This window comes from Corylus avellana, chromosome 10 (assembly GCF_965113065.1).
Source record: "Corylus avellana chromosome 10, dhCorAvel1.hap1.2, whole genome shotgun sequence".
Classification (NCBI taxonomy): domain Eukaryota; kingdom Viridiplantae; phylum Streptophyta; class Magnoliopsida; order Fagales; family Betulaceae; genus Corylus; species Corylus avellana.
This window is the reverse complement of record NC_142499.1, coordinates 4106321-4177609: the sequence shown is the minus strand read 5'-3', so window position 1 is coordinate 4177609 and position 71289 is coordinate 4106321. Positions and strand designations below refer to the sequence as shown.

The 71289-nt window shown below is 34.0% G+C and overlaps 6 protein-coding genes across 9 annotated transcripts; 3 read left to right on the top strand and 3 right to left on the bottom strand.

The window, feature by feature from the left end:
- Positions 1–19181: 19181 nt before the first annotated feature.
- On the bottom strand, positions 19182–19731 carry LOC132162570 (uncharacterized). The gene has a single exon (XM_059572822.2). It carries the CDS (start codon positions 19604–19606, stop codon positions 19283–19285), a length of 324 nt encoding a protein of 107 aa, XP_059428805.2. The 5' UTR covers positions 19607–19731; the 3' UTR covers positions 19182–19282.
- Positions 19732–25359: 5628 nt separating this feature from the next.
- Positions 25360–28364, top strand: LOC132191992 (zinc finger (C2H2 type, AN1-like) family protein). The gene is made up of 2 exons (XM_059607163.2): positions 25360–25758; positions 27336–28364. The coding sequence occupies exons 1-2, from the start codon at positions 25660–25662 to the stop codon at positions 28098–28100; spliced, it is 864 nt and encodes a 287-aa protein (XP_059463146.1). The 5' UTR covers positions 25360–25659; the 3' UTR covers positions 28101–28364.
- Positions 28365–30687: 2323 nt separating this feature from the next.
- Positions 30688–43247, top strand: LOC132191888 (protein SEMI-ROLLED LEAF 2). The gene is made up of 20 exons (XM_059607009.2): positions 30688–30802; positions 30961–31269; positions 32416–32490; positions 34162–34277; positions 34416–34530; positions 34679–34807; positions 36621–36668; positions 37789–37991; positions 38084–38280; positions 38412–38704; positions 39022–39171; positions 39271–39699; positions 40346–40495; positions 40749–40824; positions 41156–41283; positions 41566–41766; positions 41877–42017; positions 42099–42224; positions 42321–42557; positions 42726–43247. The coding sequence occupies exons 2-20, from the start codon at positions 31123–31125 to the stop codon at positions 42888–42890; spliced, it is 3126 nt and encodes a 1041-aa protein (XP_059462992.2). The 5' UTR covers positions 30688–30802; positions 30961–31122; the 3' UTR covers positions 42891–43247.
- A 935-nt stretch (positions 43248–44182) lies between these two features.
- On the top strand, positions 44183–46417 carry LOC132192268 (uncharacterized). Its single transcript, XM_088511217.1, has 3 exons — positions 44183–44292; positions 45592–45692; positions 46018–46417. The coding sequence occupies exons 2-3, from the start codon at positions 45599–45601 to the stop codon at positions 46164–46166; spliced, it is 243 nt and encodes an 80-aa protein (XP_088367343.1). The 5' UTR covers positions 44183–44292; positions 45592–45598; the 3' UTR covers positions 46167–46417.
- Positions 46418–47874: 1457 nt separating this feature from the next.
- Positions 47875–51955, bottom strand: LOC132162539 (Leucine-rich repeat protein kinase family protein). 2 transcript variants are annotated; one of them, XM_059572782.2, is made up of 3 exons: positions 50891–51954; positions 48779–50431; positions 47875–48561 (listed from the first exon to the last, which is right to left on the bottom strand). In XM_059572782.2, exons 1-3 carry the CDS (start codon positions 51117–51119, stop codon positions 48236–48238), a joined length of 2208 nt encoding a protein of 735 aa, XP_059428765.2. In that variant the 5' UTR covers positions 51120–51954; the 3' UTR covers positions 47875–48235. The 2 variants fall into 2 exon arrangements, with proteins under 2 accessions (XP_059428765.2, XP_059428764.2); XM_059572781.2 differs by having other exon boundaries at positions 48779–51955.
- A 17337-nt stretch (positions 51956–69292) lies between these two features.
- Positions 69293–70484, bottom strand: LOC132192186 (uncharacterized). Of its 3 annotated transcripts, XM_059607445.2 has the most exons (4): positions 70451–70484; positions 70345–70395; positions 70130–70190; positions 69293–70020 (listed from the first exon to the last, which is right to left on the bottom strand). In XM_059607445.2, exon 4 carries the CDS (start codon positions 69967–69969, stop codon positions 69406–69408), a length of 564 nt encoding a protein of 187 aa, XP_059463428.2. In that variant the 5' UTR covers positions 69970–70020; positions 70130–70190; positions 70345–70395; positions 70451–70484; the 3' UTR covers positions 69293–69405. The 3 variants fall into 3 exon arrangements, with proteins under 3 accessions (XP_059463428.2, XP_059463427.2, XP_059463429.2); XM_059607444.2 differs by having other exon boundaries at positions 70345–70468; XM_059607446.2 differs by having other exon boundaries at positions 69293–70015; positions 70345–70468.
- Between the last annotated feature and the right edge of the window lie 805 nt (positions 70485–71289).

Here is a 71289-nt window from a genome sequence, read left to right as displayed (position 1 = left end):
TGCTCAAAATAAACATATGGTTAAGAAAAAAAAAAAAATCTTACCCACTCTTCACCGCGACGAAAATGTGGGAACATTGAATATACGAACCCAACATTACGCAGCTCTCTAAAAGATTTTTTTTAAGCAACTAAGGGCTCTACCAAATTCAGAGAAGGGAGGCAGGGGATAGATTGATATATATAGGGAGTTTTGGATTCTAACTAGGGGTGCATTGCCATGTGAGTTTTGGATTCTAGTTGGAGAGATGTGTGCATGAGAGAGTGTGTCATGCGTAGGAGATGGGAATAAGATTTGTGGGATAATAGAATGAGGTGTTGGGTAGGTATGGATAAAATGAAGATCAGTCGTTCACGTGAACAAGGACCGTGTGCAGGAGTAAGACACATTTTTCATACTTTCATCATTGACAGAAAAAAGCATGGGTAATTGAAAAACCTTCCTAAAATGGAAAGAGTAAATGAACCCATCAACTGCATCTCGCAGAAAACCAAAGCACTCTCTCATGCACACATCATCTTGTAAATGGCATGCGAAAAGTCGAAATAACCCTCATTGGCATAATTTTGAATACAATTGCAAGATTTTCCTATATGCTTCCATTTCTTGTTTTTATAAGAAGATGTTTGTCATCTTCTTCATTCACCTACAATATATATATATATATATATATATATATATATATATATGATTAGAAGAAAATACGAGTTTTTCTCTCTATAATTATTTAAGAGTGCTTTGTATTTAAGTTGTTTGTTAATATTTTATTTTTGATAAATAAAAAGAAAAAGGCATAAAACAACAGCTAGCTTTAACAAAAGTAGCTCAAAAAATGATATTAGAAATACAATTTAAACTTTCTTAAGGATATACATGTAACTCACCCTTTTGCTATCCATGTTAGAGACTATAAATGTATAATTACACGACATGTCGTTTTCAATGAGAGTGTCTTTCCATTCCAGCACTCTTCTCCTACTGGTTCAGCCCGTTTAGAAAATATCTTCCGGTGGTTAATCCTAAAATCCCGCAGTTTCAAGATGATCGTATCGCATCTGCTGCCCATGATATGTCTTCACCTGCAGAAAATTTTCCAACACGTCAAGAAGCCTTTTCTCACTCTACTGCGGCAGCATGTATGTTTTCCATTTCATCTTCATACTTCACGTGTATTTTCAGCTGCGTCTTCGATTACCTGCACCACTTTCTCCAACAATTCAAAATCCTTTGTCTCATTATACAAGGCTCACGTGAATCAAGAAGTCGACATGATGTGTCTTTTCACTTTCTCCAACAATTCAAAATGCTTTGTCTCATTCAAGTTCAATTCAAGGTTCACATGATGAATTTGCAGAATTTCCAACAAGTCCACGTGAATCACAGCTGGGCCGCTGGCTGGCCCTTAATTCAACGAAAGCAATTTCTCCTTTTTATTTATATGCAAGACTTCTAAGTTCACCAACATCAGAAAACACCCCTTTGATTCTTCTCTTCCACCAGCACGCAGGTTTCATACCATGACTATGCCTTTTAAAGAGCTTCCATTCATCTCTTTGTAAAGTCATATCCATGTTTAAGAGATGAAGGAAGCTTCTTAAAAGAGATAGCTATGGAAACAACATCGGCCGGCCGGGTGCGGAAGATATTTTTCTAGATTTTACAAAATCCCACTTCTCTTCCACTCATATTCCTGTAAGTATTAGAGTTTCTAATTCTCAAATATTCACTCGAAACATAATTTTTCATCCTTTTTATATTTATTTTTTTGGAGAAGATTATGTAATGTTTTTTTAATATTATTTTTTTATGGGATATTAGTTGTTTTGATTGGAACACGAGTGCTTGAGCATATGAAATCAGTTAATTAGTCTACTCATTAATTCGATTTGTCTTTTGTTACTTAGAAACACAACAAATCAGTTAAAATATTTTGCATAGTTATATTTTATGAAAAAATTTCAAAGCCGGGACCTCCTCCTATCTATCCCTTCTTGATTCCATCCCTACATATTCGTCTTCTACATTGATCAAAGTTGGCCTGAGTAGTTGATTGTTGGGTTGCATTATGATTTAAGTGAGCATCGTAGTTAGTTGCGATTTAGTAAATTTTAGCTTTGATTGATGGTTATTTCATTTGGTAATTTGACAATAAAAGTTCTTTTTAAAACTTTTAACCGGCTTAGTTAACAGACTAATTAGATTGATTGTCATCAGTGTTGAATCAATTAAAAGTCTTAGATTATAGAGGCGGAACTAAAATTTTACTTCATATATGAAACAAAATTAAAAGATAGAATATGGGGGAAGTTAATGAGAATCTCATACGTGGAGAGGAGATCTCTCTTGTGGATCCTGCAGGTTTTAATGGGGTTTTAACTTGCATGGGCCAGCTACTGTACGTGACCCAGTATGACGTGGCGAAGAGTGTTGGAACGACAATGAATCCGCGGGAAGAAACGAAACAAGGAAAAAAAGATGGAATTAATTGTTTCTCCCTCTCCATATCTTTTTTTTTTTTTCCCTCTCTTTCTCCTTCCCTAATTTTTTATAAACAAATGATCGAAGATAAAGTTCTTTGTTAATAAGTACTAATTAAAATAGGAAAAAATAGCTTTTAATTACAGATAGAAATTGCTAATCACTCTGCATCAAAAACTTTCAAAATTCAACGACTATTGCAAAATGTTTTTAAATTGAAAGTGAGGACGTACGATTTGGTAGCCTACATGTTCCTAGAAAGATAGGGAAAAGGGTGGGGAGGATTATATAGTCTCACCCAGAAATCCACATATATATTGAGATCTAGAGTCCTTTCTCTAACTAAAGTCACAAATTTTTAGAAATTTTCTCAAGTCATGATCATAGCTAAGGATGTTCATAAAATTTCGTTAGAAAAAAAATTACAAATAAAATACTCATCCAAATAAAAAACCATGGATCAAAGTTTTCAATTATATATTATCTACCACCTTTACACCCATGAATTCTTTTCTTTTCTTTTTCAATTAAGTTTATCTCCGTGCTAATTAATAAAGAACCATTTCAATATGGGACAAGCATCTTAATTGAAATTATAATCAACACAATTAAATCTTTAAAAAAAAATGGGAGTAGAAATGTAAGAGTGTTTCTAAAAGCTGTATGCTCATAAGCTATCTTGCTTTAATATTTGGACAAATAAGTTTTGAAATGATCTTGTACTCTATAGTTGTTTCTCTTTCTTTTTTTTTCTTTTTTTTTTTTTATTATAATTATTAATATTTAAACTCCATCTTTTTTGTTTTTGCTGCAGCGATGAGGGTGGTATAGGGCAAAGTTATTAGCCTGCCATATAACTAATGCATCCTTAATTAGCTCCATTCATCTACTTAAGTTGTTAGAGCACTCTCAATGGAGTTACCAAATTTTTATGTAAAATGCCTCATCAAAACTTACTTTATCTAGTTTACCTAATGAATTTTTAAAGGCCCCATACATCCGATTATCTATATTTTTATCTATATCATTTAAATACTATTTTTTTACTCTTTATTGATTCTATCTTTATTTCTTTTCTAAAATTCGTATTCACTCTTTATTTTTACAATGGTAATTCGTTTAGCATAATAATTTTTCAACGACTATTATTTTTCAAATAATCATTTTTGTAACTATAATATTTTTGAAATTGTTGTATTTTATAATAATTATATTTTTCAAATGCCGTATTTGCCAACTTTAAGTATGAAACCCATATTCTCATAGTAATGTCAATCATATTTATGAAATCTCTTGTTATTAAAAATTATGAATATTCTCGTAATGATTCCTTGAAAAGTGAGAAATGTTTTGGGAAAAAGATAAACAAGCGAAAGAAACAATAAAAAATAAAATGGCTCCCTTGAAAAGTGTTGTTACATGTAGTATTTTTTTTTTTTTTTTTTGGCTAATTCAATCAAATATCTATTTTACATTTTTTTTTGTTTGACTAATCTAATGTAGAGGGTTTTTTTATAAATCTGATTAGTCATTTTAACTCCGTTGCGAGTACTGTTCTTATGAGTGAGTCTAAAAATCTGAGATTCGCCACATAAAAGACAGCTATTATATATTCAACGCTTGCTTACCACTTTTTGCATGCACCGCCATAAACTTTAAGGTTAAATACTAAATTAGTCCCTGGGGTTTCACAACTTTATTTTTTCCCCCTGGGGTTTCATTTTTATCACAGGAGATCCTTATGGTTTTGATAATAGACCAAGTTAGTCCTCCGTCAGTTGACCGTTAGTTGACTTAACGGAAAATCACGTGGACCAATCACATGTTGACACGTGGCACCTACTTAATTTTTTTTTAAATTAAAAAAAAAAAGTATTTTCTGGAAAAAAAAAAACAAAAAAAAAATTGGGGGTGGCCAATATTTTTTGTTTTTTTTTTGTTTTTTGTTTTTTTTTTCAGAAAATACTTTTTTTAAAATTTAAAAAAAAAAAAAAAAATTAAGTAGGTGCCACGTGTCAACATGTGATTGATCTACGTGGAATTCTGTTAAGTCAACTAACGGTCAACTGACGGAGGACTAACTTGGTCTATTATCAAAACCACATGGACCTCTTGTGATAAAAATGAAACTTCAGGAGGAAAAAAATAAAGTTGGAAAACTCCAGGGGGGGTATGGAGTATTTAACCCTAAACTTTATTATGAAAATTCAAAGGTGTAGTGGATTATGTGTAAAGTTTTAGCAATATAATCATAGAAAATGAACCTAAGATTTATTTTATTTTATGTCGGATTTTAGGAAGGATCCATTTGGGATTGCGATTTCAATCAGTTTGATTTTAAAAGCTATATTTTTGAAATTGTTACTTTTTAAAACCGCAAAGGCGTTTGGTAAAACATGTTAAAAATTATTTTTTTATTAAATATTTGTTATGAGAAATCGTAATTTTGATTTAAATTCGCACTTCTACAAATAAATTCGTGCTTTTCTTATTTTAAATTAAGTGCTTTTTAAATCGCAATGACAAACACTTTACGTTTTATTTTTTAAAAACTCATTATTTTTGCGAAATCATAATTCCAAACGAACCCTAAATATGACTAGAAGTAAATATTTTTAATTTTCTCAAACCCACTCTAATAAAATGTTATGTGTCTTTTAACATGTTTAGATTTTTCAAAAATTAATATTTAGATACCTAAGTTAGTAGAAAAGTAATAAATGACGGTTAAAAGTGTTAAAGAAAATGTGTCTCACATGTTAGTGAACACTTTGACATTTTTTTAACGTGAGTTAGAGAAAATTTTCTCCAAACTTTCTGTCCCGCAAAAAACATATAGCACCTTAATCTCAACCGGTGGTAATATGATTCCGTTAAAAAATACTTCATACATTGTCCTTTACATCTTGAAGAACCATGCTTGAAAATTAATAGTTAAAAATTCAAAGCCCTTCATTGACAAATTGACAATGCTCGTTCTAATTCAACTTTCAAGGCTCAAAGTTGAGAGAAGTTTTTTTTTTTAAAAAAAAATAAAAATTATACTTCAAAACAATCAAGGCTTGTTCAAAATGATGTAAGGTTTTAAAAAGATAGTCTTTATTATTTTTTAATGGACACTTGAGAAACTGATAGGAACAAGTAAACTACTAAAAACATAACAAGGAGGATTGACAACTCCCACTCCCGGTAAAATACTAGTCATAGTGATTTGTGTTGGGTTTATAAAAATATATATAAGATTATATAAGTCAATTCAAATTTGATAACTGAAACAATGTGTTGGGTTTATAAAATCCAAATCAGACTTGCTCAAAGAAAGAATGAAAGACCAATTAAAATTTCAAACCAACGGTAGGGATGGATCACCTTGGTAAACATGATCCAATCGACGGTTTACAACAATCCCAGCAGATGCACATGAATACACGTACGCACCTGATAATTTGTATAAATAGCCGTTTGACCGGACCACAGTCCACAGCACATGGGCTAGCTGGCAGTGGCTCGCTCTCTTTTGAAACTGACCGAGGCTGAGGCTGAGGCTGAGGCTCGTGGCAGTGCACAGTAAATTTCCCTCTTATCTTTTGTTTGATTCTCCAAAAAAAAGCTGAAAAGCATTGATTCTCAAGAAAAGGCTTAAAACCTTCCTAAAATGGAAAGAGCTAGAGCATCAGGCTAGTTCTGCAGAAAATCGTGAACTGACAAGCCAAGTCAAAGAAGTTGCAAGAACACAAAATCCAATTTCAAACAAGACAAGGAAAAGACAACGCTGGTTCTCTTTGTTTTAACATTTATTTGAGATAATATTTAAGTATTTTTTTTCTTTGTATTTACTTTAGAGAATATAAAAATTATTGTGAAATTTATTTAAATATAAAACAAAAAGTAGTTTGATTTGTTAGATTTAAAAAAAAAAAAAAAATGTCCTCTTATACAAGGTGAAACCATAGCAAATTTTAAATTTATTAAATATACATATTATTATTTAATTCAAGATGGGATGGCTAATCTCCATAAACCAGATTCTGGCAAATCCCATTAATTAGTACATGTATCTTTCACTAATCTGCCTTAATATGGCTTTACACAAAGACTAATTAGTTATTATAACAGAAATAAATTGTTAATCAGTTATAACAGAAAATGTAATGAATCTGCTAATAATTCTTCTAGAAGCTCTCTTGCATATCTAGTTGGAACCAGCTGTAACACATTACACCCATAATAAGCTTCTCTACGATTGCCAAGTATCCTGGTCAATCCTCTTTACCTTATTGATGCTTAGTCTTTTCTGCAGAGTTCAGCTCCTGTAAAGAAGAGAAGCCTGCATTTTACCATTTTCAAGCTTAATTTCTTCCCCTCGCTCGTGATATGTACTCTTCAAACCACCCGTGACAATTTCTTTTCAATCATGAAAACTAAGCAAACCTGCGAGCCTGATTCTTGGAGATAAAAGGCTGCAAAATTTGCTTTAGAAAAAGTGTTTCTTCTTGACTCTTTCAACTTCAGTTGTCATGTTCTTCTTCTTCACAAATCACAGCTGGCCCTGGCTGGTCCTTCAACGAAAGCAATTTCTCCTTTTTTTATTTATATGCAAGACTTGGAGTAGTTCACAACCATCACAAAAGATTATGTAATGTTTTTTTAATATTATTATTTTTTATGGCATATTGGTTGTTTTGATTGGAACACATCAGTTAAAAAAAATATTTTGCATATTTCAAAGCGGCCGGGACCCCCGATCCCATCCCTTCTTGGTTCCATCCCTACATATTCGTCTTCTACATTGATCAAAGTTGGCCTGTACGTAGATGATTGTTACATTAGGATTTAAGTGAGCATCCTAGTTAGTTGCTATTTACCCTATTTTAGCTGTGATTAATGGCTATTTCATTTGGTAATTTGACAATAAAAGTTCAGTTCAAAGCTTTTAACTGGCTTAGTTAACAGACTAATTAGATTCATTATCGTCAGTGTTGAATCAATTAAAAGTCTTGGATTATAGAGGCAGAACTAAAATTTTAGTTCATATAGTAGTAGTGGCTTCTTTCAATTGAAAAATAAGGGTCTTTAAAGATCTTAAACAAAATGGATCATCTTCGACTTAAAATAAACGGGAAACTATTTAATCATTTATATCACAAGATTAAAATTGTCATTTCACTTTTTTTTTTTTTTTTTTTTATCATTTTGTCTGTATTTGAATCGGAGAAAATCCTGATATTTTGGATATATTAAGTGGTTAAAACCGTAAATAAACGAAGTAATTTGCTAAAATATGAGTAAAGGAAATATAGTGAAAAAAAAAAAAAAGAAAAAAAAAAGGATAGGATTGTATTACAACATGTTCTCACTCCATTAATTAAAAACATCATTCACTTTATTAATTGAAGCGATTTATTTGTTTAGGAAGTATGAAAATGGGCGTAGAAATGTAAGTGCGTATATAGCATTATTTCTGAAGACTGTATGCTCATAGGCTATCTTGCTTTAATACTTGGACAAATAAGTTTTGAAACGATACTGTACTCTAAATATTTTAAATATTTTAAATCAATCTTTTTTGTTTTTGCTGCAGTGATGACTTATGAGGGTGGTATAGGACAAAGTTATTAATCTGCCATATATACTAATGCATCCTTAATTAGTTTCAAGGTGTGTTTGAGATTACGACTTTGTAACAATAATTTGCTTTTTAAAAGATATCATAAAATTTAAGGCGTTTGGTATTACGATTTAAAAATCACTTATTTTCAAATAGGAAAAAAAAAATTGCGATTTTTATAAGTAGACTAGGATGTGCTTATTTAAAAAAACGCGAATTTAAACCAAAATCATGATTTTGCATAAAAATATATATATATATATATGATCAGTACATATTTTATCAAACGTCTTTACAATTTTAAAAAGTAGCTATTCCAAAAATACAATTTTTAAAATCGCAATTATTGAAACAGTAATCCAAACCAAACCTCAATCACCTACTTAAGTTGTTATGAGTGAGCTTCTAAAAATCTAAAAATTTGAGATTCCTCACAGAAAAGATAGCAATTTGATATTCAATGCTTCCTTACCACTTTTTGCATGCACCACCATAAACTTTATTATGGAAACTCGAAGGTGTAGTGGATTATATGTAAAGTTTTAGCAAGATAACCGCAGAAAAATGAACCTAAGATTCAATTTATTTGATTTCGGATTTTAGTAATTATGACTAGAAGAAACTATTTTTAATTTTCTCAAAGCCACTCTAATAAATGTCAGTAGAAACTCCACTTTATACGTACCCCTGAACTACCGCCTACTGTATGTTTTGAGAAGACCCTTCAAAGTTCAAAAACTCTCAATTTGAACCCTTAACTTTCAATTGCAGTCAATTTAAACCCCCCATTAGTTTTTAAACATTAAAAGTGATACAATGACCATTATATTTCTGACTTTCTTATAAAATTTCAAATTAAAAAAAAAAAAAAAAAAAAAATTTATTACAAAAAATAAAAATCACAAGGTGACCCATGGTTAACTCGGTTGGGCCACCTTGTGACACTTTTTTTTTTTCAATTTTTATTTATTTTTTATTCTTTTTTTGTCATTTATTTTTAAAAGAAGAAAAGAAAAGCGGAGGATAATTTTGTCTTTTTAGGGGTTTTAATGTCAAAAATTGACGGAGAGGTAAATTGCATCAAATTGAAAGTTTGAGAGGTGAAATTGAGAGTTTTGAAAATTTAAGAAGGTCTTCTCAAAACGCACAGTAATTCAAGAGTCCTTTGTGAAGTTTTCCCTAAATGTTAAGTTTCATTTAACATGTTTAAATTTCTCAAAAATTAATGTTTAAGTACTTAAATTAGTAGAAGAGTAATAAATGATGGTTAAACATCTTTTTTAAAGTGAGTTAGAGAATTTCTTTCAAACTTTCAGTCTCACAAAAAATATCTACAACCTTAATCTCAACAGGTGGTAATATGATTCGGTTAAAAAAGACTTCATAGATTGTCCTCTACATCTTGAAGAACCATGCTTGAAAATTTATACTTAAAAATTCAAAGCTCTTCAATGACAAATTGGCAATGCTCATTCATATTCAACTTTCAAGGCTCAAACGTGAGAGAAGTTCAAAAAAAAAATTTATACTTCTAAACAGTCAAGGCTCGTTCAAAATGGAGAAGGTTTTAAAAAGAATAGTCCTTCTTTCTTCTTAATGGACACTTGAGAAACCAAATTCCCAATTACTAAGTATGATTATGGTATTTCGTACAAAAATATTTGCAAAATATTTCCCAATAATTGAACACAAAAATGAATTACACTAGGACACGGTATCTAGCTTTGACTGTGTTTCTTTTAATTGTTGACTCCGTTTGGTCACTTAGAAAATGCAGGAAATGGAAGGGAAGTTTCGAATCTTGCGTTTTTGGTTTATTAAGATTTTTAATGACCAAATCCCAGTAATGGAAAACGTAAAGCTATGGAAATACGCCAAAATATTATACATATATATTTATTTTCCATGAGATGCCACCCAAAGGCAAAGGGGAAGGGGTAAAGAAAAAAAAAAAACAAAACAAAAGCAATACAATACATAGGGACGGAAACAGATTTATCTGTACGTCTATAGAGAGAGATTAAAGTACAAATCAAAAAAATGTTATGGTAAGTTACTTGTACATTGGTAAAAAGAAATGAATATTAAGAGAACCAAAAAAAAAAAAATTACAGTAATAAGCAATTCTCAAAATTTCAAAACTTCCGAAACACCTTAACATCCGCATGTCATTGTCTACATCGTAGGCTGCCAACGCTTTGTTGTTATTTGTAACCCAATAGAGAGTAGTGTTTCTCACCAATACAGCTTTTGCCAAATTGTACTTACTTACCGCCTCTCCTGGAGGAGACTTTAAGTGTACCTCGCACTGAGGTTTTTGAAAAATCTTCTAACAAGGAATGTTAAATTCTGTAGGAAGAGTTCTCAAATTCAAGTGATGAGAGTAAAATGGCTTGAAACAGTCAAACCAGGTATGCTAATGCTAAACTGCTTTTTCAATATAACCACAAAAAGCATTGGCAAGGTGAAAGCTCCTAATGGTATATACTATATCCTTGAAAACTTTCCTTCCTCCTCTCCCAAATCTTACTGCTGTACCTACAGCTTAACATCCTCGTGTCATCATTTAAAGAGCTTCCATTCATTTGTTGATAAGAATTGTCTATGATGTAGGATGTTGATTCATAACTCTTAAGTCTACAAAAAATTAATAAATAAATAAAAGATCAACAATATTGCTCAAAATAAAAATATGGTAAAGAAAAAAAAAAAAAAAATCTTACCCAATCTTCAACGTGACGAAAATGTGGGAACTTTGCATGATTAGGTTCGTTGTGGGAGCTGGGATTGGACAGAATGCCCCCAACATCTTAGCAGGTTTAGGTTTATTGTGGGATCGAGGTGGGGTTGGTGAGAATAGGAAAATTTTTCATTTGAAAAAATAAAGCAAGATGTTTTATACTAGAGATGGAATTGGATAGTTCATCCCATCCCATGTATATATAGGGAGAGGGAGGAAATTAATGGAGAGGCTCGGTTTAGAATATAAGAGGGCAAAATTGTCTCAAAAAATTGAAATTACCAGTTTTGCCCTCATATATCGTACTAATTTACTGGCTTCCCAAATGTTGTGGTTTATGAATATCCGGATTCCAAACATATACCTGTAGCTTTTCCTGTTGATAAGACAGTACATTGAAAAATACAATTTGTAAATAAATAATCACTTACTTAAAAAGTTTAAACTGAATTAATTAAATAGAGAGCGAATCCATGGAGTTATAAAGAGATTAATTTAATCATTTAATAAAAATACTATGTCACAAAGTGCAATTGTTGTGGTAAATAAGTAATGTTAAATCACCATTAAATTTAAAATAATTATTATTAAATTTTAATTTATTATTAATTTTAAAAGTTACGTCACATTTAGAAGGATAACATTACTCGTGACTAAAACTGTTGGCATCTTCGATGGTCTAGTCGAAGGTTTGAACCTTGTTTGTATAAAAGATAATGTTTTAGGATTGTGGATGAAATCAAAGTTTTATTTTTTATATTTTATTTTTTCTAAATACTTCACTCCACTTCATTACATAACAGACTACAACATAACAAAAAATCAAGAGCTTGGCACCTCAACAACAAATTTATACGTAAAAGACAGTGTTAAATATGAAAAATGAAAAATCAGAACAACTGAACAGGCCAGGCAATGAACACATAAATGGTCGGAAGGAACTATAAACTATTCGAACCTTTATAATTTGGGCAGAAGTCAAGAAATCAGCCTCATAAAGTGGTAAAAACACCCAAACAGAGGACATGCAAAAGCATGACCCTCAAAAAAGCCATACATCCAACTCAAATCATTGCCAGAATAGAACAACCACCATAGAGTAATTGAAGGGGAACAACATTGTCAAAAAGATGAGTATGAAGGAGAGGGATACAGATCCCTTCGTATTGGAGGGAGAATATGAGATTCTCATATTACTATCCTGACCATTCAATTTAATCCAACAGCCCACATTACGCCACGTATCCCACTCAAAATTTAAAAGTTCGGTATAGGGTGGCCGAACTTGGGCCAAAAAAAAATTAAATTTTTTTTTTTGGGTTTTGCCCAAGGGGGCAACCACCCCCTGTGGCCATGGGGTGGCTTCGGCCACCCCCAAGCGGCGGTCTGGGGTGGCCGAAGCCACCCCTATGCTAAACTCGGGTGGCCGGCCACCCCAACTTTTTCATTCTTTGATTTTAAAATTTTCATTATTTTGATTTTTCTTTGCTTTTTAAAAGTTAATTAATATTTTAGTATTTAATTTTAAGTGAATCCGTAACGTAATGTGGGCTGTTGGATTAAATTGAAAGATTAGGATAACAATATGAGAATTTCATATTCTCCCTATAATATGAGGGGATCTGGGTCTGGATCCGAATGGGAGCACTTTGTACCGGTGGTCAGATAGAAGTAGGCCTGGGTATCGGTCAAAACGGTTCGGTTAAGGACCTTATCAGTTATTAACCGATAATTTTCGGTTAAACGGTTTATTAACCGATACCGAACCAAAAAGAATTTTAACCGATAATTTCGGTTAAAACGGTACACGGTTAAACGGTCCAGTTAAACCGGTTAACCGATTTAACCGAGAGCTTTATATTGATTTATTTTGTTGGGCCAAAAATCAAAAATGAGTTTTTTTGACTTTTGAGAGCCCAAATACTTTTTGTTTGACTAAAATAACTTATTAAAAATGAGTTGTTTTAGGGACCAAATACTTTTTGTTGGGACCCAAATATTTGTTTTTTGGGCTAAAAATTGAAGCTTTTTTATATTGATCCACTTCAACTTTTTTTTTTTTTTTTTTTTATATTATAAATTACATTTTTCCAAAGCAAATGGACCAATTAACATAATGAATGCTAATTAGACTAGCAAAACTAGTTAATGAAAAATGCTTTTACCAAAGGCAAAGAAATCCCATCAAATGCCATCACTTAAAAAAAAAACATCAAACCTACCAAAACTCAAATTAAAATAAAATTCATTAATGAATAATAAACAAAGTATTAACTAATTAAAATCACTTAGCAAAAGGAAAATAAGTCATGGGCAACACCATTACACAAATTCGGAAACTTGTGTCACTTGTGGGAATTTGGAAACCTCTCCAAAAGACTAACGGCGCCGTTTTGGGACTAGGACTAAAAAAAAAAAAAAAAAAAAAAAATCCGGTTTCTTATCGGTTGAATCGGTTAACCGATAAGAACCGCTTAACCGGACCTGACCGGATCGGACCGAATTCCAGTATACTTTTTTTAACCGATAAGGATATCGGCATATCGGCTACGGTTTATATCGGTTCGGTCGAAGCCGGTAGACGGCCGGTTAAACAGTAACGGTTAATTTGCCCACCCCTAGATAGAAGGTGTTTCGTGTTGACTGGGTAAACACAGTAAAATGTCCCATCTCAGGCATTTGGAAGCAAAGTTGACGCGTGTCAGCAGCATAAATGTGTTGGTAATGTCGAAAAAAATAAATAAATGCATCATGCATGGGATTGAATTGTCACGAGTGTTTATCATATGCTGCATGCATGTGGCTCTGTAGAGCGTTGGATTGAGTCTCATATTTTCCCTCTAAAACGAGGGAATCCGGATCGTTGAGTAATAGGGTGAGATATCTTTTGTTTGATTCTCCAGAAAAAGCTGAAAAGCTGCACCGTGCACGTACGTATGTAGGAAAGAGAAGACTAGCCGGTCACGAGCTGGAAAGGAAGTGATGGGTCACCGGAGCTATACCCGACAGTATCCCTTCACAACTGTTCACCTTCATTTGTCTCATTCAAATTTAAACACAACGCATCTACAGTGGAACCGAACCCCTCCTACGGCAGTTGTCATGTACTTCTTCACAAATCACACCAACCAATTTTCCTCTTAATTCCTTCCTTTTATTTGTCGTAATAATTCATTATTTCCCTATTAATTTGAAATACGTTATATTATTTAATTTATAGTTTTTGTTAATTTCCACGCTCATTACATATGAATTTGGAAAATATGAAAGATTAATCCGTGTGGTCCTCAGATCTCTCTTTTATATTCAAAAATAATAAAAGAGATGGATCACCTTGGTAAACATGATCCAATCGCCGGTTTACAACAATCCCAGCAGATGCACATGAATACACACGTACGCACCTGGGCTATTAATTTGTATAAATAGCCGTTTGACCGGACCACAGGCTGCACATGGGCTAGCGGGCAGTGGCTCGCTCTCTTTTGAAACTGAACGAGGCTGAGGCTCGTGGCGGGAGAAATTGGGATCACAGTCCCTCTTATCCATTGAATAATAGGGATGAGATATCTTTTGTTTGATTCTCAACAAAAAGCTGAAAAGCTGCATTTGATTCTCAAGAAAAAGGCTGAAAACCTTCCTAAAATGGAAATAGCTAGAGCGTGTCAGCTTGCTTAAAGAAACGACAAATTTTGATGGCCAGATTCTTTTAACCTGCATGCATACGTATTAAAAGACTGGACGGTCACGAGCTGGAAAAGAAGTTATGGGTCACAAGCTGCATCTCTTCACAAATCACCTCACTTGTCTTGTTCAAATTAAAATACAGTACGTCCACATCACATGAGGCTGACACTTCTATAGACATGTACGTCCACATCTCACCACCAACCTCTCTTGTCCCACACACCAGATGTTCTTCTTCAACACAAGCAATTTCCCTCCTAATCCCTTCCTTTTATTTATATGCAAGCTATAGTACTCCACCGTCATCAGAAAACACCCTCAACCCCCTTTGATTCTTCTCTCCCAACACTAAAAAATACAGTTTCCATTTCGAACCTCTGCTCTGTACAGACCATTACTATGCCTTTTAAAGAGCTTCCATTCATCTCTTTGTAAAATCATATGAATGTTTAAGAGATGAGGGAAGCTTTTTAAAAGAGATAGTTATGGAAACAACATCGGCCGGCCGGGTGCGGAAGATATTTTTCTAGATTTTACAACATCCCACTTCTCTTCCACTCATATTCCTCTAGCTCAAAAATTCACTCGAGACATAATTTTTCATCCTTTTTTGTTTTTTTAATTTTTTGGTTAAGATTATGTAATGTTTTTTAATATTATTTTTTATGGCATATTGGTTGTTTTGATTGGAACACAAGAGTACTTGAGCATATCAAAAAATTTTAAAGCCGAGACCCACTAACCCTTCTTCGTTCCATCCCTACATATTCGTCTTCTACATTGATCAAAGTTTGCCTGTGTACGTGGATGATTGTTACATTATGATTTAAGTGACCATCGTAGTTTGTTGTGATTTAGCCAATTTTTGCTGTGATTAATGGTTAAATTCATTTGGTAATTTGACAATAAAAGTTCAGTTCAAAGCTTTTAAGTTTTAACTGCCTTAGTTAGAGCATTTTTTTTTTTTTTTTTATATTTTAGTTATTGAACTTTTGTAGAACATCTATTCCAACTCTCTATTTTTTTAAATATTATTTTTTATCCTTACTTTTTCTTCCTTCTCTCTCCTCTCTCCTCCCTCTCTCCAAAACTAAAGCAACACCAAAATCATTGTAATCACCTGCCATGCATTCCACCAAAATCACCACAAAACATACCAAGAATTAATCAAGTAACCACACTTTCTTTTCTGTCTTTTCATTTTCTAGAAAACATTCCTGACCCTCCTTTTTTTTTTTTCTATTAATCATTCTTTGTTTCTGTTTTGAGTTCATGTTTGAATTCTAATGCTTTTGGTGCTATTTTCATGCTTGAATATCTGTTATGATTGGCAAAGAATTTGTGGCGGTGGGTTTTTGGTGGGTTGGTCGGAGCTTTTAGAGAGAGAGAGCTAGAGAAGAGAGAAAAGTTTTTAGTTTTTTTTTTTTTTAATACAGGAGATTTGAGCTAATGATTTTTATTTTGTAAGGCGTAATTTTCTGCCGATTGAATTATGTCAAACAAAAGTTTTGAATTTTGAGACTGGGGGGTGAGAGAAAATAATAAAAAAACCCTAAAATGTGCTATTGTTGAAAAACTCTTTTATTTTAGATGATCTGCTAGAGGATGAAAATTGGATATAATAGCTAAATTTAACGTTAATCACCTATTTAAAAGCCGGAGGTGCCCTACAGGCTAATTAGATTGATTATCATCAATGTTGAATCAATTAAAACCGATTTGTGTATTTGTGACGACAATTAATTGGGTTCTTTTCAGTATGACGTATGGAATTTTTTACTGGATTTTTGAATACAAGCAAAACAGTCTTTCTTGGTTTTGTTTACCTAAGAGAGAAACGAAGCATGAGAGAATGACCAAAACAACCTTGAAAAGGGTGAAATAAGGGTCTGGATGTTGAAATCAGATTGGAGAAAGAGAGAGACTTGTTTTAAACTACAGCACTGAAGCCAGATCCTCCCTCTAACGTTAGAATCTGGGCTTGTAGCGAAGCAGATTCAACAACGTCATTCGACCTCCATGCGGCCCAATAGCAGCCCACCGTGTACTTCTGGATTTGGAGCGAGTACACGTCAATACTGGTCCGGCTTCTACAGCATAGATGCTGTAAACAAAAATTGAACGGCTTAGTTTTAATCACATTGCCTTTAACCTAAACATTTCGTTTTGAACTCAAAGTGTTCACCATCGTCTTATTTGTTTTCACCAGCGAAGATGGAAGGGAGAAGTAAGAGGAAGAAGAAGCAGTGTTACCCAGTAGGTTGCTTCTGGTTTTTTTCGCTCTCACCATTCTTGTTCATTTTCTTCTTCTAATTATAATTCGAAAACCCCAATTCAGAGACCTAAATCCCTCTCCAAGATCCCCTAATCAGCCCCTAATGCAAGGGTTTCAAAGTTATCCAAATATAAGCCCTCGAGGGGAAACAAACTCTCAAAATCAACTATTGAAGAAAACCCATATCACAGAAAGCTCATAAAGTCGATAAAAACCCACCTTGCCTGTACCAGTGGCAATCTGGAAAACCCCCGGGTCAAGAAACTGCGGAAAAGTTGAAAACTTATGCAGTTCTGAAAAAACAGTGGCTTCTTGTTTGAGGAGAGAGGGATGTTTGAGAGGGGAAGAGGGGGGAGAGAAAAAGACGTTAAAGAGAGGAGAAATATGATTAAATCTCAGCCGTTCAATTTCTACGGCAAAGCGGATCCCACAATACTATAGTCAATAGCGGCTCAATATTAAATTGAGGCGCAGGATAAAAAGTTAAAATGAAGCATTTTTAATTATGATATAATAATATAATGAGTTTTTATATTAAATATCAAATATATTATTTGAAAAAAAGCTTCTGTGATGATGAAAAATATATTATTAATGAGATTTTTGTATTCAAGATTTAATTAGGGATGATATAAAAAATAAAAAATAAATAAAAAAGTGATGCATGCTTTTGTTTGAAATATTGTGGGTTTTAGACATCACAATTCACATGCCACTTTTTCTTTTTGGAAAAATTCATTTTCCACTTTATCTTATGAAGTTTCGAGTGTTTTTTAATTCAAATTCCAATATTTAAAAATTGACAACATACTCTTAATGTTTTTAAAAATTTTAATTCAGACCCTAATCATCTCACGTGAGATTTTGATGTCCTCTATTCTAATTTTATCCTCATTAAAATTTATGAAATTATCTAATTATCTTCATTAAAACTTATGAAATTAAGCGTAAATAGATAATTTCATAATTACCTAATTAGGTAATTTCATAAGTTTTAATGAGGACAAAATTAAAAAAAAAGTTGTATTTTAAGCAAAGAGGTTGCATGAGAAAAATTAGCAACCAGTCTTTCAAATCCCTAGCTCAAAAGCAAAATTGGGGCCAATGGTGTGAGTAGCCTGATATGGTTTCAAGCCATGGTGATTCGGCCACCGCCAAGGGCCCAACCATCATGGCCCTCCGAAGCCACACCCAGTGGTGGCCGGCCACCCCCTAGGGAAAAATGGGGTGGCCAGCCATAGATCAATTTAAAAAAAAAAAAAAAAAAATTGGCCCAAGCCACCCCAGACTGGCCGGTCCAGGGTGGCCAGCCACCCTTTAGTTTTTTATTATTTAGTTTTTTTTAATTTTTTAAATTATAAATGATATTTTATTATTATTTTAGTAGTGAGACATGTGTCTTATTTGGGGCTTTAAAATTTCTGAAAAGCAATCTTAACTTTAACTGGATATTCTCCAGTCTCTTTAGGACCGAAGAGGATCCGTTTCCAAGGCAAAGGTCTAAGTTGCCTATACTATTGAACCGACCCTATTAAATGCGAGATGAAGAGTTGCAAGATAATTTTTTAGAGTAAAAAATTATTTGGAGAAGAGCCGCACTCTAGCTATAAAACACATTTTAAAGTATTAATATTCGACTCTTTATTTTGTGTTTCTCAAAATAGTTTTATTTCATTTAATTTTTTAAAAAATATGTTAATATTAATTTCATATACACCGGTATCTTAATCACAATGAACCGTTGAAGTTCCGTTAATTTCCATCAAGTCAACACGACAACACCTATATATGTTGGATTTTGATCCCTAAAAGAAAATATATATTTAGTATTTCCAAGTAACTGTTTATGCAACTTTTATTCTTTCTCCTATTTTGTATAGCATATAGACACGTATAAGCAAGTCGGCCTTTGGTTAGGTGGAATATGATAAATGATTCAAATAATATAGAAAATAATTTTTATTTTTTAATGCATAATCATATGGTATTGATCTAGCTTTCGCATGTAATTCTTTCTGACAAAAGGAGTCGGCAACGGTTAGTTCTTGAAAGCCTTTGAAAAACCAACGAGAAAGCTTGCAAAGGAATAGCTTTTGAAAAGCAACGTTTGGATTTGGTACGTTGCTTTTTCAGTAAAACTATGATGTTTCACCCACCATGTTCGTGGAGGACTGATCATGCAATGATTTCCCATGATCATCTATGGCATGCTTAATTAGATTATAAAACATAGAGAAAAAATAAATAAATAATTAATTTGGTCATTAATCAGCTAATAGTTTTACCATAATGTTCTTTGTTAGTGAAATAAGTAAATTTTTATATTGGTGGAACTAGAAAGTAGAAATTTAGGACAGTAAAAAAAGATTAATTAAAACTGAGAATAAGGAGCTATCACACATGATTAATTGCTTATACAGTCAATTACTATCTAATACTAAAATTACATGCTAATTACCAATTCAATCATCTGCATTTTTATTTTTTTTTATTTTTACTTTTTTGCTTCTTCTGCTGCTGGTGCTGCTGCTGGTGGCTTAGGCTCCACTGCTGCAGGCGGAACTCCGCCATCAATGCAACTCCTACATCTCCTTTCTACCCATCCTTCTATGTCGTTCTCCCCATTGTTGCCGAAATGCCGGCCTCCACACAGCCGGGCAATGATGCCTGCAATGACACCCACAATGGTGATCACGGCTAGAACCACCACCAGCGTCTCGATCGATCGGTGGCTGTAGCGGTTCGGCTCCACCGTTGGCGGTGCATCATCAACTTGTGGCCCCAGCTCGCCCGGTAACCATGGCTCTTTACTCCCCATGAACGCGGCCAAGATGATTGCGCGGTGCTGAAAAAATGAGACCCTGACGAGAGTGAAAATTTATGGAAATGGCAAAGAAGGAAGCAAGCTGTGCTGTGAATAGTGAATACTGTGGAAAGGCTGAGAGAGAAATAGAGAATGGAAGCAAGTTGTTTTGAAGGTGGGAGAAAACTGAAAGAGGATTCCAATGTAAAAAAATAAAAACAACACAATTGATTGCTGCTCTAATTTTTTGGGTCTTCTTTGCCTAATTATTACTTCTCTATCTTTTTGTTTGCTTTGCCTACTTTTGGCATTTCTATTTTAGTAATTGGTGTGGTTTTTGAGGCCCAATACTTAAATGGCTGAAAAAGATAAATTGAAATGCTTATTTTATGAGTAACGGTTCTTATCGTCTATAGATGTGTTTTGGTGTTATTTTTTCTATATATTTTTTAAAAAAAATTTATTATTGAATCAGTGTGACTTATACGTTGGTCTTATTACATATTTAATAGTGAATTTTCATCGATATATCGATATCTCGTGAAGTTGTAATTATTAATTCGAATCATCTTTTTCTTTACGTCCTTTTATGTGAATGCGTCGAAAAAAAAAAAAAAAACAAAAGAATGAAAGCAAATATTTATTGTTCAATAATTTTGATGTGTCAGTTTCAAATAACAATATTATTAAAAAACAAATTAAGATTTAGTTGAGACTTTCGTATTAATATTATTTACTTGAAATAATTATAAAATAAAAATTATATATATAACATTAGTCTTATTTTAATATTGGATAAGAGTTAAGAGGGTACTTGTAGGTTGTCAGAAGTGTATCTTGAATTGCTGTGTAGCCCAAGGTGAAAATGTTTTGATTTATTTTCCCAATTTGTCCTTAGTGATATCACATGTCTCTGTTCATTTTGCGAGCCCGAGAACCCAGTCTTGGAGAACTCTGTCCCTCGCACAGAGAGTGAGCGGGCTGGGTAATTTGTCAAGTTGTAGAGAAATTGACATGATGGCATGGATGCATCTGGAGACTACTCCACCCAGTACTGAGAGGACCTTTCACAGAACAGCCCTGACTAACCTGCCTGGACACCATTTGTGACTCTACGTACCCAAAAAAAAGAAAAAAACTTCTTTGACTAATATTGAATTTTTCATAATTATTTTATAGGAAAAAGAACAATTATAAAATCAGTTTCATAGTTGTATAAATTTACAATAAGCATAAACGATAAATAACTCTCTATTTCATTCGAAATTGATTAAAATTGTGGCTGAACAACCTCTCCAAATCTTTGAGAATGGTTCGGCTACCACTTTGACCAATTTGTGATGATCCGGATACTTTCTAACTTTTTTTTTTCTTTTCCTTTTTATATATTTATATTTAGATATAGTTTTTTTTTTTTTTTTTTTTCATTTTTATATTTTTTTAATATAGGAAACATGTTGTATTTACTATTGTTGCTATTGTGTCTAACCGAGTCAAAATTTTAATTGCAAGTTTTGGTGAAAAATTATTTGTCATTTATGCTTATTACATAGAGTTATAAGTCACTTCTAGCTCTTTCTTTAGAGCGCCACACAGGTAAGGTAAACTCAGGTTTGGGGAGGAGGGTCGGCTGTTACATGCCTCCCTCCTCCCCTTACCCCCTCTGCACGGTGAGCTAGCCTATTTACTTGATGCTCCTAGCTCCGTTGCCTCCCCCCTCTCCTTTCGGCTTGTGCGGTTTTCCTCCTTCTCTGCTGCCCATTTCCTTCTTGTCCTGTTCTCTAGCGTTTTGCCCTTCTTCCTTTGCTGCTGTGCCCACATAGCCGTTCTCCATTATGCCGTCTTTTTCCACCGCCATCTATTTCTGCCACGCCTTGTCTAGATCGGGCTTGGCTTTGGATCGGCTTGCCTTGGCTCGATCTCCTTTCCTCCGTCTGACCCACCTCAACGCGTGCCCCGCCTTCCTGCTCTCCGAATCCGTCAGTGTTCATCCCACCTTTCATACTAGATCTGTCGCTTTGGCTGTGGTTTGTTTATGTTATGTTTTTGTGGCTTTTTTCCTTTCCTGTTTTTGCATGTTATTTGTCGTTTGCTTCTCATTGTGTTTGTGTTTGTTTCTTGTTGTTTTTGCTTGTTTGGCACACTTTGTGGGTGCCGCTCTTGGGATTCACTCAAACTCTCCCCCCAATCTCTTTGAGTGCATCACCAATCTCCTCCGCGCCTACTTTGCCGTCCACCGTCAACTGTCAAGTCTTTTCATGCGTCCCCCCGCGATGAGCTTCTAACGCCACCCTCCATGTCGGTTTCTGGCCAGCATGCGATCGGCCTTCTTCCGGCTACTGTCATCCGTTTTGTGTGCTTCTCCTGTTATTTCACTGTATTGTGGGCTTCCTTTTGTTATATTTCCGTTTTTCATGTATTTGTTTTTTACTTTCCTGTTTTATTTCCCTGTACGTTTTATCTTTCCTGTTTTTTTGTTTGCAATAAAGCTCTGTCCTTCCTTTATGATTTGCTCGTTTTGCTTTTGGTCCAGACCTTTGGGTTGTGGATGTGAACGTTATCCTAGCTGTCGGGTCGAGGAAGATGAGTTTCAGCATGGGGGTTCTTTGCTCTTAGGGTTGAGGAATATGCGCTACCTATGCATTGGATGGTATCTATTTGGTGCAGATTTGATCTTAAACCTGATGAATAGTCATGGGTTAGCAGATATTATTGCCTTTGTTTGGCCTCATTAGTTGATGATTGTAACTTTAGCTTCAGCTATGATTTACTTCAGAGCTTTTTGCTCTATTTGTAAGAGCTATTGCTCGCGACTTTTTATCAGTAAATGAGTATGGAATGTTTTCCCTTTCAAAAAAAAAAGAAAAAAAAGAGTTGTAAATTGGTACAACCGCAAGGACCCATTTACTCTCTTTTTTTCTTTGTTCTTATATATATGTATATATGGAGAGAGAGAGAGAGAGAGAGAGAGAAGACTAAGAGCCTGTTTGAGATTACATTTGAGAAATAGAGCTTTTAAGTCAAAAATAGCTTTTGGGCAAAAACTTCACTTTTAAGCTTTCGTCAAAAATACGTTTTGACTATTTTTAGGTTTTTGGGACTCTTAAAAGCACTTTTAATTTTTTTACTAAACAAATATTTTTTATTCAAATGAACTTTTTGAGTGTTAAAATTACGTTTAAACTCCTCAAACGCATACAAACAGGCCCTTTGAGACACATATGACATTTGCATGCAGCCAGAAATTAAGGGGGCAAAAAATTAATTTTTAAAGGTCAATTTTATATATATATATATATATATATATATATATATATACCCCCAAGCCATAAGTTGGTTAAGCCTCTGTGCATGCAGCATGCATTGGGATTCATTGCAGTCTTATGCCTAGATTGCAATCTATCCAACTACAATTATGAGAGGCATCCGTTGGGACTTCTCCCCATATTGAGCAAGTCTGTCTCATCCAACACTTGTCACAATTGTCTATTCAATTTAATTGCACTTCAATCGAGACAAACAATTCCAGGAAATCTCAAATCCGGATGCTTCTTTCTTACACACCACACATGCATAGACACGCAAGGAGCCATAGAGAATAGGACTCAATTGTTTCCCAATCCAATGTGGCATGTTAAAAAGCAAGCAAACATCCTACATTTATAGGATGACTATCAATCTTTATAATCTTATTGTTGCTTTCCAGAATCTCCAAATATTATGATGCTTATCTAACATTGCTTCATTAGTTTGTGTACCTCTTAGCTTTATTATAATTTAAACCAAACTAGACTTCGGCAGCATCTAAAAACCTTAAGCCCATCTCAATATTTGCTGGGTCTTCCTAGACCAAACAAACAAGCCAGTCAGCCTGCACTAAGCTCCAATCAACCCTGTAACCAAATATCACCCAAATCAGGGGCGAAACTGAATCTTTGATGGGGAGGGACGAACTTATATAAATATATAGGCATACATTCATGTGAGTTAATGTAAAAGTAAAAGGTTAATGTAAAAGTAAAATCAGATGTGTCTTTTAAAAACAAATGATTGTATCATATTCCACACGTTCGCTCCAAAAATACATTTAAAAAAAAAAAAAAAAAAAAACAAATAAGTACAAGAAAAAATTGAGACTATTATAATCTATGGCCTTATTCTAAACTATTATACTCCTCTTGCCTGTGAAATATATGGAACTCAAATCCTGGCTAACCCAACTCTTTCTTTTTTTTCTTTTATTTTCAGCCAGTTAAACTAACTGGATCCCAAAAATTAATGCCCGCAAGGGTAGCTGACTCTTTTTTCTTTTATGGCGACTTGGCTGCAACTATTGCCAAGTGTTGAGAGAGACTTTCCTAATGTTGCAATTAAGTTTTGGTATCATATCAAATTAATATTTAATTTAAATGAGAAATGAACTGACAAAGTCAGAATTTGAATTCAAGAAAATTGAGTCAAGAAAATATTATTTAGTTTTAGTTTAATCCCCCTGCAGAATTTTAATTTCAACAACTATTGTTTGGACAGAGATAATTGAGGGATTATAAGTATCTTTGTATCGCATATTAGGTTTTAAGGGTTTGGGTTTGGCCTGTAATCTTGTTCTTCTGATGCATATGGGATATAAGTGGATGTAGACATTTGCATTCGAATGAGTGAGCAAATGGGAGGCAATAGTACACCACGAGTTGTATCCAGATAATGTTATGCCAAATTATCTTAAATCTTTAATTTTCTCATATTCCTCATCACTCTCCAAAATATGCAAATTTTAGAAAACTCCCCTAAATTTTTAGTCATTTTGACACTAATTCCAAAGTTTAAAAATGATCAATTAGGGGTATTGAACTTTTAATTTTTTTCAATTATTTAATTCCACTAGAATTTTCTGTTAATTTTTGTCAAAATACCCAAAATAGTCATTTTTTTTTAATAAAAAATTGCAAAGATGTTGCAAAAATATTTTTTTTATAAACAAAAATAAACATCTGAATATTTACAATTTTTTTTATAATTAAAAATATTGATATTTTGGGAATTTTGACAAGATTTAACGGAAAATTCTAACAAAATGAAATAATTAAAAAAAATTAAAAAATCAATATAATTGAGAGTTTTTTTAACCTCAAGAGAATACTTTCAAAAAACATGTGAAAGTTTAAAGAATTTTGTGAAGTTTTCCCTATTTTATATTATGTTTGAGCAATATCAAAACAAACCCGGCCCAACTAACCACAAATAACAGTTTAAATGAAATGCTAATTATTTTTGACAAAGTGCTTAGATTTTGAGTTCCTAAGCCTGCTGACTTGGTGCTTTGTGGTCTATAAATTATGCAATGTTTGTTAAAAACTTCAAAACTATTACACAAAGTATGTCTGAATTGAGTTATATTGAGGTATATATGATTATAAAACTATATATACAAATTTAATCAAACGTATTAGATTCATCAACTCTAACCTACATATTTCGTGTCGAGTTCACGTCAGGTTTGTAAGTCGTGTCAAAAATTGTTAGCTCTGATGTCGCATGTCAGATTCAAGTCATGTCAACGCATAAATATAAAACTATATAGATCAATAATAACACAATCAATTTAATTAAACAGGTCACCTTTAACCTTATTAATTTTATATTAAATTTATGTATATTTACAAATCGTCATAAATCAGAAACATTGCCCGCATAATTTCTATTCGTTTTAACTCCCAAAAAAAAAAAAAAAAAAAAAGTCCAAAAACCGCGTAATATTTTCTGTTCGAATGGGTTGGAAATTTGGGACGACTTTGACTCACTTTTCTGTCTCTTCCCCCTCTCAAAATTTCGGTTCGGCGGTCTCTAATCTCCATCTAAATCCGCGGAATCCGAAAGCCTCCGGAGTCAGTCCGGACATTTAATCCCTTAATCCCGCAACAATTCCCGGGAAAAAAAACTCAAGCTTTCCGTCCCTCCGCGTATCTATTTGTTTCTTTTGTACGCCGCGACTTTTGCTTCTTCATTTTCCCTTGTTTTCTTTTGGATTTTTTTTACCATTTTTCCACCGGCGTTGGAATCGGATTCCGATGGGAACTCCGGAATTCCCAGATCTGGGGAAGCATTGCACCGTCGAAGATTGCAGGCAGATCGATTTCTTGCCCTTCACATGCGATCGCTGCAGCCAGGTCCCCTCTACTTTCTCTCTTGCTTGAATTTCCTTTTCAATTTATTTGGTTCTATTGTTTTCTGGATTTGAATTCATCATTTCTTAGCTTGTTAGAGTCTTCACTATCATTGGTTACTTTAATTGGAGTAAAAGTCGTATTGGGGGCTAACTTTTATGAATGGGTTGACTCAAATGCTTAATCATTACCGTCTTGTTGAATTCTTGTACTTACTGATACGGTATGGAGGCTTAGGCTCTGTTACATGATTTGAATAATTTATATGTAGAGCATGTTAAGATATAATGGAAACTGTGTGAAGTTGTAGAATGAAATGCTCTTTGTTATCTTGCGAGTGGGCATTGTCCGCTTTGCAATTTGGATATCAGCTTGTATTGATCACTCACCATGCTGTGCTAAGATTTGGTTTTTAAGGCTTCACTTGGTCGTTCTACTATGTGTTAGTTTGGGAGTGATGCCTTTCTGTCTAGGGAACTATGGTTATGGAGCTTATGGTCTTTCTTCTGAAATGAAGTCTTCTAGTGCTTTGATTTTTCATTCTATTTATGGGGAAAATGAAGAAATCGCATTGAATTTTGCTTTTTTCTAGTTGTTTAGATCAAGTGATCTTTTCTTTGCCTTGGATTTCCTTCATTAAAACCATTCTTGACTTCACCTTTTCAGGTAGTTGCTTGTTTTTTCTCAGCGCAAAGTTGCTGTATTAAAAATTTCATTTGTTGGACTTTATTGTGATGTTTTTTTTGCATAAATAAGTTGGGAAATCAAGCCACTGCCTACTATACCTCTTTGCCTGTTGATCGACTTAGTTATTTAAATTCTTCTTTTCTCTCTGCTGTTGCTAGGTCATCATTTTACAATCAGTGCAATTGATATAAGCACCAAATAGAAGTGGTGGGCATGGTATAATATGCTATATTTCTATTTCCATCTTCTGAATAAGTTAAAGGATCCTGGTATACAAATTCTAGTTGGAACCTAGTTTGGTCGTCCAAAAACTACCTTTTTGGTTTAGATATCGTTGGAAGTTTTTGATTTGTGTTGAAATAACCGAGAAGAATAAGCATATTGATGATATGTTGGACCCTCTTTCCTTTGTGATACTATTTGTATTAAGAAATACTAAATCCTATGTCTTGAGTGGCATGTTCAATGCCTAAATAGCTTTTCTTTAAGGCTGCACGTATTACTGGCCAGTTAAGTTAGTAGCTGTTGTTGATTTTGGTGCCCGCTCTTAGCGGATTAGGCTAGTAATGCGTTTCATGTGTGTTTATATCTTTCAAATCTTTCCTGCTAATCTGGCAATTGACTTCTGCTCCTTCATGTGAGTTTTATTTTTGTTGTGCTTATGCTTGATGTCTGAGCTTTACGGAGGTTTGGGGGTGATCCGTTCCAGGTAGCTTTTTCAGTTTTTCATTATGTTTATTAAATTTATCTTGTTGCCTGGGTTTATACAAGAGTTTAATTTTCAAATCTTCTCTCCGTAATCATCTCAAGTTATGGATCATTGATCTCTTGCAATGTCTGTTCCTTTGGGGAATTTTTTAGGCTTGCTGCTAAAATATGACATTTTTTTACAGGTGTTCTGTTTGGAGCACCGGAGCTACATTAAACACAGTTGTCCAAAAGCTGACAAACAAGATGTCACCGTTGTCGTCTGCCCACTGTGTGCTAAAGGAGTTCGTCTAATTCCTGATGAAGACCCCAACATTAGTTGGGACACGCATGTCAACACTGATTGTGACCCATCAAATTATGAGAAAGTAACAAAGAAGAAAAAATGCCCTGTCCCTGGTTGCAGGGAGATCCTAACATTCTCAAACACAATCAAGTGTAGGGACTGCTTGGTAAACCATTGTTTGAAGCACAGGTTCGGACCCGACCACAAATGTCCTGGACCGAAGAAACCAGAAACAGGTTTCCCATTTATGGGTCTTTTGAGTAGGAGTAGAAAAGAAGAATCAAAACCCAACCGAGCTCCAACGTCATCTTCCCCCAAGTGGGCTACAAGCTTTTTTAATGCAGCTTCAACAGTTCGAGCTTCGGCCGAAGCAGGCATGACAAGATTGGGAAATGAAATTAGCCAAAAGTTGCAGATCGCAAGGGATGGTGTGGGGCAGAGCAGCAGCAGTGGGGGTGGAATTGGACAAGAGGAGTGCCCACAGTGTGGTGTGAAGTTCTCCTCAGTTACAACTCTGGTGGAGCATGTGGAGAAAGTCCATGAGAAGAGTCGAGTGAAGAAGGTGACGATTGATGTCTGCCCAAAGTGTAGTAGAGGGTTTCGTGATCCAGTGTCTCTTGTGGAGCATGTTGAGAGGGATCATGGTGGTTCTTCAAGGGCTTAGCTTAACCACTTAGGTATGGTTGTGAAAACAGGGAAGTATACTTTCTGTGAAATCTTATTTCATTTTGCTCATTGCTCGGATTCAAGACTCTGAAAATGCAAATATCTTCTGAGCATTCGATCAAATATTGGACTTTTGAAATTGCAAGTTTTAATACAAATTTCAAAATGCTTTGTGAAGGAATCACTTGTTTACAGACAAATTGTATTTGTACACTTAATTGTTACTGGTGGCCCGTTTGCTTGTTAAGAGGATAGAAATTGTTTGGAATTTTTTTGATATTTCAAATTCTTCTCTTCTCCTACCTTGTGTCAGTGACCTTACTTTGAAGTATTCCGGGTGTAGTAATATTTTGGTTAGCAATAGAAATGGATTTTTTGATGTTTCAAATTCTCTTCTTCCCCTTCTCTTACACTAAAGTCTATAACGCCAATGGTTAAAATTTAGAACCTTCTTTGTCTAATATCATTTTAAATTGAATTCCGAAATACTCATTATTGGTGCATTTTAATATTATTAAATAAATGATAATTGAATTTCTTATCATTATAGTAATTTTTAAAGAAATTATTGAAAAGAACTCAACAAAAACAAAAAGGATCCACAAACAATTCTTCAAAATAAAGACAGCCTAAAAGTTAGAGGGGACCTGCAAAAAATGACAAGCAATCTACAAGATTACATTAGAAAAACCCCGAGACCAAGTTAAAAAGCGATTAATGAAAAAATCACGGACAACCTTAAAAGAAGTTGACTTTGGATCTAACTCAAAACAAAATCTTCAAAAATAATGTACTCGAAATTTATATTACTTTCTCCCAAACAATCTAGTATTTCTCTCGCATCGTAGAGCATACACATACATTGTAGCACTTACCATATTTCTAACCACAATGAAAAAGAAAAGATTTGCCTCTAAAGTAGGAGTCCACGGGCCACCTACCCAATAAAATCCTACAAGTTCCTACGAACCCAAAGAATATTACATATATTCCAAAGATTAAACCAAATACATTCTAAGAATGGGTAGCAAACAAAAAGATGGCCAATATTATCTTCACCCAACCTGCATAAAACACATTTCATCTCCTAAAAATAAGCCAAATAACGCCTCTCTGAGGTCCAAAATCTCCTTCCAAGACCGACTACAATTCTCAGGAGTCTTGACACCCCAAAACCTCCTATTTCTTAGAAGATTAGAATTAACCTAATTGGACCAAATAGTTACCATTAATGAAAGATAGCCACACATGGATTGAACATTGATAAGGGAAAAAAGGTATTGATTGGAGTTTTAATTTGTTAGTTAGGATTTATGGGGTTATAATCAAACTCTTTGATTTTTAGAAACTCCCATCACCAATTTCATAGCTCCTACCACATGAATAATAAACCCTCTGAACTTTGTGAAACTCCGCAACGTATGATCAAGGAAAATGGGTCATAATTCCTATATATTGGATCCATAGAGCAATGACCTATTATTGGGGCACGGCTATTAAAAGTAATCTACAAAAAGCCCGTTGATCCCAATTCCTTGTATGTTTTCGGTTTGAATTTACGTCTCCAACAATTTGTTGTTCAGATTGCTTGAAATTCGGGCAACAAATATGAGAATCTTTATAAGATTTACTTATCCAAACAAGTGAGTAGACAGCCCAAAATTTGTTTGGGCAAGTGAACCATTATATTAACTCTCTCATATTTGTGGTCAAATTACTAACAATCCCGACAACAAAATTATTGAAAATATCTATCCGCTTAACATTCGCTGCCTCTACACCAAATTTCAAAAGGCATTTGAGTGCTTCCACATGGAAAGGAGATTATCGGTTAACTAAAATTGTTGAGCTTGCTTCAAGGAACAAAAAGTAATTATTAGTATAAATTCTCTTACTTTCCATAAATCTCTCCTAAACAATCTCCCTTTGTTTATTTAGTAGTTTATTATTTCCCATATTTATCACCATTTACGATCTCATTGCTTACCATAGTGAGACAACTTAATGGTTAGCTTTCTCAAAAATCAAAATATGGATCTAATGAAACTCTTTGGTAAAAAAAAAAAAAAAAGCATAATGTAATCATGCGAAATGATGGTTAAACCGACATGCAAGCACATAAATATCAAAATTTCTACAATTTATAGGATATTTTATCATAATAGTTTTTTTTTTTTTTCAAATTTCAACGATTAGAATCTTGCAATACCAACATTTATTTATTTTTAAATACAGAAAAATATGATAAGTGTTATAAAAATTCTTTAAAGAAAAAAAAAAACCGTTAAGAGTGGCGAGGGCGGGTAAAATAACTGTCAAGACAGCACGGTCTTCGGTACAAGACATGTCCTGCAAAGACATCGTTGACCCCAGAAATCTAACGGTTCAGCTTTCGTCTCCATCCTATCAACCGCACAGGGGACGAGGCCCATTAACAACGTTGAACCATGATGTTTGGGGGCCCGCACGTTGAATGCCGTTTAACGTGCGGACATTTTCAATCATTATTGGCAGGCCATTGAACTGGCATTCTAATTTGAAATTTCTTTCCACATTTAAAGAATAAAAATAAGGAAAACAGAGAGACAGAACATTAATTATAGCGGTAGAATATGCTGGAATTCCGGTATTTTGCCTTTGTTTACATGGCCTAGACGGATTTCCAGCCTCTGTTCTGCTCTTGTCAGACATTGATTCGAGGTAATCCAATCTTAATTCTATTCTCACCCCATTGCAGTTTTGATTCATTCTTCACAACCCCTTTTCTTTAATTCTGTAAAAGATTTTCTTTTTACGTTTTTTTGGTTTCGGATTTGATGCATTTGAAGGTTATGAGTGACCCACATTTTGGATTTCAGGCTGGTCCTTGAATTTTGGGAGGCGCCCGTTTGCTTGGGAGCCTTTCTTTCCCTTCTCGAGCATCGGAATCCCGAGTTCGCGATTGGTTTAGAAGGGAAAGAAAGCAAACTTTTGAGGCCAAGTTGAAATATTTCTGATCATATACATCTGAAATTGGAGAAATGAGCGTCGTTTCGGGAGTCATCTCGCGGCAGGTATTGCCTGCCTGCGGTAGTCTTTGTTTCTTTTGCCCGGCGATGCGGGCCAGGTCTAGACAGCCTGTCAAGAGGTACAAGAAGCTCATTGCCGACATTTTTCCTCGTAATCAGGTTAGTGTTTTTGGGTTATCTCTATTTTATTATAGTTGCTTGTTTCTTGTCTTAATTGTCATTATTGAGGAGGATCTATTTGGCCGACCACATGGTAGTCTGTTGATTGGTGTGTGTAAGACAGGTATTCACCCACTTAGTGTGTACTAGGCAAGGCAAAGCTTTTTAGTGCAGGGGACTAAAATTCAAAGGAAAATTTAGTTTCTTTTTGAGGGAGAACACATGGTGATTTAGTAATTTCAGGATCTGAATTGCTTTCTCAAGTCCTCCTTTTGGGAGTTTGTTTATGTATTAGAAAATGTTTATTTGGCTTCTTGATTTAAGCTTCTAAATAGTTATAGGCATCGAGTATCAGTTGAGTTTTCTTGGCAACCTGCCAACCCATTGTCTGATTTTGTAGACTAGATATACTGAAAAGCAGTCTAGTTGCTTGAGCTTTGGCCATCCGATATTTATTGTGGTTTTTCAAATGTTCTAGCATTGTTTAACTGATTTTAGCATGGATATGTGAGTGGCAGATGATTTTCCTCTTTGTTCTAGTAAGTCTTTAGTATTCATTCAGTGGAATGTAGTACATTCTTGTATAGTGAACATGGAGATTTAAAAAGTGGTTTTATAAACTTATTCTAAAAGTTTAAGTTGATAGAAAATAGTTGGTTTGATCATGTAGATGATATTCTAATGATCTCTCTCACATGGAGTGATTTACTTTCTCAACCGTCAATTTTAGTTCTTTGCATTCAATAATCACTTAAAAAAAATCCTTTGTTGTCTATCTTTTCTCTCTCCTCGTTTAAATTTTTTGTCTTGTTACACCCTATGTCGATCATTCAGCAACTTAGTCTTCTAATTCTTCTTTTCAAACATGCGTTCAATTAAGTAAACATAACACACTGAAAAGGCACAGAAAAAATAAAAGATAAAAAATAAAGAATAAAGAGATGCATCTGAAATGAAGAAGAAAAAAAATCCTGTATAAGCATTGTTAGTATCAAAAGAAAGAAAAGATTTCTTTTATAAGCATTGTAGCTTGATTAAGTTTTGCACCACCAGGTTGTTTCTCTTACATATTCGATCATGCAATCTTTCTTTGTTCAGTATCCTTTGTATATTTAGTATGAATATTGTTTCTTTATATTTTGATAGGAGGAAGGACCTAATGATCGGAAGATAGGAAAACTGTGTGAGTATGCAGCTAAAAATCCTTTGCGCATCCCAAAGGTAAATTGGTTCATGCAAAGCATTGTATCTAAATTATGCTATACAGGTATAATGTGCAAGTTGAAATATACTGAAATTTTGTCTGGTATAAATTAGCCTTATTTTCTAGTAGTTGTTGCAAAGAGTTTCCCTTGGATATGATGAATTTAAGTCATATATTCCATACACTCTTATACTGGTTTATGGAAATTATATTTGTAAGGTTTGTTCCCACTGTTGCCCTCTCCCAGTATCTTGATTCAATAACTCTGTTGTGAACTTCACTGTAGTTATAAACTCTAGTGAAGCACAAAGTAACAATTGATTAAAGGCGAATCACAAAAAAATAAAGAAATTGTTCATGATGGGTAATGATCAAGGACACTCCCTCAACTGCATGAAAAAATCACGAACCCTTCAAAGATCAAGAAGTTAACTTTTGAAAAATGAATACAAGGATCCTTGATTTCAACAAACTTCATAGAATGGTATGGTTTTTGATGATAAATTAGTTCTTTTGTTGTGGAACGTTGAACCAAACCCAAAACTTAAGCCAAATCCCTTCAATATGATCAAATCATCAAGAGGACAATGATGACTTGATTGCTTGTATTTTAATGCTAACTAAATTGTTTGGGGAAACTACATTTACCGACCTCTAACTACAAACAAATTTGCAATCCCTTCCCCCCCCCCCCCCCCCCTCCGATGTTTCAATCTTTTGTGACCCAAAATGATAAAAATACTTCTAATAAAAAAATTAGAAAAAGGAATGATATTTTTTTTTTCCATTTTTTTTATCTAGGTTATTTTGTTAGTTTTGCCACAAAAGGGGGTCATTTCAACTCCAATGGTAGATTGGGGGAGATATAGTAAAAATCGAAAGATTGGGATAAATGTACTTTCTGCAAATTGTTTTATTTACGCTAACATGCATCCCTATCCAATTATGGTGGAAATGCTTAGAAGTGAATGTGATAGATGTTGAAGGCTCAAATATCATGTTAGAAAATCAATTGAAGATAAGAAGACTTATCAATTCTAATAGGGGAAAGTTTCAAGTACCCATTATAGTCTTACAGTAACAGACGTTATAAAGTAATGTCTTGTTACATCAGAATGAGATACATGTGGCATGATCACTAATGAGTGAGCACTGATCAAGGTTTAATAGGTATAAATATTTTCACATTGGTTTCTTCATATTGCCTTGAGTGAATCATTCAAATTGTTAAATCCTCATACCATTCTCCTATTTCTCTCCTTTGTGGCTATTGGTGATTTTTTTTGGTGCAACAATGTGTTGGAAATTTCATGTTGCCAAATGCCTTTGGGGTCAAAAGACACTTCCACTCCCCAAAAGAATGGGCTGTTGGGTGAGGTAATGGGTTCAAGTCCTATGAAGTGAGTGAGTTGCTTAACATTTTTTTTAAAAAATCATGTTAATATATTCTGAAACTGAATTTAGAAGTGATGTAATCGAAAAAAAAGAAAAAAAAGAACAACAAAAAAGGATTCAAAGTTTATGCCTTACTTCATCTGTTTCATTTGCAATGTCTCCGGTCACGTGAGTTTTATATTTTTCAAAAACCAGATTATATGAATAGTTCTGATTAATTTTTCAAGATCATACATAATTAATTAGTTGAAATTTGTTGCTTTGTTGATGAAAGTTGCAAATTTGGTGATCAGATTACAAATTCTCTTGAGCAAAGGTGTTACAAGGAATTGAGAAATGAGAATTTTCAATGCGTAAAAATTGTCATGTGCATTTACAGGAAGTTGTTGGTTTCTTGCAAGGAACAAATGTGAGTTTATCCTTCTTTCCTTTGTACTTTCTTTTACATCTCCTGAAATAGTAAAGTTCTGTTGGAGAAATGCTTAACTTCTGGAAATTGCATGACTGCCTTAAAAAGTCGGCTAACCCAAGGTTGAAAATTTCATAGGCCTCTGTTTGCGAGTAGCTTACTAAGCGTTATGCACACTCTCCTGGATCAAACTCGGCAAGATGAAATGCGAATTATAGGATGCCAGACTCTTTATGACTTTTTAAATAATCAGGTTGGTGCCCTTGGTGTTTTTTTCGTTAAGATCTTCAAAATTTATTCATTATATGAAGGATATTTTGGCTTCATGTGTATTTCATTTCCAGCTCTCAGGTTTTTGCATAGAGAAATTTAAACTCTTTTTGTTATACTGGATTTGGCAGAGCGATGGAACTTATATGTTTAACTTAGAAGGCTTTATTCCAAAACTGTGTCAATTAGCTCAAGAAGTGGGGGAGGATGAAAGGGAACAAAGTCTACGTTCAGCTGGGCTCCAAGCCCTTTCTTCAATGGTATTTCTATTCATCCTATTGTATTTTCAAATGCAAGATTGTGATCACTTTCTTTCTCTGAGGAAACAAGATTTTGAATCTTATCGGTTCCTTCTTTTTTCCCTTAGTAAATTTATCAGGAGATGAGTGGAGTGATTTTCAACTAAATAAGATTTAAAGATTCTAAATTCTGATTTCTTTTGTATTCCCTCAATCTCTAAGCAACAAAAGGCAGTAATTCTGAACTTGATGGCATTTCTACCATGGTAATGATGCATGGCTTCAAGTTGTTTTTGTAAGCAAATTTTTTTTGGTTAGGAATTCGACAGTAGACTGGGGGACTACTTGACTAACTGTTGTTTTGATATGATGGTTGTCCATGGCTTGAAAGTGTCAGCCTTGATTGGGCTAAAAGTATGAATGCCCTCAATTTAGACATGAAGATAACTCAAGATAGTTCATTGACTTAGGCTAACCTTAGGAAAGGAATATCAGGGGCTTGCAAACGTTCAGAGATACTCTTACAACTTATTTCTTTACATGGCATTTGTTCTCTTGTCTTGGTGATATTAGTAAGAACAAGTAGTTGGTGTTTTTGGGAGCACTTTGAGATGGGGATTCAGGCAGGTAACCCTTGTTGCATTGGGATTTTGCTTGTGTGCGGAATGGATTCATTATGAATATCCATACAAGTTTTGATCTATCTCTGCTGTGGTGAGTTGCACTGGAAGGGTGAATGTCTTTCTTAGCCAAGATCTACTGCTTTACATGTAAGATTGGCCATTGATTTTTGCTCTGTAGATCAGCCCTCTTTGTGGTGCTTGAAATTCGAGGATCTGGAGTGATATGTAGAGAACGAATCTCATGAAATGTTGTGAGTTGAACCTGTGACTTGGGAATACTATAGATTCTTTGTCACTACTGTGGCTGGTGGTGGCATTTGAGGAATATGACACGTGCCACTCTTGATGGTTTCCTGGTGTTGGGGAATGTTGTTTATGGAATACATAAACAGCTTGTAACACTGGGACATGCGACCAAGTTGGTGCACAGCTGGCATTGGTTTAGGCTGGAATAGAATGGTGCAGGATGATCATAATTTTTTCTTACACTTAGTACAAGTTTGACAGTCGTACTTTTTTTTTTTTAATTCCTCAGTGGGTCAATTTAAGAGTTAATGCTCTTCTTTCTAGATATGCTGATATGGTCTGATAAATCCTCTTACTGAGGGGGGAGGTGTACTCCTTACTTTAGAACGGTGTCATTATTCTCTCGCATTTGCATTTTGTTTCCATATGCCTTTTTGTTTTTATTGATAGAAACATTAAATTCCATGTTTCAATTCCTTTTAACATGTGATAAATTATCTATTTAATGTTAGTTTACATATGCCTTTTGGCATCCTTTTGATGTCGAGATCAAAAGAAGCATTTCTGAGACAGATTCTAATTGTTTCCATCTTTTTTTTTTCCCTCCCTTCGCTTTGAATTTTTATCTTTTATGTTCTCATGAAGTAAAGATAAGGACATCTTTCATTGGATTCTTTAGTATTGTCCCTTGTTTTTGTCATCAGCAGTAAATTACTTTCATGTCTCCTTGTCCATCATAATTATTGAATTTACTCCACTAATTTTAATTTCTTTGTTTTCTTCTTGCTTGGAAATAGGATCCCTGTGTATCGTTTACCATAAAAATATGTTGAAATGATTACAGAACTAACCATATCTTCTGTTTCAATTATTGTTTTCCCCTTTGTATATTTATGTATACTTCCTTGTAGGTGGCCCGTATATTATGTTCTAAAGGTAATTGGATTGTCTATTTTGCTGTGTAGGTTTGGTTTATGGGTGAATACTCTCACATCTCGGTCGAGTTTGATAATGTAAGCAGATTTTGACTTATTCAAATCTTAATAAAGTTTGTCTACTTGTTTGTAGTTTTTGTGTAGTAGGTATATAATTTTTGAACTGCACAAAGCAGTTTCTCGGTAATTAAGTTGTTTTGTGTATTTGAAGAGCTCATTCAACCTGAGACATGAAATATGAAAGTTATTTTCTTGAGCAGTCTTTCATTTTGTGATGATATTATACCTGCTATGGTATTTCTTTTGTTATATTTAGAGAGAGAGAGAGAGAGAGAGAGAGAGAGGCTGGCCAGAACAGTGGTCCTAAGAAAAATAGAAACTGCTAAGATGGTATCTAGCGGGGCATTTTAATGTGGATATATATATATGGACTGCCAAGCATTCTACCTTTTACTGGCTATTTGCTATATGACTAGTGCCCTTAATTTTGTCTGAGGCGATAAGAGTTCAACTTTTAAAAAATCTTATGAGCTTCTACCTGTCATCTTTCCCTTTGTTCCTAGTTCTGTTTTGCGGCCTATTAGATGGTACTCAGCTATTTTCAAAGTGGTTTTGTTGTATCCTCCTTAAAAATATGCGCCTTCATAGGGTTTTATGTATATGGTGAACAATGAATTTTTTGGAAGATTCCTCCATCCATGGTCAAGATTGTTGAACTTTGCTTTCTCTTTTTCTCAAATAAATATCACAAATTCCAAATTTTATGACATACACTTACATTCTCCACATCCTTTCTACATCACCTAACCTACATACTTTGACATTTATCTCCAGATTACAGCTTGAAATGTATAGGTGTTACTGGCGTTGCAGGGTCTAGTTCAGTTTAGCTCACTATTTCTTGTGAATTTCCCCCTATTTCTTTATTGCAATGTTGACAGCGAGAGAGAAAGAGAGAGTATGAATAGATAGTGAGAGTTCAACCCTAGATTGGCAGGCTTCTCAGTTAATATGTAAAATTATAAGCTTGCCCTTCCTTACATATAGTAATCTTAACATTTATATTTTAATGAAATAGCTTTGTAAATGTGTGCAAGAGAATCACCTCTTAATTTTTACCATGTGAAGAACTATATGCTAGTTGATAACCTATTTGATCTTTTGACATTTTTTTTTTCTTTTTATATTCAATAAACAGCTTGTTTCAGTGGTGTTGGAAAACTATGGAGCTCCCAATAAAAAGTCAGAGAACATGGACCCTGACAAGCAATGTCACCAGAGTCGTTGGGTGCAAGAGGTGCTAAAAAATGAGGGTCATGTCTCTTCTTCACCAGATGTCTCAATGAGGCTTCCTTCTTGGCAGGCAATTTTGAATGATAAAGGCGAAGTAAATGTGACATTGTAATCTCATGGGCACCATATACTTCAAATACGTACTTATTTTGTGTTTAATTCTTTACCTGTTGATGACTTTTCTTGGGTTTCTCCTGCAGGGAAGATGCCCAGAACCCTTGCTTTTGGTCCAAGGTCAGCCTGTATAACATGGCAAAGCTAGCCAAGGAGGCTACAACCATACGGCGTGTTATTGAATCCTTATTCCGTTACTTTGATAATGGGAATTTATGGTCACCTGAACATGGTCTTGCCTTCCCAGTCCTAAAAGATATGCAGTTTTTAATGGATACTTCTGGTACTTTTGTATCTCTAAACTTATTTAGCATTTTGAGGTCGTTTTAACCATCAATGGTGTTCTGTTCCTCCTTTTTCAGTTGTTCTTTGATGATTAACAGCACCAGCATTTTTCTTCTTTACCTTTTGCAGGGCAAAATACACATTCCTTGCTTTCCATATTAATTAAGCATCTTGATCACAGAAATGTCCTTAAACAACCCAGTGTTCAGCTTGACATTGTTCGGGTTACCACCTCCCTTGTTCAAGACGCAAAGATCGAGCCTTCTGTGGCAATACTTGGTGCATTAAGTGATGTCATGAGGCATTTGCGGAAGAGCATACACTGCTCCCTTGATGATGCAGATCTGGGAGCTGACGTCATAAGATGGAATAAAAGTTTTAGGGAAGCAGTGGATGACTGCCTTGTACAGTTATCACATAAGGTGGTAGTAGTCCCCTACAGTTCTTGAATTAATTCAGTATCCAAAATTTCATGGTTATCAAAACTTAACCAGAACTTCTTTCTTTTGTGATGCTTATGTTTTTGTTCTTCTCATTTCAAATACTTCACTGAGTTCATATTCGATTGTTCATGGTTATCAAAACTTGAACCAAACTACTTTTTTGTGATGGTTATTTTAGGTTTTTTCTTCTCAATTCAAATATTTTTCTGAGTTTTATATGCTTTCTATATATTCTGCAGACATCTACCACCATTATTGGATTTTTCAAATAAAACTGAGTTGCCATTGTCCAACAGGTTGGAGAGGCAGGCCCAATTCTTGGTGTTATGGCCGTGATGTTGGAGAACATCTCAACTATAACAGTTATAGCCAGAACTACAATTTCAGCTGTTTATCGTACTGCTCAAATTGTAGCCTCCTTGCCCAATTTGTCATATCAAAATAAGGCAAGAAACAGAACCTATTGTTGTACGGTTATTTCATCTTTCAGCTACTTTTAGTTTTAAAAAACTGATTTTTAATTTAAAATTTCTTTCTTGCCTTAGGCTTTCCCGGAGGCTTTGTTTCATCAGTTACTCCCAGCTATGGTGCATCCAGATCATGAAACAAGAATTGGAGCTCATCGTGTTTTTTCTGTTGTTCTTGTGCCGTCTTCATTTTTCCCTCGTCCCTCCTCACCTATTCCTGAGTCAAATAAGGCCTCTGATCTTCCACGGACGCTGTCAAGAACTGTCTCTGTCTTTTCTTCTTCAGCTGCTCTTTTTGAGAAGCTAAAGAAGGAAAAAATTTCTTCAAGGGAAAGTTTTTCTTTGGATAGCAAAGAAAATGGTGCCAATGAAGAGGATCCAAGAAATACTGATAACGGGATGCTGAATAGATTGAAGTCATCTTACACTAGGGTATATAGCATGAAAAATGCCACTGCACCTATGACAACTGATGGAAATTCTGTGAGCTATTTAAATAAAGAAACAGTAAGTTTTTAGCAATGCTTGACCATCTCGGATATTCATACCTATTGCATCATAAGGCTTGCTAGTTTTGGACTGTCCTGGTTGGCCATCCAGTCATGGTATAGTTTTTGGCTGCTAAGGGTGACCTGTTTTGTGTCGGATGACAATAGAAGTAGAGGGTTATAAATACGAAAAATGCTACACATCCTAAATTTTCTTCCTAAAAGTTGGTTTCCAAATGATGTCTCACCATCCCATGATTTGGTGACACACTTCTCAAAATAATAAATTTCATGAGATGATGATACATCATTTAGGAACTAATTTTTTGGAGGAAAATTTGGGATGTGTATCACTCCTCTATAACTACATGTAATATAGATCTGGTTCAACTCTGCTATCAAAAATGATACTCATTATCTATTGGTCTAGGCATCAGTTAAGAGCCAAAATTTTGGCTGGACCAGGGGCCCAATCTATATATATATATATATATATCAAGGGCACTGGGCTTGGATAAGACTCTGGCAAAGTGCTGGCCCTAAATTATATCCAAGCACCTCTGTAATTAGAAGGTCCAAATGTCCAATGCTATCACTTGTTTAAAAATGGTCTTAGTTTGGTTCACCTTCAAATCTGATGACTGTTTTTTCATATTAAACCTCAGGAGGCTAATTTCCTCAGGCTGAGTAGCCGACAGATTACTCTGTTGCTTTCATCAATTTGGGCTCAGTCCATCTCACCTGAAAATACACCTGATAACTATGAAGCAATTGCTCATACATACAGTCTGGTATTGCTGTTCTCTCGAGCCAAGGTAATAATGTTACAATGATTTTATGCTTTTGCTCTGTACTTTTGGTCAGATTCTCTTCTTTAGATACTTTGGTATCTGTAATCACTGGTACTTTTGTTCTAGTCACATAAATTGAAGTTACACTGGTATCTGTAATCATATATTCTACTTAACAACTGTGGATGAACTTTCTCTGTTTGCTACATTAATTATGATTTATTTCTTTTAATGAGCTTTATTTTTCCATTATATTGGAGTTCATCTTGTCTTGCAGAATTCCAGTAATGAGGTTCTAGTTCGAAGTTTTCAGCTAGCATTTTCTTTGCGAAACATTTCTCTTGATGAAGGAGGTCAGCTCTCAACGTTGTTCTTCTACTTTCAGTCCCATACATCTAGATGGATTAGATTTGAATTTTTTATTTAAACTAGCTGACAGCTACATGTATTGCATGTTCTTGTGACCTTTTGTACTTGGGGCTTAACATGGGGAGAGTAGAGTAAGAAGCTATGCAATGCTATTTTTTCATAAAGTGGTTGGGCATAATTAGCTTTGAAATTATTCAAATTTTATTCGTCTTTCTTAATTACATGCATACTCATGAAGCAAAGAATGAACAAGCCTTGTTTTTCATAAATGGGATCTCAACTCCTCAGCTCAAGCTGTATTCCCTTCTATTGCAGGGCCACTGCCACCTTCACGTCGCAGATCACTCTTTACCTTGGCAACGTCGATGATTCTCTTTTCGGCAAAAGCATACAATATTTATCCTCTAGTTCATAGCGCCAAGGCAGCACTTTTAGATAAAATGGTAGGTATGAGTCATTGCTGATGAAGTGATGATCATTGGTTAACCTTGTAAGTGATATACTTAGTACAAAAAGGCCTCAAAAGTTCCTATATTTTTTTCAAGGAATAGATATTTTTTTTCTTGTTCATGTGACTGATTGCTAAAGTGATGAATATCAAGCACATAAAGGGCAGTGCTTTGTCTGATAAAGAAGAGTGCCTTATGGCTTCTTGCCATGTGACTTGTGGTGATTAAAAACCTCTAAATTCAAACTTCTTTGTCTTCATATCTTGCTTGAATCAGGTTGATCCATTCCTATATTTAGTGGAAGATCATAAGTTACAGGCTGTTAAAACTGGATCCGACCATCCCGCAAATGTTTATGGATCAAAAGAAGATGATGGTTCAGCTTTGAAATCTCTTTCAGAAATAGAGTTCATCGAAGACCAGACTAGGGAGTCCTTTGCTTCTGAGATTCTGAAGAGCTTGGAAAATTTGTCAGAAGTAAAGCTTTTATACGAATTATTTAAGCATCTTATACTACCATTAATGTTTAAAGAATTAATCATTCATATTGTAATGTTCTACTTTAATAAAGTTTGGCATTTTTGCAGTCTGAACTGTCCATTATAAGGGAGAAGCTACTCGATGAATTCTTACCTGATGATATGTGTCCGCTAGGACGCCAGTTGTGCATGGGTAGTCCGCATAAAATACATCAGGTTGATTCGAAGATCAATGAATCTCTTACGAAGGTAAGTATCTTCCATGCCTTCTAGCTATGTCTTTAAATGCTTGAGACTTGCATGACGACTGACATTATTGTTGTCTTGCAGGTTACTCCAATTTTTTCAATAGAAGATGATTCATTTGCAGAATCATTTGAAATTCAAACTCAATATGATTCAGAGTTGGCCAGAGACATCCCCAATCTTTTGAGTGTCAATCAACTTCTAGAATCAGTATGCCGGCCATTTCATCCTCTCTTATGTAAAGGAATGGTCAGATTTAGAATGGGTTTCTCACTTCATAATTATTGATATGCTTCATATGCCCAGGTCTTGGAGACAGCGCATCAAGTTGGACGAATTTCTGTCTGTACTACACCTGATGTGCCTTACAGGGAAATGGCTGGTAATTGTGAGGCACTACTCATGGGAAAGCAGCAGAAGATGTCTCATGTGATGATTGCCCAACAGAAACAGGAAAGTAGGATGAGCTTCACTTTAGAAAATCATGAGCTTGAGGTGAAGAAGATGGCAAGCTATCCCCTTCTTGATTTGGGTTTTCATGGGGTACTTTCTTCCTCTAGAAAACTTAAAATGAGCACATACTTGTATGATAAATAATCATATGCACCGTCTAGTTGGAATTAAGTCCTGTTTTATGCCTAAGGCCTTCACTTTTTTATAGCATTCCTTGTGAAGCTTCTAATAATATTGTGAACTCAAATGAAAATGCAGGCTGGCAATCCTTTCATTGACCAAAACTTCATTGATGATTCATCCCAACCATTTCCGAGCCCTGTTCCAATGCCATGTGCGACAGAGTACCAACAACATCCCCACTCCTTCAGACTTCCAGCATCGAGTCCATACGACAACTTTCTAAAAGCGGCCGGCTGTTGACCGTCTAGAAGTATAAATACACCTTTCGCGGGATGGATGAGAAAGTATCAACACTCATGAGCTCATGATCCTAAAGCTCAAAGGCTCCCAAGCTTCTTGGCATGTTGCAGAGTGATTGATGATTTTGTTACGTTTCATATTCTTTCATTCTTTTCCACTCCTTTTTACACATGAACACATTCAGGAAGAGGTCTTCTTGTTTGCTCCCCCTTGTTGTGAGGAGTTTCAAAGCTACGGTTCAGAGTTTCCCATTCCAAGTTGAATTGTTATAATGTGAAAAAGAATATTAATGTGTTGTAGTGGAGGTGTATGTAAACTTCAGGCTTGATCATGGATTATAATATTATATAGTTCGGGATATCAGATTTATCTTATAAACTCTCTTCAATTATTTCTACAGAGTTGGGATGAAATATCTTGTGGTTGGTTTGTAATACCATCTCTGAACTAGGGAATTCGGTTAAATATTGCATTTTTGGTTGTAAAAAAAAAAAAAAAACTGTTGCACAAATCCGATGGCTACATATTTCTTACCACACTATGGTTACTACGCGTGTCTATCACTATAGTTTTCGCGTTGAGTAATGCTAAATGTCACCCACAAAGAAATACTAAGCGTGTCTAGCACTATAGTTTTTTAATTGAGCAATGCAATGTCACCCTTATTTCTTTGTATCTTCTCAAAACTGATGTAATTTTTAAAATTATTATTTGATCGAAATTTAATAATATTATATCACAAATGTAATGATAATTTGTTACCAAACATGTGTAATATGAAAGTGACAGAAATTTTTGCAAAACCAGTTTGGAGGAAATATTCTCCAACCCATTTAAAATAGTGTCATGTGTCTATAAATATTTAAAGACATTAAATTCTTAATGTCATTAATAGCAGTTTACTAATTTAGATTAAATTTAATGTGTCTTTTAAATGTTTATAGACACATAGCACTATTTTAAATGGGTTTGAGGATATTTTCTCTAAACAGATTTGGAGGAAATTTCGGTCCATATAAAAATTATCAATTAGTTAATATGAAAATTATCAATTAGTTATCAAAAATGTGTTTTTTTTTTTTTTATTTAAAAAATAAAAAATAAAAAACCCATTCATCCAAAAGTAACTCTTGCTTCATTTTAAATTTTTAAAAATATGAAAAAAAAAAAAAAAGTTTTTAAAAATAAAACAAACGAAATAATAATAATAATAATAATAATAATAATAATAAAAACACGTTTTAAAAAAATTCAAAGACCAAAACGCCATCGTTGATATGTACGACAAAAATTAAAACTTCTCTCTCTGTTTTTTTTTCTTCTCTCTGTTTGGTAGAGAAGAAACGGGCCTTGGAAGGTTCAAGGGAAACACCGAAACGCTCCGTGGACGATCAGCCTCCAGGTGATTTCCTCTCTGGCTCTCTCTGTTTCTTAAAGTTTTGAATCTATAACCCTTACGGCCTGTTTGGTTCCTCGACCTACACGGATAAAAAATGATAAGAAACAGCCTAGGGCTCCGACTCCTTCTCATTTTTCTTCAATCTGTTTGGATGCTGATTTCTGTGTGCTTTTTATGTTTTAATATAGTTCCAATTTAATTCAATGTTTGAATTTGTTTCACCGTAGATCTATGATTTGGTTGTTTGGTTGCTGAGAAAATATTAGGGCAACAAGTTCCAAAGAGGGTTAGAAATTCCAAGTGTCGTCTTTCATTGTCGGGACCTGAGAAAAGTAGAAGCTCAGCCTAATTATGCGAGTGTCAACTATTTGTCTTGGCTGAGTTCTCCATTTTTTAAATGTTTGTAAACCAAACAGGAAAAAGAAGTCGGTACTCTAAAATGAAAGGAAAAATATAAAAAGAGAAAAGAGGACAAATTAGTGCAGGCGGTACAAAAGTTGAGCTTAGTAGAGACAAATTAATTAGAAGGCATGAGATTATGGTTAAATATCAAGATTTAGTGAGGTTTACTTTGCAAAGATTATGAGAATTAAGTGCTCGATGAAGATTTAGATGATTTTGTGTCGCTTTTAGTGTCAATTTCTTAACTTTAGTTTGGAATAATTGCTTGGTTATTAAAGCACATACGAATTTTTTTTTGGGGTGGGAGGGGGAGGAGTGTTTATGATCTTGAGAGAGTTAGGGATTACAAAACGTGCAGGATTGTGAGGACTGAACTTGATGTACCACTAAAGAGATGGCAGGATGTTGTCCGATAATTTAGGTGCTCGGGTATACACAAATCGAGGATAGTGGTGCTCCCACAGATATCGTCGCGTCATCGTCGATGAATTTCCTTGTGATGCAAGATTGATATACTAGAAATTTTATTTACCACCTTAGTTGAAGTTCGTTATCAGTTTCTAAATGGGAGAGCATATTTATCAGGAATGTATTCATATATCATGTTTCTTTCCCCTGTGATTGTTTAGATTATTTATCAGTCTGTCCTTTATTGTAAATTTAGAGCTCTAACCTTTAACATGTGCAAAAAATATGAGCCAGACAATTTACTTCCAGTTGATAATTGTAACTGGGTTATATAGCTGAGACCTGTGGTAGATATGCGGACCTTAAAATAAATGTAGCGGGCTGTTTATGGTTGGTTATGCTCCCCTCTTTTATTATTGTGCATTTCACATAGGCATATTTGTTTTCAGTGTCATACCTCCCATGACATTGGGTTCTCTTTCGTGGATGCAGTTTGAACATGGCTGCCAAGTACATCGTACCTGCTATCATGGGATCATTTGCAATCGCATTTGTATGTGACCATTATCTTGCTGATAAGAAGATATTTGGAGGTGAGGTTTTTTTTCCCCCTCGCCCTGATGAATGACAAAATTTTACTGAAAATTGAACTACACTATTACATGGGAGATAAGTACAATCCTTAAAAAAGAGAGGTTTAGTAAATCTAAGAAAGATAATAAAGAGAAACACTTCAAGGACCATATCCAAGAGAAGGAGTGTAGAGACAGAAGCTTCACTTATATAAATGTGAAGCCATTTGGGCATTGCCAAATTCACCAGATTAAGTAAAGCACGATTACTTGAAGCTTCAGTCCTGTTAAGTTATTGTTGTGGCTTGATACGATGAGACAATTGCTGATTTTTCTGATGATCCAGGTACTACTCCAAAAACTGTTTCAAACAAGGAATGGTGGGAAGAAACCGACAAAAAATTCCAGGCATGGCCTCGTACTGCAGGTCCACCAGTGGTCATGAATCCCATCAGTCGCCAGAATTTCATTGTTAAGTCCCGCACTGAATCTTGAAGATTTCATGCTTTCAATTAATTGGTTCCCTCCTGCTCTGATAGAACTTCCTAGTCCTAAACTATGTTCTTCCTTTTTGATGCTTGGAAAGATAGATCTGAATAAATGTCAGAAAATCTTGAGTTTCTTTCTTTCTTCCAATTTTTATGTTCGGTGTGCTACTTGTAATCTAATTACAATAAGTTCTGCCTAATAAATTTTCAGCCAGGTGTGATTATGACAAACAAGAATGAGTGAGTTTCTTCTGTTTCTCTCTGATTTTCATGTTTGGTTGCAATTATATTTGCCTTGTGATTATGTTTTAATTTCCTATGCTTTTTTTCTTCTTCTTCTTCTTCACTTGGAATGCGACATTAACTTCAATACTTCGTTAGAAGAATTGTGGGCATAGGCATTATGCAAGGCGAATTGTATTCGCCTGAGCGTAAAATGCATGTCTAGCATTATCATGTGCCTCCTCGATTCCTATCTATTTCAGCAGATTTATTCCACCAACCTTGGTTTTTGTCTATTGGACAAAGAATCATGGTTTTCTTTTTTCTTTTTAATTTTAATTTTTTTTTAATATATAGATGAGTGAAAATAAAATTGCAACAGCAAACCAAAGACCAAAGCAAAAGAAAATTACAGAGAATCAAAACAAAGATCAAAAAATAATACGATCCATTATATTGTATTTGAAAATTCGTCTATCTTATTACCACCATTGACAAAACATTGTAATCCTTTCTGAGCTGCAATTTCACACCGAGTAATGAAGCATACTGGTGATCTTCTCCAAAAATGAATTGTTTTGTGCAACTCCCAAAAACATATGCAGCCGATTAGGCCAATATCCATTGGTCCCTATTCTTGAATTATTGGTGTCTCAAATTTTATACTCATTCTATCCCCACATGTTTTCCTTGAATGTTGCAAAATAAATGGAAGTTTTTTAAAAAGTGAAAACATTTATTTGTTTAACTTCTTATGTTATCTCTTAAATTTGAACCTATCTTTTTTCTTTTTCTTAAATTTAAACTCACAATTTGTTTCTTTTCAAATTTTAACCCATGTAAAAACATTTTAAAAGTTTTTTTTTTTTTTTTTTTTTAAGTATTATTTGTAAACTTTCTTTTACTATAAGAAGGCAGAGAGAATCAGAGATAATATATTTGTTCAAAATTCTTGCAATTTAGTTATTCAAAAGAATAACAGTTACATTATTGGTTAAACTCAATCAAATCTAGAGACTTGTGAGTTGCAATAGACTTGATGCTCGATATAATTAAAAAGCATCCGTATAATAAAGTTTAAATTCCGATTCTTTGGCTTTGGCTTTGTTTGATAACTTTTTTTGTTTTCCTTTTTCAAAATAAAAAAATTAACAGACAACTCAAAACACAAATCATTCGTATTATACTCAAAACTATTTTTACCTTTATGTCATATCATAACACTCCTTTAACAAAAAAAAAAAAACAAAAAACATCATAGAAAAAGCATCAACAAACCGAACCATTTGCCGTGTTTGCATAATAACATAAAATCTTAAGACAGCCCCCCCCCCACAAATAGTCATATATATACTTTCACTTTTTCATCTTACTTCCTACCGAGCCAAAAAGGAAATCACCTTATGTTTTCATGTAAATAAAAATTCAGAATCAAACATGGAAAGGGGAGTTGCGCAGAATACAATGGAAGATCTTAAACACAGTTTTAAGTATAAGAGAACTTCACTAGCAAATTGTAATTGACTTTCAGAAACTCAGTCTCCTTTGATAACTCTCCTTGCATTGACCCACTACCTAGTTTCATTTCCAACTCAAAACAGATTACAAGCTGCCATTTCCCAATAACCCTTTGATACAGAAAAAGCAGATAGATGATCCAAGAGAACTATCCAGCCTGAACAAATGTAGAAGGACTGCCACCTCCACACCTCGTCCTTTGTGGAAGATAAAATCAGGAATGAGCTGAAAATTTAAAACATGATTCCCATTCCTTTAAGATATGAAGATTTATCATCAGTTTCCAGAGCCTTGATCCTATTGGTTCCCTACATAAAAACTCATGACAATAATCCATCATTTGTGCTTTATTTCTTGAAGCATTTCCACCACCTTTTTCATTTTTGGCCGTTTTGCTGGTGTGCTGTCAGTGCAGAGTAATGCGACCTTCAAGGCTGCAAGCATTTCCTTCCTCCAAGCAAAAGAAACTGTACTAAGCCTTGCATCAAGTATCTGCTCTGGAGTTTCCCCTCTTGCTGGAGCACTATGAACCCACTTCACCAAATCTACCCCTTCACCGAACTCTTCATCAACTGGTAGTCGGGTAGTAAGGATCTCAAGCAAAACTACACCGTAGCTATAAACATTTCCTGGTGCTGTAACTTGCATTGTGTATGCATATTCTGAATGCAAAAACAAATGGGTAGAGTCAAATATGAGAGAAAGGATCAGGGGTGTGATAGTTTCATAAAAGCAACGGTTATACAGACACCGAACTCTTTACTGTAGAATTGACTGCAGAGTGTTAAATACCACTTATCACAAAAGTTTTAAGTTTATAGGAAGAGATAAATTTAATCATTTATTTATGTTCTAACATAGAGTACCATAAAAAATTACCTGGTGGAATATAGCCAAATGAGCCTGCAACTGCACTAATACTTGCGGTGCCTCTGGATGGATCTAAGAGCTTTGATATCTCAATCTCCCCAAGCAAAGGCTTGAAGTCAGCATCCAAAAGAACATTACCTGAAGAAATATCAAGGTGGATAATTGCCACATGATGAAGGAAAGCCAACCCTTCTGCCACTCCTACCGCAATGGAAAGTCGTGTGGGCCAATCAGGTTCATATTCAGGTTGCTTGGTAGATTCATGAAGAAGCTGGGCTAATGTCCCATTGGGTAAGTAATGGTGTAGTAAAAGAGCAACATCTTCATAGATAACAAATCCAATGGGTCGCACTAGATTATCATGACAGAGTTTGCTCAGCCTTTCAAGCTCTCTAATCATCTTATTCTGGTGATGAATTATAGTCCGGTCCATGGATTTAAGTCTCTTCACCGATAGAATCAGCCCGGAAGGCATAACTGCCTTGTAAACTGTGCTGAAAGTGCCAATGATGAGTTTATTCGAATCCTTCAAAGTCGCTTTTACAACAGCGTCAAGATCTATTGCTTGTCTAAGATTTTCAACAAAGACATTGCCAGCGATTATCGTTGGTCGGTTATTGTCTACGTCATCTTCAACCCCTGTGGCATTGGCTGCTTTTTCTTGTCTCTCTCTCATCATAAACAGCAGAACAACTACAGTTACTGATACAAAAACTGCCAAACCAGAACCAATAACAGCTAGTATGATCTTGTAAGAGACCTTATGATGGTCATTCTCATGCTCAGAACCACTAGAGCCTCCACATGAAGAGGCCAATGGCACTCCACAGAGCCCTTTGTTTCCTAAAAAGCTTGAATTTGGACTCTTTTGGAATGGTACAAAGTTGGGTATTGGTCCAGTGAGCAGATTATTTGAGAAATTAACCTCTATCAAGCTCAACATGCCCTTAAGAGCAGATGGGATATTACCAGAGAGCCGATTGTTACAGACGTCCAAAGAAACCAACTTGTCCAGTTTCCCTAACTCAAGGGGCAATGTCCCATGGAGATGATTGAAGCTCAAATTTAATGCTATCTGTAAGTTTTTTATATGACCAATCTCCGGAGGTATTGTTCCAGTTAAGTAGTTACTACCCATCTGCAACTCAAGCAGTTTCAAACAGTTTCCAATCTCATGAGGTATCTCCCCTTTTATTGAATTCTGATTCAAGAGCAAGTATTGCAATCTCGACATGTTGCAGATTTCATTTGGTATAGTGCCATTGAATCTGTTATTGCTTAGATCAAGCTTGTTAAGACTCTTGCACCCGAGAATCGATTTCGGAATATCACCGAACAAACTGTTGCCAGAGAGAATCAACTCCTGCAGACTCATGAGCTGTCCAAGCTCCGGAGGAATAGTTCCACTAAATCCATTAGAGGCCAAATTTAGGAGGCTGAGATTAGAGCATTGAGCAAACTCCGGGACAATCTCACCAGAAAGCTTGTTGCTATCGGCTTCAAAGTATGTAAGGCTGCTAATATTTCCAATTGTTTTAGGAATCATGCCTTCAAGATCATTGTTGCCTATTCGGACACTAGAAAGGCCTTTGCAGTTCCCAATTTCTTCAGGAAGATCACCACTTAATTTGTTCTGGGTCAGCACCAGAACTTCCAGCTTTCCTAAAACAAAAATGCTCTTAGGTATCGGACCTTCAAGCTGGTTTGAATGCAGATTCAGGGATTGAAGCTCAGAAAATGAACCCAGATTATCCGGAATTCTACCCCCTAAATCATTCTCATAGGCTGCGAAAATTCTCAGATTGGTCAAATTTCCCACCCAAAGTGGGATAGAACCACTCAATTTATTACTAGAAATTTGAAAAGCCTGTAACATTTCTAGACTCTGGAGCTCATCTGGTATTTCTCCCACAAGCATGTTATTGGAAAGGTTCAATGTTCTAAGGTTTCTGAGACTGCCCAATTCTCTAGGAACCGAACCTCCAAACTTATTCAGTGACAAATCAAGAAATTCAAGCTCAGATAAATTTCCCAAAGCCCAAGGAATTGATCCATGGAAATCATTATTAGAAAGGTCAAGCCATTTCAAAGCTTTGAGTTCAGAAATTAGAGTCGCATTACCTTGGAGGTTGCGCCGAGAAAGATCAAGCCTTTCCACCATTGAAAGGTTCGAACCGCAGCCAATGCCGGGCCAAGAGCAGTAATCTGAGTTGTTGATTCCCCAACCAGGTACTCCGAGCTCTTTGTTTATGGCTAGTAATGTAGTTTGGTCATGGAGCTGAGCACCCACGAGCTGGGATTTTGATAGAAACCCAGCTAGCAAAACAAAGAAAAAGAACAAAATCGCCATTGTAGGGCTGCCTTCTTTTGCTGGGGCAGCACTGGTAAAATAATTAAAATCTATTCTCCAGACTCCAAAACAGTGATCAGAAGGCCAGAATATTTAGAATCCCACTTCTCTCTACAATCACTTTTTCCTCCTCACAATTTTTTTTATTCTTGCTGCTTGTATCACCCACTTCAACAAAGGGATTCAGAGACCCTGCTGGGAACCATAGAAGGCATTCACCAGATAAAAAAAAAAAAATCCCAGAAATCCAAAACCCCGTGTCCCCCTCGACCGTTTCAAGAAACCGGATTTCAGATTCCTTGAAACACGAGCATTGCAGAGCACACCAAATCCCTTACAGTCAAGGAATAAGTGTACCAATCAAGATTTAGGACCAAAACTCACAGACCCATATCAAAGGAAGTGCTTCAAGAACCAAAACAAGAGGAAACAAACAAAAGAGATGCAAGGCCCGCATTATGTAACATGGGTTGAGCATGGAATGCCAATCCTTTTATCAAAAAAGAAGATGATTTTAGAGACAAACAAAGAAAATACCAGAGAGGCAAGGCTGCTGGGAATGAATGAACGAGAGTAATGAAAGATGAGAAGGAAAAAGAGTACCGCGTACAAGGTTTTGGTACAGGCTTCACACGGTCCAGGTGCTTTTCTTTTTCTTACACCATGGACAGAGAGAGAGGAAAAGCAGAGAGAAAGAGAGAGAGAGAGAGAGAGAGAGGGAGATTTGTGGGTCTGGAAAGTGGAAACAAGTCGAAGAAGGAAATTCTTTCTCACGTAGGCTTTCACGAGAAATGGGCAGTCATGAGTGACCGAATTTAAGGCTTCATAAAAACTCCCACTGACTGCAGCCTGCAGGCATCTATGGATGTCATGCCATATTTACTATCAATGTCATTTTCAAGCATTTAAGGATAGCCTACATATTTTATGAACCATAATGGTCGGCACAATTTGAGAGTTAAGGTATAAATATATTAATAAACGTAAAAACAAAACCTTTTGAGAAAGAAAAAAAAAGTTGTTTGCTTTTCAATATTGAAAATTGCAGAGGAAAAATGGTAGGTTTTTCTTTACTCTTGAAAAAAAATTATTTTTCCAAACCCAAGAGACGGCTCTGTGGATTTATGTTGATTTGAGAAAGAAACAAAAATTTACCCATGCAGATTCCATACACAAACCTAGGAGAGCATTTCAGTCCTTTCAATTCATCTTTCCCAAACCGTAAGTATATATGCCCTTGCCATTAAAAGATAGTATATTTTTATTAATATGTTTTTTTCATTATTATTATTATTGTTTTTGTTAAAAACAAAGTTTTCTGATAAAACATAAATTGTCTACTTTAAGAATAAACAAATATGACCAATTGTCGACAGACAGATAAAGTGGTATTGCGATACAGCGAGCGCTGCTCTACAATGTGCAAAGAGAACTTTTGAATACGTACGTAGGTAGGCAGGTGTATGGACAAAAATAAAAAGGATACATAGAAGGAAGGAAGGGTGTAAAGTTGTGCTTCTTTTTTCAAAATGGGTTTTATCATCTTTTATATTTAATGGGAAAGGATGTTGACTTCACAAAGCATCGTAACCCTCCTTTATTTTTAGAATTATCAATCATATTATAAGATAAAGCAATGTAGAGGCTATGAATATGGTTGCAATCGAGCCTAGTCGAACTAAGTATTTAATGTTCAAATTTTGTTTGCTTAATTATTTTCGAATACGAGTCAAGTTCGAGTTTATCATCAAGCTAAATAATTTGTTCAAATTCGGTTCATTTATTTTTTGAACACACTCAAGCTTGTTTTCAAGCTATTCAATTAACTTATTCATTTCATATATTACATAAATGTCGTGATTGTTTAATTATTTTTCGCCCTAGATACTAATGATTGAGCAATTTTTTGGTCCATTTCTTGTTACTTATTTTGTATTTAATTCAAGTACGGTAATTCTAGTTAGGAAAGTTGTTGGAGAGCTTACTGCTTCTTGATTTGTGCTAGGGATGTAAATGCGGATACAATTATTGGCAATATCCGTATCTGCACGATTTTGTAGTTATTTTTTGCTTTCTGCCTATTAGGTAATGGCCTTTTTGGTTTATTGTAGTCTTTTTGGCCTTCTTTGAATATCTATTATAGCTTATTTTAAATGATTTTCAAAATAATTTGGACTTGTTTTTAGTATTTTGGGTCTATTTCATTTTTTTTTTTAAGCCCTAGTGTCATGGTGTGGGTGTAAGTACGCGAGATATGAGATGAGAGAAAACAAAATAACCTAAACATAACTTTATACAAAATGCAAAACGACATCATTTTGGCATTAAACGCCAAAATTACGTCATTTTGGTGATTTTTTTTTTTTTTTTTTTTTTTTATATATATAAAGAGAATATGCTAATGCAGTTATATTAACAGTATCTTCATACTCTAAAATCATTATTCGTGATCCGCATATGTTAGTAGCGAATAGTACATAGCAGATAATTACTGTTAATTACTCAAAAAAAAAAAGATAATTACTGTTAATAAATTAATATCTGCCCATATGTACCACCTTAATTTGTGCTTCCTAGTAACCATCTTTCCCGTATTGAATTAAAAATAAATAAAATAAAAAAATAAAAAATTCCATGTGGAAGAGGAAGGAAGACACTATAGTGTCTCAATGGATATTGGCTTGTAAAGCACACATTGGGAAGGATCATCTATTGAATTGAATGGAGGGAATGGGATGTATGAAAGACAATGGGAGAATGACGAATTAGGATCCTCTCTATTTTAAATGAACTAGATATTATCCAGTTCATTATAGTAGAGGATAATTTTTGTCCTTTTAAAAAGTGAAAAGACAAAAATACTCACCCACTATAACTAATTGAATATTATACAGTTTATTTAAAATTGAGAGGATCATGTTCTATGACGAGTTGGAACAAAGAGAAGTCCAAGCCCAAGGTATTGTAGTTAGGTTATTGTAATTGGGTGGTCTTAATCTCTTAATACAATCCTGTTACCCTAGAAATGCTAATACTTTATACATATTTATTGTCCTAGTTTTCAAAGTTCACTTTGGAAAAGCAAACTTTGTCCTCTAATTGTCCCTTGTGTTATCATATATTCTCCCTTTTTAATTTAATATTTAAATGTTATTATTAACGCACTGTAAACAATTGTCTTTACTATTTTATTGAGTTGAGGATAAAGTATGATGGTTCAACCTAATCTTCACTTTAAGTATCCGAGAGGCTTTTTATATTTGCTTTTATTAGCCGAGGTTAGGGGATCGATAGATTTTGGACGTGAGTCTCTTTAACAACATATTATTCTAAATTTTCGCAAAAGCCTTGTACAATAATTTCGAGTGAAATTGTTCCTAAGATAGCTCAATGGATTAAAAATATGTTAAAATAATATTAATAATTTCAAGTGAGTTTTGGTTGTGTTTTACCGCATCAAACATGTATTTTTAAATAATATTTAAAATATAATATTTTAAAAAATTATTTAATATATTATTATATGACAGTCATATAATTTAAATGACGTGACCGTAAAAATTAATTTTTAATTTATTTTTTTAAGTATTAATATAAAAGCTAATTTTCATTAATACTTCATTAAAATAGGTAGCAATCGAATATGAATCCATTTAGGTTGCCCCAGGAGCATACTGTTGTTTTATTTATTTTATTTTAGGAAAAAATTTACTTTACCTCCTGAAGTTTCAGGAGTTTTTTAATTTGAACCCCAAAATTTAAAAATTAGAAATGTACTCCCCTAATGTTTTAAATATTTTCAATTTAAACTTTTCATTACTAATTTTCGTCAAATTTGACAGAAATTTATGAAATTACATAATTACCTTCAAGCCTTTTTTTTTTTTTTTAACTTTCATCCAATTTAACAAAAATTAGTAATAGAATGTTTAAAGTTAAATTTTTTGAAACATTTGAGGGTACATTGCCAATTTTTTAACTTTGATGTTCAAATTAAAAAATCTCTAAAATGAGAATAAAGTGGATTTTTTTTTTCTTTTTTTTCTTTTTTTCAACCAGGTATACCGTAAAAATATTGTATTTTTTTTTTTTTTTCAAATTTTGTATTATATTTATAGGAAGAAGTGAAAAGACAGATTGTAATTGTTCCAATGACTACTTACTGAAAAGAGTTCCAATAACGCTGCACCCCGTGCACAGATCGTGCCACCATGATCGAACTGTCACATCTCTTCCCTTTTTTTCTTTTTTCTTTTTTAAAGGAAAAAATAATAATAATAATTGCAACAAAAGACTCTTGTCATTGGCAGGTTGAATTATGCGCAATTAGAGCAATTGTATAGGGCACAATAGAAAATCAAAATCCCCCTCTTTATGTAGATATCTAAATTACATAAGTCACTCAAATTTTTGGTTAGTGATGCAATACCTTTGTCCTATTACTTTGCAATAAGATGGAGTAAGTGAGCGAATGGGTGGCATCACTTGCTTGGGCAAGTGCTCCGACAATCCGAACAAGTGGAGTTTGAGTTGTCTGAATACCTATCTAGCATATAGGTCTCAAACTGCACTCACTTGTCGACCATAGTATTACCCATTGATCTTAATAAGCAATTTAATAAGATACGGGTGTTAGCCCGTTTAAGATTAGTACTTTTGAAAAAAGTTTTAAAATAAAGTTTTTAATTTTTTTTTTTTTTGTTTCTTAAAAAACTCCTTACAACTTTAAAAGTTATATTTTTTAATACAATCTCAAACATGAACGAGACATACTCTTTTGATTTTTATTTTATTTTTTAAGAATTTTAATAAAGTCCAAACATCTCTCACTATTGAAGGCTCACAATTCACTAATCTCAGAAAATAATAGCATCAAATCAATTATGTTTTTTTGTTTAAGCACGAATTTTGTAAGCTTGTGAATCATTGAGGACTCACGTCGTCCCTGAAGTCCAAACTGAAACAAAACAAACGTGAAGGGAATTATTTGATATGGGGGGTGTGGGACCCTGGCAATGGGGCTAGGGCCTAGGGGTCTGGCATCTCCAAGACATGTAGGGACTAGAAATGTCTAGATGACAGTAGGGTGACCCACCCCCTACCAATCACTAATCACTACATATTATGATAATAAAGACCAAAATTAACATGAATAAAAGAAGTGGTCGAAACATTAAACATCTCTGCTTCAAAAATCTTTCGGCTACATTATATAATTAACTTTACAGAAAGAAAACCAAGACAGCATCATAAATGTATGCCCCGACACCACCTTTTCCTCATGACTATTCTGAATGTTTTTTCAACCAACACCTTGGATTTCAAACTTCAATTATCAAACTTATAAAAAAAATATTGGTCTTTATGAATTAATTATGCTACTTTTTGAGTAATCACAGCTTTATAATCAAGTTTAACAAACAACAACAACGTAGATCAAGGCGGGAATTTGTGCAAGAATCAAGGATTTTTGTAAAAGGTGGAATATAACCCATTTTACGTGTAATGCCATCATGGGACCACTTTACCAAAAGATGGGGTTCTAATAATGATTTTCTATCATTTCTTTTCTTTTCTTTTTTGCAAATAAATTCTTTTGTTTGATTTTTTTTTAATTAACAGTTTTAGTATAGGTTTTATTGAACAATATGAATCTACAGTAATTAGGTGTTCGAACGGTTAGTAATTTAAAAAGTTAATGCGAACGAGTAGTGTATATATAATTTATTTAGATGCATGTATGCTGTTGTTTAAGTAACTGTTAAGATTAAATCTCAAAGTTGATTTACTTTTAAAAACTTTTAATAAAAGAGAGAAAATGAAGAGAGATTTTGAAATATTTAATCTTGACCGTTGATTAAACTATAACGTATATGCTGTTATTAAAATAACAACATGTATCTGTTTGGAAGGAGATGCCAAGACTGTGGTTGATGCGATAGCTGCTGGGGAACAAACTTCTCAATCCTTTGGTCAACTGATTGATGATATACGGGTAATCTTGGCCTATATCCCGAAGTGGCGTATGTACGATGATGTGGTAATAATGCTGCTCATGTATTAGCCAAAGAGGCTATGAAGCGAGTCATAGATAAGGTTTAGATTGATGAAATTCTAAATTGTATCTTTGATATTATTTTGGAAGAAGAAATTGCTCTTTCTTTTTAAGTTTTCATGAAATGCAAGTGATGCTTTTATTAAAATAATAATAATAATAATAATAATAAAATAAAATAACAATATGGAAGTCAGATTCTATAATTTATGTCCAAATAAATTTTAATCGGCTCAAATCCGAACATATTCTCCTCACATGAGCTATCTCCTATTAATTAATTAAAAAAAAGGTTAACAATTATAACAAATAATTAGTAGAAATCCCAACGTGAATGAATGGTGATGAGTTGAGATGCCGCCTACGGCTTAGAGGAAAATGATTAGTAGCACCCCGGCATTGACCACATAAAAAGGCTCGCAGGATTTGGCTTTTCGTACAAAGCCATTGTCGATATTAATATGAAAGTTGAGAGTACGTGGCTATGTGCACTGTGCAAGTTCATCATGTTAGGTGCATTACTTCTTGAAGACAGCAAGTTCTGTTCATGTTAGGTGTGTGTAACTTCTTTGAAACATTGCTGTCCTAAGGAATAGATTTTATTAATAAAAAATAGATGAGGAATGCTGCAATGCATTCTACAAAACATCTCCCCACCATCTTTTCACTTTATCATTTTGAGTTTTTCATAAAAAAAAAAGAAAAAGAAAAAAGAAAAAAGAGTTAAGAGAGTGGAGATGGTGAAGAGGTGGTTTGTAGAATGAAAAAAAAAAAAATATTCTAAAATAGATTATGCGGTATAAAAAGTGAAAAAAGTGAAAATATTTTAATGTTAATTTTTTTTTTTTTTTTTTTAAAAAAATGAAGTAAATAATGTTGAGAGGAAGGGAAAGAGTTTAACAAACAGTGTATATGTACCTGTGAAGACGAGTAAAATGTTCAAATAGTTTTAGATATGTCGTTTAAAATGAAAAGGTTAGTTCAAACTCTATCGTCTCTGCGGTTTGCAAAATGAGAGAGAGAAAAGAGATAGAATTTTGGGGCTTGGAGTTATACATTTACATTTACTACTAAAGAAGAGTTCAAATGACTATATTGTGCTCTTATTCACTTAGTTGATTAACAATAAAAGTGCATCATATTTATAAGAAAAAAAGGATAAGTAAAAAAAGAATACAAATAAGGTAATTAAATACTTAGGATTTGATTACAATCAAACAAAGATGAAGGTAGAGCAGGGCTGATATTGGCCATGGCCCTCCCCTTCTTTTGAAAATTTGAGTATAGTTTCTTGCCACACCCTCATTCCTTCAAACTCATATATACTTGGTTTATTAAGGAGGAAATTTACGAATAAATTAGGCCATGGTCTTGGCTTAACACTGAATTTATCATAAGAAGTTTGATACAAACTTTTTATAGAACTCATCCTTAAAAACTAAATTGTAAGAAGAAGGTGCTTAAGAACTTATATACCCACTCATGTGGGACACAAAGATCGTAACATACCACCATGTTTCCGCATATGCTATGCAGCCGACATCCATAGTGGCTTACTCTATCGACACTCACCCCATGATAGCCCTTTCTCTTTTGCCGACTTCAATCATCTATCAGTATTTTAATCCAACTCACATGTTTTCCCCTCCGTGACTCAAACCCGTAACGTGGTGTTTGGCTTTGATACTATAAATGATACAAACCTTAAATATAACTCACCCTTAAAATCAGCTTGCAAAAGGAGAACACCCAAAAGCTTATATACATAATTAATGCATTAGACTTAATTCATGTGGGACACAAGTATCGTAATAAAGTTAAAACATTAAGTAATGATAAAGGATCCAATAGAAGTTTATGTTCAAAATTTTATCCAAAGAAAGTCATGAACAAAAGTTGGGAAATCTTTGTAACTTACGAGTTTTAGTTAATTTAAAAAATATTAATACAAATATGTATTTCTATATTTTAAGTTATGAAAAGATATACAATATATATAATTGTTATATATATTTCTCATTATTCATGCTTTGCTCCCCTTCTCTAAACCTGTTACAAAACAAGACATGATGGACACGTTCTGCGGCTTCTGCCGCATCCAAAACTAGATAATGTGTTTGAGGAATTCGGCTTATGATATGATTTGGTAAAGCGCCGAAATACGGGAGCATCATATGGTTTAGGCAGATACCATGTGCTTGTGCTTGAAATGAGTATATAATTCGATGGAAAAGTACTTAACATTTTTCAAATTTTCAATATGAAAGGACAACACTCTGGAAAATTCAATAAAAAAATAATGTCGCTTTAGTATAATTTAATTGTAAATTTTGTATAAATGTTATACAAATTTATTTTCAAAAGTTTACTCGGGAAAACAAATTTTGTTTTGTCCTTTTCTTTTTTATATCAAGATTTGAACAAATTTGGATTTTGTCCATTTGGAACATATGCATGTCTCAATAATTTTCTTCTATACTTTTTTTTTTCTTTTAAATGTGAAAATTCTTATTGTTAAAGTATTTAATTAAATAATTAAATTTATCTTTTCATGTAAGAGAAAAAATAACAGCAAGTAAAATGATTAAGGGTTTGTTTGAAATTGCGTTTGAAGGGCATAAAAGTGCTTTTAACACTCAAAAAGTCCATTCAAAGAAAAAAGTATTTGCTTAGTAAAAAAATTAAAAGCGCTTTTAAGAGCCCAAAAAACCTAAAAATAGCAACAACGTACTTTTGGCAAAAGCTTAAAAATGAAGTTTTTGCCCAAAAACTCTTTTTTACTTAAAAGCTCTATTTGTCAAGCACAATCCCAAACAAACTCTTAAATGTGGAAATGCATGTCTCGATAACACATATTTTTCATTGCCCTCCGCTTAAACTCACGAAGAACATATACTATTAGATGATAATGAGAACACCAAAAAACAAGAGATGGCGAGGGAAATATTTCTGACTTTAGAAATGAAAAATAAAAATGATTCTATGAAACAGTCCATTTCAAGTTGTATAATATTATTCACTTTGAGTCTCAACCCACACAATTTTGTTATTAGGTTTATCCCAAAATACCTTATATCATTTAGAGAAAGCATGCTCCTATATGAGACTATCACAGTCAAGTAATATAGGATGCCACACGCACACCACCCATCTCAGGTTGGACTCCAGCTCTAATACCATAATCACAAAGTGAAGATGGGTGTTAACTTTGAATTCATCAAACACTTATTATAAATAGGAATCACTCCCTTCATTGCGCAATAAATAAAAATTTTTAAATAATAATACTAAAACCAACACTTTTCTTAAAACTGTTCTTGAATGGACCAATTAGAATGATGACAATTTTTTTTTTAAAAGAAAAATAAAATTCAAAACCCTAAAGCACATAATTAGCCCATAAATAACATTCCAATAAAACATGCAGCAAAACCCTCTTTTTCCTTGTACTAAGGAACAACTAAACTAGATCCAACCTTTTTTCACTTTCTACAGACATGACTCCACTCCCCACCCCCCACCTTCTACCAATGGCATGTGGAGGGTGATGGGTGTGGGGAAGCCACTTTAGGTAAGTGTCATCCATATGACCACAAAAAAGGGTCTGAAAAAGCAAATGGGATTTCCCTGTAGAATCTCTATTGATTGAGATTGGGCTCTCTCTTTACTAGACATGCATCATGAGCCTTGTTTCACAATTTGTCCCACCTCTCTGCTCTCTGCTCTCAGCTGGGGGCATCAAGGGTCAGCTCACTTTCATTCTGTCATTCATGCCTACCTTTTCTATTGGGTGTATTTGGAGGTTACCTGGAAACCAAATTCTCATCCCCACTTCACTTGAGAGTAATTAATACATCCAAGTATTTTGATATGGGAATATATATATATAAGCATGGGCGTAGAGCTCAGGCCCAATTAACACAAAGGCCCACTTTGCATGAAGCTAATCGATCGGGTTGTATATCTTAAAGCATTTATGTATAGCAGATAGTGATTTCCAAAACCCAATATCTTAAAGAAATTGCTATATCGAAATGTATAAAAATGATTAGGTGTTCTTTTACAATGTATGAGAACATTTATGCGCATAGATTATAGAACAATATCTTCTTCATAAGCTTGTCATGCATGTCGTTTTGAGAGAGCTAGAGAAATTGTTGGGAACCTTTTTTTCCTTTTCTTTCTTTTGTGGAAAGAAAGTCTGGAATATTATTCATGCTCAAAAGAGCGAAAATCAAAAGGAGGGACTAGGGAGGAAGTACTTCCTTCCTTTTGATGTTGGGAACCTTTTAATAACCTTACAGTTGTTTCTAAGAAGTAGTTTAATCGGCTGTGAACCACGTTTCATAAAGCGGACGTCACTAGTTCAAATCCCAATTTCTCTTCCCTTGTGTGGATATGTTAAAAAAAAAAAAAAAAAATCCTCACAGCTCATCAATTCTAAATATAGACATTTAATGTTAGAGATAAAGACCATATTAGAGAAGATCACCTCAAAGATAAGCCACAAGAGGAATTAAGATCAAGGAGGAGATAATATTTATCTTCTATATTATCTCCTTATATATATATTTATCTCTTCATTTATCTTATATTCTAAGAGATAATATTGTATTCTAAGTAGGACTCTAGTATCACGTTCCAATTCTCTTGTATAGATTATATAGAATTCATAGTGTACGTTACTCTATATAATAATCGTAATAGTGTGCTGTTTAGGAATTAAAACCTAAAGCACTTACAAAATATTTCATTTAATACTTCTTCATCTCCCTTTCAAAGCAGTCTAATAAACACGATGCACTACGGATGCCTTCATAATTCAATTCCCCAAAACAATAACGTATGCAATGCATCTTTGTAGGGGAATGTTCGTGTTTATGAACTTTGAGATGAAATGGGTTTTGGGAAAGGCAGTGAAAAAGATTATGGATAATGCACATCTCTATATCATATAATTCTATAAAATCTTCACATATTCCTAGTGTTTCTTCCAGGCAAACATGATTGTGACTCTGATCAAGTTGGAAGACATGAGGGCTGGTAGGAAGTAAAGTGGGACTAAGAGAGAAAGCGGTGAGGTCATTGCCATGCCCTAGGACAATCAACTCCATTATAACCAACATAAGTTTTCGGATACATTTCCTAGCCATTAAATTTCAACTCACACAGTCACACTCTAAAATTTTTTTTATTTGGGAAATCCTCTTATATACTTATTTAAGAATTGTAGGTTTTGGAAATATGATAATATTCTAGTTAAATAACTTTTTGTTCAAGTAATGTCTTTTGCTAGGACCATAAGGTTTTACGAAATTTTATTATGAAATTAGTACGTGATTCTTTGCAAAAGCCAACTACAATGAAAAAATAATTTAAAAGAATAAGCGAAGAGGTATCATTAATTAATATTCACACCATATTAGATGGTAACCTTCATTTGAACAATATTTGAAAGAAATTATTGGTTAAAAAGAAGTTGTAAGCATGTAATTAATGATGGAGTTTATAGTGTAAAAAATTATATTGTTCATTTATGTAAAGAGAATATAAATGGTGAAAGTGACATGTCAAAATACCCACATCAATTTTAAAAGACAACGGATAAAAGAAATTAAAAATGAATTTTAAAAATTATGAAGAGGCATTTGAAGTCAATAGAAAGGAATCCACATGTGACCGTAGAAGGGGTTAAATATGATCAAAAGGAAAGGAGGTGAACACAAAAGTTAGGGGTAATTACTTTTTGCCCCCATGAACTACAACACTTTGGCACTTTTTGCTCATGAACTATCAATCAACTATGACACCTAAGAGCATTCCCAATGGAATAGCCAAATGTTACTTTTATCTATAATAGCTCTTCAAATGTTCAAAAAACCTCCCACATTGGATGAGCAAAAAATATATGTAAAATAGATATTTGATTAGAAGAGCTAAAAAAAAAGTTAAATGTAGCAGCACTTTTTAAGGGAGCCATTTTCTTTTTTAGTGTTTCTCTCTCCTGCTTTATCATTTTCCCAAATCTTTTCCCACCTTTTTTTTAGAAATATAGCTAATCGGATGTGGAGACACTTAAAAATGGCTTACCTAAACTAGATAAAAGTGAGTTTTGAATAGCCATTTTACATAAAAATATGGCTCTTCCATTGGGAATGTTCTAACCTCATCAAACTACCATCTTATCACAAAAAACCTCATTTCGTCAGTCAAATGGGTTAAAATTGACGGTCAATGGTCATGTGCAAGTTATGTGTCATTTTAAATTTTTTTCTTCCATTTTTGCCCTCACTTCAAACCAAGAAAATGACGCTTATACCCTCCTAAACATATTAACTTTATTTGTTTGAAGTGAGGGTAAAAGTGGAAGAAAAAAATTTAAAATGACACATGACTTGCATATAACCGTTGACCGTCAATTTTAACCCCTTTGACTGACGAAATGAGGCTTTTTGTCATAAGATGATAGTTTCATGAAGTCAGGTGTCATAGTGGGTAGTTGATGAGCAGAAAGTGTCAAAGCGTTGTAGTTCATGAGGGTAAAAAGTAATTGCCCCAAAAATTTATTAATAATTTGCTAAAATAATTGAAAATTTAATTATTGTAACGTCCCACCCTAAATTACAAGGGCATAAGTGGAAATAATTAAATTTCTTGAGATGGTTGCAAATAACGATATATATCATGGTAATAGTAGGGTAGTTCAAGGCACCTTGAATCTCTCAAAAAACTAAATTTGATAATATATACTATTCATTAAACGTCTGCTTAAATATGCGTCCAGAGGAAGGAGAAAGAAGAAATTATCCTAAGGAGATATCCTCTTATTCTTGAGTCCTTCTTCTATACGACCACATCTTACTTTGCAACATATTCTCATCTTTCTTGCTCTCTACCTTTCAATTATAAAAATCCACATAGCAACAAATCATCCCACTGCCAAATAATAATAATAAATAAATAAAGGTATTGAAAACGTGCAATAGATATATGGTAGTGAATGAAACATTTTACTTAGCCTAGGGTTGAGCTACTACTGAAATGTCTTGTTTTGCTTTCAATATTTATGGATTGACTTCCATCAAAACTATATCATCAATATTTCTGGTTTTATACCAACTGACTTTAATCAAACAATGCAATGATTTGATGTTGCTCTTGAACTATGTATAGATGTCAATTAAATATAAATGGTAACTTCACTTCCAATAATGTCAACACTTAAATCCGATCTAAATATTTGGATATTAATATGTTTTAATAAATGAGAAACAGACTAATGTAGATGGGCAAACAAAAAAGCTTCATACCTTCATTCCATTTACACTTGGAGGAAGAGCAACGTATTCATGTAATTTGTATTCATGCATTCCATTCTATTTTCATGCATAATCCAATCTGTTTTCTCTCTTGTTCGATCACTGTCTAACAAATTACAATATTTAAAAGGATACTATGGTATTTCGAAGGAAAGCGCCATGCATGAAAGATCACCAATTGAAAAATGTACGAGAGCTCCTCTAAATAAAAAGGGTAATGGCAATGGCAAGTAGGTACGGAGCTTGTGTTTATAGATCAAAATTGATTAAGGTTACATAATATAAAACCATAATTGGTGAGAAGCACACGCCTTCAAAGTGAATGAATTTTTATTCTTTTCCAATGGCATTGCCATTCCCGAATGTTATCATTGAATTTGATATTTACAGTGAAGTGAAGAATAGCTATATTCTTCCCGCAAAAATGATAAATATTAAAAAATCTTATAAGCTAAACCCTTGTTACAGAATTAGGGTCACCTCACCTTCCCATATCTAACATTAATGGGTTTCGTCGCCGTGTTAATACTGACAAGTGACCGACAAAATTAAATTTTATTTAATAAAAGGTTTTTCTAAGCGAAGACATCTATTGTTTTGTATAGATTACATCATACACATTTTAAATGACTGCCAAAACTTGTCAAATATACATAAATTCTTATACCATAGGAATTAGAAAACAAAAGCCTAATGTTACCTTGTCTTTGGTTTACTCCAATATCTCACTAACATTAAACTCAAAACCCCAATATATCAGAATTATGAACATTTGTATCATTCACCCAACAATTGCAGCTCTATTGTTATATTTAATATCAACAAGTCATGTAAAAATAGTGTTTATAGATAGTCATTCAACTTTACCAAGTCTGTAAAAATAGGAACTGAATGATTAAACACATAATTTTTGTTTCGAATTTTATAATTTAGTTTTAATAAACATATATATTCATATACAAATATACATGTACTAACGTACACCTTATGTACATCAACACAACTTTAAAATCTCATATTTATATTAGTACGTTTATATTCTGCTTCACATCACAACTTGGGTGGTTCGTAGGTGTTTATAACTTTATATATTATTGGAGAAATTTGAGCAGTAATCAACCTAGCTAGAGCCTCATTAGAGATCAAACCCGTCTATTACAAATTTACAAGCAATAGTAGCATATGATTATTTTTGGGAAAAGTTAGCATACCCCACTAAAAAAACACCCGATTGTTTGTCCTCCTTCAACTACACACTCTAATAATAATAATAATAAAAAAATAAAAAAAAAAATCAATTTTCCTGCAAGGACAAAAATATCCTTACTAAAAATATTTTAAAAAATCTGAAGTTTTTTTTTTTAAAAAAAAATAACTAGAGTGGCCAAATCCCCTCGGAGAGTTAGGGATGGACAAGCCACCCCCAAACACTTGGGTTTGGTTCGACAAACACCTCTACCTTTTTTTTAAAAGAAAAAAAAAAAATTTGTAGTTTCCTTTTTCTAGTTTATAGAAGTATTTTTGTCATATTTATAAAAATAAAAATAATTTTTTTTTTTTTTTAAAAAAAAAAAAAAAAAGAAGACATTTTTACCTTTTTTGACTTTGAGAGACATTGGTGCGAATTAAAGTTTAAGAGAACATTAACAGTTGATTAATAGTTTGCAAGAGTATGCAAACTTTTTCCTTTACTTTTTTTTTTTTTTATCTCTTTGAGCATTTTTATCGTTGAATATTTTGCCATTTGTTACTTTCTTTTTCCCCAAAATAATTCTTCATCAAACCCTACATTACTTTCTCATTGTCTCCTAAATTAACTTATAAAATTATGCAAAAGGAATGCCTTTCAACAAGGATATGGTTCTTGACCCATTGGAAGAAATATATAATGAAAGTTACTGGATTTATTTTTGTTTATATAATAAATCAATTCCAAGCCTACACAACTGCAGTTTAAGACGAAAACAAAGAAATTATATAAGAAAAGTTGATGAAGACATTGATTTAAATTGTACGGTTGAGATTTTGTTTATGGCATTTAATAATGACATTTCACGTCATTTAAAATTCTAAAGAGAAATGTTATATACAATACCACTATCTCACAAAAATGTCAATCCACCCTTAGATAAATCATTGTTTTTTGTTAAAAGAAAAAAAAAAAAAAAACCAATAGTTGATTAATAATGCCACGTCAATATTGTAGGACAGTCCTGAGATATGACATTACTCATATATATTATATACCATGTAGCAATATATACACTATTATATCTATAAAACTATAATCTAAATCAAATCCTTAAAATGGAGATCTTCCATATCCATGGATGAATATATTAATTGGTGCTTAGGCAAATTTACTATAATGATTCAGCATCCACAGATATAATCCCTTCTAGATTGCCATCACTTCAATTAGAAAAGAAAGGGCTACGCAATAGCTAACATACACCAAATTATTGAAGGATACAGATCTTTTGTGTTTAGCAACCAAGAGAATCAAAATATTCGGAAGAACACCATAAATCAATATGCTCTGGGGTGCAACCAATTCTCAGCTAGTAGCCAATGGCACCAGCTTCTCAATTTAGCTTAAGAGTTTCTGTCCAGGAAACAAAATTAAGGCAAACTAGAATGTTTTCTACTTGTACTACCAGCATTAAATTAGAAGTCCACATAAATCCATAAACCTGGAATAGTATCTCTCCATTTCTAATGAAATGGATTTGATTATCAAGATTTTAAAATTAATGCATCTAATGGTATACATCACGTCAATGTTAACACGTCTTTTAAAAAATTTAAATAATGTATAATCATGTATACTATTAGATGCATCAACTTTAAATCCTGACTATGAAATTAATACTATCAATTTCATTTGAAATAATGAGGATCCTTAAGTCACAGACCCAAGCAAAAGCTTCCACAGTACTGGGTATTGCATCACAATACAGAAGCAATTACCATGTCAGCAGGACTTTTCTATTTACAACATCAAGAACAACATATCATTTACAGACAGGAGCAGTTTAGGAACCAGAGACTCAAGATGCTAAGAGAGGATCCTAATCAACCACAGTTAATATACTTCAAATCCATGTTATTACAAGTCTTTGATATTTAAAGGCATATTTGATATGAGCCACAAGAGCCAGGTTCAACCATGGGTTCAGTTATTAGGACTCACAAAAACCCTAAGAAATTCCAGAAAGCATTTTAACCAAATTTATTGATCACTAACGCGCCTCATCAAAACCAACAATTGAATAAAAAAACAAAAAATCAAGCTAGACAGGAAAATTGAATGTCTAATAACACAATAAAAAGCATCAGCACAATTTAGAGACACAATAGCTGAAAACAACTTTCACTGGATCAATTTTCCAGGGTTAAAAACTGCAACCAAGAAAGTTACGGATCGCTATTTTAAATGAAAAAAAAAAAAAAAAAATCGACACTTGTAGAACTTTAAATATACATTCTTAAAGCAAACAAACAAAAATATTACAAATAGAAAAGCTTGCTACCTCAAAGTAGAACTAGAAAATCGAACTAGTAGCTCCTACAATGCGTGAAGAGTAATGAAGCAGTATTCTATTTTTCAGGGAACTATAATATGAATGGTAAACGAACGAAACCTTGATAAAATGAGTCTACATGTCTAAAATCTTAAAAACCTTGATAGAAATATTGAGAATCACCACACTCACGTTACCACCTCCAATCTCATATTTTCAACAAGTTTTCCGCCTTCCATACAAACCAAGGAACATGATTTTTCACTAATTCCCAATCTATTTAAATTAGTAAGTGATTTTTATCCTTGTTTGAACAAAAATGAAAATATTTTTTTTTAAAAAAAAGACTGCATATGTGCATCTCTGCCTCTATACATTGATGATATAATTGAAACATAACTACTAAAAGGCTTGTAAAAACCTAATTGGAATAAAACTTCTTGCAAAAATCCTAGTGTGTGCAAAAAATAAAATCCTGGCATAAAATCCAATTGATATAATTGAAACACCGACGCAGGACAATAAAAAAGGTCCTAGTGTGTGCAACTCCTAGCAAAAAAATTGTAGACAGGAAGTATTGCCAACATCATGCTAACAAAATGAAAAATCCAAATAAAACACCTCTAATAAGACATTTTAGAAGAGAAATCCCTGCATATTGATCATCATCTAAAAGAAATCACAGAACGAAGTAATTTGTCATCCAAAATGTATGTATATCGGTCATCAAATCCCCAGGCATTTCAAGCTTCAAAGGTACCTCTAAGATGTTAACAGAGAATTTCAAGCATTGCTGACAAAGCATTCTTCTAAACTTTAATCACGACTAAAAACTTAAATTAATAAAGATGATGAGAACATATGCAAAAGGATTCAACAAGAGCCACTTCAAAAGAGCAGCCCTAAAAAGTAAAATTGCAAAAACGATCAAATCACACTCGTTGGGATTGTCAATAACATTACAAGGAAAAACACTTCAAGGCACATAAGACAACACATAAGACAACGCAATGTAAGAAAAGCAACGATCATTGAAGAATAGCTATTTTCTGCCATATCGTGGAGTTTTTTTTTTTCTTCTCCACGACATTTGACATTTGACAGTGCGTCTTCTTCCTTCTTAAATTCATTTATTACAGTGATTTTTCCCATATTGGCTTCTAATTATGAATTGAATATTCAGTGTTCATTTTGTTTTTGATTCCTTCCCAGATTTGCATACAAAGATTGAGCCTTTCATCTCCGTATTAGCATAATATTTGGTTGAGTCCTTCGTTGATCACAAGAGAAGAGCTAGAAAGATATCGGTTGTAGAAACAACATAGAATCATATTTGAATCAAATGCAAGATTTTCAAGCAAAATCATAATTAAGCTTAATAAAAGTGATTACTGGTTCTTGCTCTTGTTGAGCATATCGTCGGGAACAACCTTGAGGAGCTTCCTCTGCTTGGACTTGGCGATCTTCTTCAATGTCTTGGGATTGGTGATCTTCTGGAGTTTGGTCCCAGACCTCAGAATGTTCTCCTTCTTCTTCTTCTCCCTCTCCTCCCTCTTCTTCCGCTTGTCCACCTTGTTCTGTCTTATCGCCTCCTTCAGCTCCGTTATTCTCGCCTTGTACGCCTTCTTTATCTCCTTCTGCTTGTCCCTTTCCTCGAAGTTCGTGCCCTTCAGGCTCACCTTCGATGCCGACGCTCTCTGCTTCCTCGCCTGCTTCCACTTCCGGCCGGAGACTTTCCCGGATATCACCCCGTTATAGCTCGGCTTGTCCGGGTTCTCCGCCGACGCAACCGCCCATCTCTTCGCCGCAGGTGGACAAGTATCCGCCTCCTCTTCCACCTCCATGGGAGCCGTGTCTTCATTGATCAGATTCTGGGATTCCTCTCGCTTCCGCTTGTAGGTCTTGCCACCGAAGCCCTCGTCGAGGCAGCGGAAATCGATTGTGCACGCCATGACTGGGTTTTAGGGTTTTCGTTTGCCGAATGAGGCAGTGGGAGGGCTTTTCTATTTATATCGCATTGGGCAAAACGGGCCGGTATATAAGAATTATGAATATTTGTATTATTCACCCAACAATCAACAGCCATATAAACCAAAATCAAATGTAAATTACCTTAATTGGCTTGCAGCAAGAAAACAAGAGAGGCAGAGATGATATGAGGTCACGACTAAACCTGAAACAGAGACATAGAATGAGATTCGCACTCCCCAAAATCGAACCCAACCCAAATCAACCAAATAAATATACAGAGACAGAGACGAGGTGAGAATCGTGAGATGAAGACAAGAGAGACCAAAATCAAAATCAAAATCAAGTTACTAGCTTACTTGGCTTGGCTTGCAGCGAGAAAACAAGAGAGACAGAGAGCTCACGACTACCTGTTTCAAAGAGAGGTGAGAATGAGCGAGAGAGAGACGAGAGACGGCAGAATACCTTAGGTTTAGGGTTAGCTGAAAGACTGAAAGTCTGAAACTAAAAGAGATAGAATATATTGAAGTTCAAAACGACGTAGTTTTGACTAAGAAATGGTTTAAAAAATGGTTTAAGCGTAAAACGACATCGGTTTAATTTTTTTTGACATGACATCGGTTTAATTGTAAGAACTAAGAACTTCAAAAAATTGTTCAAAAAATGGAATAAAAAGATTATTATATATGTATAATTATATGTTAGGAATAAATGCAAAATTGGTACATTTGTAACTAAATCCCTATAATTTATAATATATATGGACTTATAACGAACATTGAAACTAAGATCATCTATATTGAGCACTTCAAATAAAAGTTAAATTTGAAGAGAAAAAATCACATTTTTAAAATTTGAATAGTCACTTTTAAAATTAACCAAATATCTTCTTCGTTTTTTTTTGGGGGGGTAATAAATTAACTAAATATCAAACTCTCTATATCGGCCTCTACTTTAATTAAGTATTATTATTTTCTTATTTTCTTATTTTATTATTATTCTTGGTAGATGAGAGAGAGAAGGAAAATGAATATATAAGATTAAAAAACTAAAAAACTTTTACTTTTTGACACTTGGTTTTTGGAGAGTCTTGTACTAAAGTTAAATTTGAAATAGAGTAGAGAGCTTGTTAAATGACTCTTTTTGTGAGTTTTTTCAAATTTAAAGATCTCAATAAAAATGCTCTAAAGTTATATTTAATATCAACAAGTCATGTAAAAATAGTGTTTATAGATAGTCATTCAATTTTACCAATTCTGTAAAAATAGGAACTGAATGTAAACCACATAATCGTTGCTTCGAAT

What these genes read in the sequence shown, in the direction of transcription:
- LOC132191888 (XM_059607009.2), top strand. Translation starts at nt 31,123, where the DNA reads ATGAGCGTCGTTTCGGGAGTCATCTCGCGGCAGGTATTGCCTGCCTGC. An exon ending in TCCAAGCCCTTTCTTCAATG is followed by an intron (nt 34,808 to 36,620) that starts GTATTTCTATTC and finishes TTTGCTGTGTAG; the next exon opens with GTTTGGTTTATGGGTGAATA. An exon ending in TTGATTTGGGTTTTCATGGG is followed by an intron (nt 42,558 to 42,725) that starts GTACTTTCTTCC and finishes ATGAAAATGCAG; the next exon opens with GCTGGCAATCCTTTCATTGA.
- LOC132192268 (XM_088511217.1), top strand. Translation starts at nt 45,599, where the DNA reads ATGGCTGCCAAGTACATCGTACCTGCTATCATGGGATCATTTGCAATC. An exon ending in TGATAAGAAGATATTTGGAG is followed by an intron (nt 45,693 to 46,017) that starts GTGAGGTTTTTT and finishes CTGATGATCCAG; the next exon opens with GTACTACTCCAAAAACTGTT.
- LOC132162570 (XM_059572822.2), bottom strand. Translation starts at nt 19,606, where the DNA reads ATGGGGAGTAAAGAGCCATGGTTACCGGGCGAGCTGGGGCCACAAGTT.
- LOC132191992 (XM_059607163.2), top strand. Translation starts at nt 25,660, where the DNA reads ATGGGAACTCCGGAATTCCCAGATCTGGGGAAGCATTGCACCGTCGAA. An exon ending in CATGCGATCGCTGCAGCCAG is followed by an intron (nt 25,759 to 27,335) that starts GTCCCCTCTACT and finishes ATTTTTTTACAG; the next exon opens with GTGTTCTGTTTGGAGCACCG.
- LOC132192186 (XM_059607445.2), bottom strand. Translation starts at nt 69,969, where the DNA reads ATGGCGTGCACAATCGATTTCCGCTGCCTCGACGAGGGCTTCGGTGGC.
- LOC132162539 (XM_059572781.2), bottom strand. Translation starts at nt 51,119, where the DNA reads ATGGCGATTTTGTTCTTTTTCTTTGTTTTGCTAGCTGGGTTTCTATCA. An exon ending in ATTTGGCTATATTCCACCAG is followed by an intron (nt 48,562 to 48,778) that starts GTAATTTTTTAT and finishes TTTTGCATTCAG; the next exon opens with AATATGCATACACAATGCAA.